Here is a 72,089-nt window from a genome sequence, read left to right as displayed (position 1 = left end):
CGTGGTAAGCTTACGTTCCCCTGAATACTTTCCTTGGGGCTTTCCCTTCCCAGAATTAACGTTCTCCCCTTACCTCCAGATCGACCTGGTCCCCGCCGCCCGAGTTCCTGCCCGAGTATCTTCCAGCCCGCAGATTAGCTTCGCCGCCTAGCATTCTCGCCTGTGTAAACAATAAACCTTTTAAAACTTACCTGTCGTTACCGAGTGTGTTTCTGCATGTGGGCCCGACATCTCAAGGCAAACATGACAGAAGATTACTTATGCTGTTAACATAATCCTAATCATAGTATCATGCAAAATTATCACACAACAGTTAATTCCGTAGTGTCATATGAAAGCAAGACCAGTAGAAATCATTGCATGTTACTGTGAATTAATAAAAAAATAAAAAAATATATATTTCTACAGAAATCTACTGCTGTTTAATGGATGCTACTGGCTCTTGATTTGATCTATATGTTAGAAATAGTAACAAAATACTTTGAAATTCTGCTGTAAATGGACTGTAAATGTTACACCAGTCCCAGACAGTGAGTGTTGTTAATCAGCTAAAATAGCTTACAACCTTTTACAGAGCTAGCTAACAAACAAAATAAAGCAAAAGAAAGGGGGGTGGGCGGTGAATACATGCTTACCACACATGATTTCCCTTAAGAGAGACAAGATAATACTATGCCAGGTCAAGATTCTGCATTTCCGTGTGAAGTTTATATGCTACAGTGGTGATGGTTCCCAACAGACCAGTCATGGAGCACCAGTCAAAACAAAGGATTCATGTGAGAAGCGTCTTATTCTGGAGCTCCAGATAGAGCTCATCAGTGAAATGTCAAATCCTGACAGACAGTAGACCATTTTCAGACATAACAGCACATACAGAATGTTGTTGTTTAATTCAGTGCTGTGATAATCCAGAGAAATTATACAGACATCTGTTTCACATGTTGTAGCTCTTAACCACAGGTTTGTTATGCATTTGCCTCGAGGCTTTTGAATGATTCATTAACATATCTGAGTCAAAACATGCTCTGACAATCCCCCGACAAGGCTCGTGTGTTTTGAATGCTGAATTTTATTTGCCTATTTTGCAATACTTTACTTTTGTGGCATTAATGAGCCATGGTACACTATGTTACTGAGATTGAGTCAATCAGTTTCAGTCAATCTGAATCATATCCCATCAAAAAGATGTGGATGATTTATTTTATTTTTTGCCTCCCTGATTAACACATTTTAATCACAGATTAATTGATTCTCTATTTTTCCTCTAATGATTGACATCAAAAAGATTACACTTCACTGAAAGGATGATTAACAATACAATTAAAGATTAATAACACAAATGATTATTCATTGATTCAGTTAAACACAAAGAAACAAAGCTACAAAGGTGCAAACAAATTCTAAAGCTAAGAGCAGGAGATTCGTGAATTGAACATTCAAAATATTATCTTGGTGTAAAAAGTCCACCTTTTGGCAACAGTTTGTCCCCCAGGATTTAAGCTGTGGCATCAGCTTCCAAGAGTAGAACCACCTCTGAAGAAATGACTGAGTGCCGCTCTGCTGTGTGGAATCAAATAACTCACAGAATTAGCTTGATCTGCTCTCATGCAGCTCCCCCACTCCTGTTTCTCAACTCAGTTGACAGAAAATCGTTGGCCCAACAGCTGTGGCCCCAAATGAACAGTCACATGGCACCGGGAAGGCTGTTTGTTGTGGTTCTTTGAGCTTAGAGGCCTTAGTTCCAAAGTTCGGATTGAGTGATGCATAGAGAAAATGATAGGGTGATATGATAGGGTGATCAAGCCGGCTTTTTGAATTAGGCTTCCTGATTAAAGAACAGAGAGATTTTGTCTTGTTGTGTCTGCGTGTTATATGTAATCGGTGTGCATTCTGAGCCAGTGTCTGTCTCATCAAAAATGTCATTATGGTAACACATAATGACGATAAAGATTCTTGATTTTTGATAGCTTTGTCGGTATCTCTCCACCAAGTCTCAGAACTCAGCTCAGTTGGGGGCTGGCATCTTTTGAGGAAGGAGTCATCACAAGGTTGTGACCAAATAGGAAACGGGAGAGTCGCCTTATGCTAGAGAGCCAGCGAGAAAAACTAAAACTGATTCTATATTTTTTTTCTTCTACATTCTTCAGATTAAAACAGACCAAGAATATCAATAAACTGGCTTTGCAGAGATTATTTTCTAGAGCTGTTTTCACATTGAAACCTCCTTTCGGTTGAAGTATATGTAGTTAATGTAAAGTTTTAATTAAGTCCACCTCTCTTACAAAAAATTCACAAATTTCACAGTTTAGTAATAGCTGGGAGTCCTTCTTGGTTATGTTACAGTGTGTTTTTTTTATGTATATATGCGTTCCAAGGCAGCGAGGACTGCTCTGACTCCTACATCTGAGAAATGAAACAACTACATAAACGCCTGGCGCAGCACATGAGGGCCAGAAGCTCGGGGCATGATTCAGCAGTCCACTTGCACCTCAAGAGCAAAGGACACACTTTTGACAATAATGATGTCCAGATTTTGGACAGGGAGAACAGATGGTTTGAATGAGGGGTGACAGAAGCCATCTTGATCAAAAGAGAGAAACCAACACGAACAGAGGGGGAGGATTATGCTTCCAACTTTCCAGAGTGTACAGCTCGGTCCTGCATCTCAGAGATTACATCAGCATTCTCAATGATTCAAGTGTCCAACACCTCCACTCACACCAAGGAATAGCCTCTGACGACCCAGGACAGTGACAGGTGGGTCATTAATTTGCTTGTGTCTTGGAATGCACCTAGGAGGATGGGCCTCAATGTGCATAAAAACAGCAGCGCTCTAACTGCAGGTTGCTCAAGAGCGATCCACCAGAATTGACAAAGACTCCTGGATAGACAAAGAGCGAACATTCGTTTGCTTCCGATTTAAGCCTGTTTCCTGTTGAAATATAAACATTACAACTTCCTCTTTAATTATACTCTCAGAAGCTCTTCATCTACATAGCAACCTTTGCAGCATCTCCTACAGTTTCAAGCTTAAATGATCAAGGAGCTCCAAGTGTAAAGTCATGAGTAAAATGTCTGAACCTAACGGGCATGAATGTTAGACTATTACAGTTACCACAGGCCACTGACTATTAACCTGTCTCCTCTGATTAAATACAGCTACGAGAGAAAGACGCAGACACCAAGAAAAGAAATTGGAGGATAAATGGCTGGGGCGTGACAAGCATTACAGAAACAGTCAGCTAAAAATATTGAGGACTTTAAACCAATCACGGGTACTATGATTATTCTGTTTCAGCTCCTGCTAATTTATAATATGATATTTTAATCCGTCCTCTGTGTTGCTGTTAACATGGCAGACCGATAATTTGTAGCATTATATCTGGTTAAATCAAGGGTACCCATTCAAATGGGTAATCAGAGGTCTGTGTTGCATTTCAGTGAATGATATCTCCCCCTCAGAGCAAATGAATCAGGAGAATAACAAATAAGATTAGGAAGTTTACATACACTCTCCATCAGCAGGTATGAATGAATACACAGCAAATAAGTGTGAATTGATTTCTAGATATTCTCTAATCCACAAAGGTTCAAAACTGAACATAAGGCTCAGATATACACAAAGATCCACATCAACATCAACCACATGCTTTTCTCAGCTTGTCATCAAGATGTCACAATTCCTGGTAAATGTTTTGACCACTGTTCAGTGGCGTAGTCAGAAATTGTTTTTCGGCCAAGTAATTATAATTGAAAGTTAGTATACTTATGTAGGTTCACTATGGAAAAGATACAAGCTGCCAATGGGAAGGAGAAAGGACCTTCTCTGTTCAAGTGAACATCTTTGAATTGACAGAAAAAAAAAAAAACATCGTCAGGACCTATGACCTATGACCTATGAGATGACTTGGTGGAGGTGGAGGAACTTCTGGATCATTTCAGGACACGGTGGCAACCTCTTAAGGTCATTACCTTAGTTTCTGAACCCAGAAACGTCCGTCACATCATCGATTCCCGACACCCAGGACACACCATTTATTTAGCAGAGACTTCTGTTTTTTTTTTTTTTTTTCGTTTCCTTTATGACACACACTATTACAGTTAATAGTAAAAAAGAATAGGAAAATATGGTCAGTTTGTCAGCAAAAGTTCTACAAAAACGATTCAACAACGACAACAATCTTTAATGTGTTTTTGTGACTTTCGTAAGAAAATATTACAGTTGAATATAAAGGCATAATCTGAAAAAATAAGATTTATATCCATGCAATGAAAACACCCCTCATTATCCTTAATCTACGGGTTTGTTTATCAATGTAGGCCACAACGTCATTTGTCACTATGGCTGAGTTTCATCAAGCCTCCCAGTGCTCAGACATTTTATCCCTGTGCTGCAGCATTTGAAGCATGCAGAGGTTGTTAGGCTGCGTCATTACGCATGATCCAGCTGCTGACTACCCCCCCACCACCGCCCCCACCACCCTCTGTTCTGCTGCTCTTGTAGACTGTTACAATTCATAATCTTTGTCATCACCTTTCACAGCACCTGGTTTGTCATCTCAGCCTCCGCCCTGACCAGACATTATTTATCCTCTATTGCGCAGGACGTCTCTAAGTGCATAATTACGCATGCCAAAAGCTGAGTTTGAAGTTGTTCTCTGAGCCGATGTTTAATGTTTGCGGTCATAGCGGACCCAGTAAGGCATAGACTGCATCCTGTCTTCGCCTTCAACCCACTAGCAATAGTCTTAACGGACGAAGCCCACAGGAAATATAGCATTTATGTATGTATTATAACCCCAGATTCTTTGAGTATAGGCGCTGACCTTTAATCTCTGCACCTCACTGGTTTCTAAATGGCTGTAGAAAAAAACTAGATTTAGGAACCGATTGTCCTGTCCCAGTAGAATTTATTGTCAGTGATACCGGGTTAAAGCAGTGAAGTGTGGGAATGAGGGGGGCTGTTACTGAAAGTCTCCAATGTTACATGACTCTAGAAACACCCCTTTAAAGCGCACACTGACATCACCATGTGACCAATATGAGTGTGTGCATCTGATTTCAAGAGCAAAGTGCCTCAACACCCCCACCTCTAGAAAGAATATGGCGCCACACTGGCCTCTTCTATTTCTCAGTGCCCCCTAAGAGGAATGTCCCATTTGGCAAACATCATGACCATATACAATACCAACTTCATGTGATGATGGTTTCTCAACAAACGTGATGTTTACAGCTTCTCCTTGCATTTGGCTTAATACAGTCTCGCAGCTTTTTGGCGCAAAACTTTCTCTGTATGCTGCCAGTTTACTGGAAGCTAGTTTTCATGCTGTTTGGAACAAGCTTCATTTAAATTTTATACTGTTTCATTTGGTTTTATTTGACACCCCTCAAAGAAAAAAAAGCTTTTTTTTTTTTTCTTTAGGAAGGTCATTTGATTGGGTGGGCCCTGGTGAAAAATGGGTGGGGCTAGGCCCCTGCCACTGTTAACAGAAACGGTAAAGCCAAATTAAACTGACTTTCTGCCACAAACAAGCTTTTTGAGCCTATTTCATACGTTTCAATAGGGTTCCAGAAGCTAGATGTTATCAATTCCAAAGCCGGTTTAGATGTATTTTTGGAATCATTGCCCTGCTGGAGCACCGTGGTTTGTCCACCTTTTTACCACCCATCTGTTTTGAGGTAAAGCTAAAGGATTTGGCTTTTCCATCCATGTCCAGCAAATAGATAAATCCTAAAGTTCAAGTACTCACAAAGGTGAAGCTTTGTTCATCAATCTACCACAAAACTATGATAAATATACACACGCTCACACCTAAAGACATTTTGGAGTTTGTTATTACATTAGCTTGTATGTTTGGGATAAGACCAGAGTACCCTGAGAGAACCAAGAAATACAACGAAAAAAAACATATACACTCTACACAAGGCCACGAATAAGATATGATGGAAGAACAAGAACTGCAAGACACTAGTGCTAACAATTGCAATGCTGTGCAGTCCAGAGGAAAGACACTCATTGGACTGAATTGGACAGAATAAAAAGAAAATGTGACTTTACAAATGAAAGAGGTTTCTTCAGAAATCAATGAGATGGAAACTAGTTAGGGAAGCTGTCAAGAGGCTAACAGCAGCACTGAAGAAGCTGCATGAATTTTTAACAATTTCCTCCATTTATGTCTAAAAGATAAAAATCCCCCTTTTTTATAAAAGGTACTAAAGTCTTAAGGGGTAATGTGTTACAGTCTTCACACAACCAAAACAACACCATACCTGCTGTTAAACATGGTGGTAGCAGCATAATGCTGTGAGGCTACAGCTCCATAGAAAGGCACCTGGTTCTGTTGTCAAAGGTGGATGGTGATAGGAAATGTTCTAAATACCAATCAGCTCCAAACCAGCTGTTTTACGTAGATGTTTTCTAAACATCTGAAGAAGACTTTCAAGAAGAAGATTTTCATTTTCAGTTTTCCAGGGAGACCAAGAATGCAACAAAACTCTTAAAACGATGACTTCCGTACTAAAATAAAAAAGTTCTGTAATTGTATGGCCCGAGTCCAGAAGTAACCGACAGAAAAGATGTATTGTCAAATAAAGAAGTCTGTGAGCAAGTGATGTCTTCACAATCTGATAAGTTTGGAGAACCTTTGCAAAGTGGAGACAACAAATATTGCTAAAACAAGGTGTTTCACGCTTGTAGAGCCCTGCTTAAAAAAAAAAAGCTGAAAGCTACAATTAAGTGAAAAGATTTATTTTATTTTATTTTATTTTTTGCATTTTCCCATAACTTGAGTTTTTCAGCTGACTTATACATATTAACTAGTTTTATTTTTTCGTTCCTTTATACCAGGTCCACTGCACAATAGTCTGCTATTCAATGTTACATTAGAAAAGACCTCTGAATAAAAAGTAATGTACCTAATCAAAGGAGGCATAAAACAGGCTTGTTGCCTAAACAGCATTACAGTTTGTAGATATTTTAAAGAAACTGAAATCCTACTGTTTTAACACAAAGGATTTTTGTAGAAATTCCTGTCTTCCAGTGGAGTAGTTATATTAAATTATACATGGATTTAAGAAATGGCTTTAAAAAACTAATCAGACAGCTGCAGTAAAACTGCACCTTGACTCCAGCACAGCTTCGGAAAGTTAATGTGGCCAAGATGATGTTACAGAATAGATCAGATATATTTTCAATTCTTCAAAAACTGAACTCTCTCGTTGACCACATCTTTGTGTCCCTTTTGTACTCCTTATATTTAATCTGACAGCAGTAAAAGTGGTCTGTGCCGAGGGAGACTTCAGCTCAAGTTCAAAGGTAACTTCAAAGTGATGTCTCTCACATTAATAACGTTTGACACTGCTGCATTTTCTTTGCCGCATTAAACTCCTTCTGGACTTCGGCTAGTTTTCTCCTTGTCATTAAATTAGAATGCAGGATGCAGATTTGTGCTTTGCATAAATATTTGCAAAGGGAACATATTCCAACGCTGTTTTGTGTTAGGATGCGAGACGGAAAGAGTGCAGACCAAATGGATTAATGGGATTCAGGTTTATGAAAACAAATGACTCTTACGGCATACAGCAAATAACGTGCTGAACTGCATGACGGATATAATCACAGGGCGCACAAGAAACCTATTTCTTGAATTATAGCAATATTGATCTCGCTGTTCAGTTTTAAAAACTGGGTCTTGCAGAAATATTGGGCAACGGAAGTAGCAGAGACAGTGTGTGGCATTAGTTCAATCTCTGTCAGGAAGCAGTTATGTGGTTGCTCATCAGCCTCAAATGGGATGTCCTTCAAATCCCTCAGCACAAAAAGTCACTTATGACCCAACGGACAGTAAATTGTTGATGTAAAGGCCTAGCACATGGTCTCTTGTTGAGATATATATACAAATCTGGCTTGTTCTATGTACATTACTTTTTACCCTTGTTTTATTGAGAGGGAATGAAAAGCTTTCATGTACTATAACTACAAACAGAGCAATGATTGCATAAATTATTGGATGCCTCGAAATAACGAAAAATAAATGCACTCCCTGCACATCTAAAGCATTTTTGCGGTAAGGGGCTACGTAGAAGCAAGCGGTGCTTTAATTGTTTTCTCTGTGCGCTCTTTTAAAGGGAGGGTGAGGAGGACAACATTAGTCACTCACTATTGGCAATCATGCTCAGACACTCACTCTGGACCGTGATTTCCCCTCAGAGGATGAGCCATGGTTGTAAAGAAAGTGTTTAAAAACGGCGACAATAAAAGTTCTGGATATGAGAACGTATAAAACTGCTTTTGATTGCGTTACCCTCTACGCTTTGATATAATAAAAAGTATATATGATTATTGATCTTTTCCACACCTCTGAGATCTGAGTTTAAGGTACTATAGCAGTCAGCAAAACTGCCAAAGTTCCTGTCCTGAAATCTTTCTTCATCTCAATTTAGTTAATTTTTTATAGAGCCACAACAAATGTTATTTCATGGCATTTAACAAGGCAAACAGATCCAGTTTAGTCACAGATATATAAAAGCCAATTAAGTCAATATTCAATTTAAATCAATTAAATAAATTCTAATACAAACCATTGATATGTTTCCTTTATTTACTTATTCATTTTAAATTATATCATGTGAAAGGAATGAAGTTTTCTACCTATGTAGCCCCCTGCCAATTGCATTGACTGACTTGATGGCACTAATCTCTCATCCTGAGCAAGCATGGGTAAAATGGAGAGGAAAATGGAAAGAAACCTTCAAGCCAGGTATGAGCAGCCATCTGCCTCAACCAGCAGGGGGTTTAGGGAAAAATGTAAGATTAAACTAAAGTTACTTTTTATGGGAGATGAAACAAAAAGGATTAATGGAAGTAAAAGTGCTTTCAATGGCTCTGTCAAGAAATGAGATGCAGTTAAATCCAGATGCACTGAACCAGGGGTACTTTGTATGAAAAATAAGCAAGGAGAGTACACATTATTAATGGCAGCAATGGGCTGTTCAATCACTCTGCCGGAGAAACAGATACAGCTAAAGACAGAAATACAGCACCAAGAGTACTTTATATGGAAAGAGAAAGCCAAGCACAGATGGCAACAATTATTGTTGAAGTCAAGACCTCCTGACCCGAGTCTGAGACAAGACCAGCAATTATATCAAAACAAGACCAAATCCAAGACCAAACCAATTAGAGACCATTAAAGACCTCAGCTGTAATCATATTAGTCCCACTGTTGGTACAAACCTTTGGCTTACCTGTGGCAGCTCATAAGCAAATAAACCGGTCACAGAGATTGAGAAAAACTATTTGCACTGGTGCAGCTAATGTTTCCATTAAAGTTTTAAAGTTTTTTCACTTTTTCAAATTGTTTACAAATTTTAAAGCATTCAAGCTTTACTTTACTTCACTTTATTGAGGCAGATCAAATCTAACAAAGACATGATGAGTATCTTGTGAAAGGAATCTTGTTTTATATCTTGAGACCTAATTTTTAACTGAGATTTGTAAAAGTCTGAACAGGAAAAAAAAGTTATATTGCAAACGAATAAGTTACCAAAAAATGCCCCAACAAAATGAAATGCCCTAAATAGGAATATGTATGGAAAACATAAGCAAAGAGTTCATTGAAGCAATCGCTAAGCTAGAGTCTCTGTTCCCGAAAGAGAGAAACCCCCAAAAACAAAAAACAAAGCGTTCACACAGATAATGCCAACACCGCTTCTTTCAGGATGTCGTCCAACAAGAAAATGTAAATTTGGTCATGCTCCTGGTTGAGGCTGGAAAAATTTTAGACTGTTCTCAGGATTTGTCCAGCTCTAAATTAAACAAGCACTCCTCAGACAACCTTCTGGTTGGGCCAAAACCCAATGCCTAGTGTGTTTTTTATACAAAATTTAATTGTTCAGCATGTCCATATTTCAGATATCAGAGTTACTGTAAGAGTAAAAGCAAAAATGTGTTTGCATTTAATTCTTTAGATGAATAAATAAAAACCAACTGAAAGTATCTTGTTTAATCTGCACCCATCAGGTGCAACAATGGAAGAAATCCGTTAGCAGGCCATTACTTTTGCACAGCACTGTGAAAATATTGTTTTGATTCTCATTAATACAGAGATGTGCAATGCAGGCCCTTTAACATACTGTACGTGTACTGAAGTGAATGTCAGTGAGCATATTATCAGCCATATCTCCCAAACCCACAAAAACTCATTTAGTGTTATGAAGTGTACTGATTATGCTGCTTTGCCTCTGGTCTCTAATGGTTTCTCAATGTAGCGCAGTCATTATACCATCAGTCTTTATTATGTGCCATAAAGATCCCCAATATAGCAGGTTGAATTTAGAGGATTTCAGTACAGTAAATAAGACCCAATGAATAGAATGGCCTTTAAACACCGTAAAGCTCCACCTTCATATGGCAGGATTCTTATAAAAATCCCCCCATATGAAATTGGCAGGAAGCGATAGCCTGGCCGATGCTGCTACTTGATTAGAGGTTTAGTGCAGAGATTTTAGTCAATAGAGAGGAACGTTGAGGCCAAGCCCAATTAAGTGTATGGGCCTATTACATCGGATCTGATTGCATCAGCTGCACGCTCGACAGAGGCCGCACTGATCAATAGACGGCCTCACAAAATGGACAGGCTCAGGACTGTAGATTTTTTTTTTTCTTAGGCAGGGAATGGAAGCCAGAGGAAATCATTTTATTAACTTTGAGTTTCTCTCCCTTGTTTGAGACCGGGATTTATTAGATTTACAGAACAGTCTCGGGAAAAAAAAAAATAGCAATATTACAAGGATATGCAAGATCAAATTTTATTTACTACTATAGCTGTAAAGATGTATTACCGGTAACGTAACACCCTCAAAAGCAGACACATTTTCTACCAATTCAGGTGTCAACACTAATGCTTCATTTACTGCTTGGTAAAATAGGCCATAGTTACTTTAAACCTGTCATTTCCACAGTAGACATTTTTATATGAACTCATGCAATTTCACGCGCTGCTTGATGTGTCCTTGGTTGTGACCCTTTTGCCCACTGTTCCATACTGATGGATATTCCTCTCGGCACTGTTTTTAGCCGCTTTTGACAAGATATCTGTGCAAATGGGAGCCACACTTTACCTGTGACGCTGTTGGGAGCAACATATTGGTTGGGCTGGTTATTAATCTGCATGATGCGGAAGCAAATATAGCCTCATTATATTGCTTGCCTGTGCATGTAATATATAGGCAATATGGAGTTAGCAATTAATTACATACCTTCAATAAACTGTTTTCCAATCCGGGCTCTCTAATTGCATTGGAGTCGATGAGAAGCAGACCTTTCAAAGTGTTGTTTGTTATTTATGGGTGTAGCGTGAATACTAAAGAGTTGACGCTTAGCTCTGTGAAAGTTGGGAAGAAACAGATCTGAGTTCATGTTGGAACAATAAACACTGATATTGCCTTTAGTTTCATGCTGTTTATCTTTAACGCTAGATAAACGTCTTATTTTTCGAATCGTGTACGTCAAACAAGAAAATTGCTGTGTTCATTAACATCACAGATTTAACCTTTCGTCTACAAGACACAGATTTTCACCAGATCTATTAAAATAAGTATTGTCTGACCTTTTCAGCCACAAAAGCTTTTCACGCACACAATATGCATCCCTTAATTTTCAATCACCAACATGTTTCATCTGACTGGAAATATTAACAGTTTAGAGCAGCCCAGACAGAGTCCTGATTTAGACCTAAAGGTGATAGCAAGGAGAACTTCCAGCCTCAAAGATTCAGAGTTCACCAGCAGCATACAAAATAATAATAATAATAATAATAATAATAATAATAATAATAATAATAATAATAATAATAATAATAATAATAATAATTACTATTATTATTATTATTATTATTATTATTATTATTATTATTATAAATGTTCAGCATGTAAGCAGGATTTGATTGTTGTGATGGCTATAAATAAATCCATGGATTATTGAGGAGGGTCTAAATAACAATGGGCAAATGTGGCTTAGAGGGTACAAATGTCAACTTGCAATTTGAAGGTTGTGAGTTTGATTACAGCTTGCCCTAGTCCTTTGTGTGTGTGCCCCTGGGCATGGCACTTAACCCCAACTTGCCTACCAATCTGTGCATAAGTGTATCAATGTGCATGTGTTGGTATGCGTGATTTGAGCGGTTTTTATGACTTGAAAAGCGCTATGTAAACTCAATCCATTTAACATGCAAATTTTATTAGAATGATAATAAAATAATTTTTTTTCATTTTCTTTTTTCCTTTTTTGATACTACTTTTACATTGTTTTTTTTATAGAAATGGTTTATTTTTATTTCAGAAATGCAAATAAACGTAAGATTAATTCTGCCGTTGTTTATAGTTATACATACACTATTATTGCATCAAGGTTTTCTTACTAGGTTTTATATGCTCATTTAGAAATTCAAAAAACTTTGAAATATTCCATAATTAATTAAACACTGGAGAGTGAACCTGTCTTTTCATTTAATAGATTGGTGACATGGTTAAAATCTTGATTTAAAAGCAGCTAAACTCATAATGTTCCCTGTACTGATAATTGGGCAGTTTTCGTCTTTCTGTGGTCTAAAGAACATTTTAAAATGAATAAATAAATAAATTAATAAATAAATAACATGAACAAAATAAATAATTTGTAAGATGAGATATTGTACACATCATTTAAAGTAAACCTCTGGTTGGCTTATCAGTCCCTCATGATGTCTCCTCTCCTAGAAACACATGAGAGTAGAGCTGAATGCAGAGAGAACTAGATAACCTATAAACCAGGGTTAAAGTTCAGCAAGGGTGAAATCAGACAAATTGGGAACATTTCTGTAAAGCTCCACTAATATAGCACTTTAAAGTTCACCTAAAAATGTCAGAATCAATATCTTATTCGCATATAGAGCCTATTTTCAGTCAGTTAAAAATCAGGTTTCCTGTGGGACGATCTGCAGCAACAGGAGAAGACTTTTTTTTAATTATAAGAAGCTACATGAGATTTATTCTGCAGCCTGTTCTAAAATCTGTGAGAAGTCCATTATATCTTCCACCGTAGTGTTGAGCTCTGTTGTTCGACTTAATCTAAGGGTGGAGATTTGCTGCTGCTTAGATTTACTAGAATGTCAAGCTGGACAGAACCAGACATCCCTCTGTCCCAAAGCAAGCAGGTTTCTTTCGTCTGAGCTGTCGTGAGGAGTAATTTTTGTAAGAGTGCCTCCAGGACCTTGTCTCATCGGCTCTTCCCCGCTTTGGTCCTTCATCAACGCAACCAAAGCATTTTTCTTCTCTGACCTTTATCTGTCTGCTGATCGTCTGTGCAGCCAGACAAGAACAGAAATTAAAACACTGCTTCAGTGTCAGGTGGCTTTCTGTAAAAGCAGAAATGGCACCTGTATGGAGTAGTTTCAAGATTCTTGGTGACCAAGTGCAATTTTTTCCCCCTCGTTGGAATCTGTTGAGAGCCACTAAAACATCCATCATACTTTTCTGTGCCTTCATCTCTAAAAGCTACCAAAAAAAAGGACTTAGACTTGCTTTAAAATAATCCCTCCCTGTTATAGAAGAGCTATTTGAAGTGTGTCTTTATACTTTACTCCCTCAAATTCTACCATCTGCTGGCATTTGTAATTATATTAGAAAAGAAGAGAGGGGAAAGTTTAGCTTTTTTTTCTCTTTAACAACAATATGCTAAAAAAATAATTCATAGATTTGACATAACCATGCCAGTAGGCGTCCCTAACTATCAATCAGCTCAAAAATCATATGGCTGTGGCTGCATCCAAAATGTTCCCGGGTTAGCTCCAAGCTTCTGCTCCTAGACCTGTCATAGGGTCAACAGTAGAACTCTATCATGGAGAGGAAAGGAGCTTCAGACTGCTGTGCCGATTTTAGACAGACTTTAACGTCAACGTCATTATGAGACAGAAACACGCAAGGATGATTCCAGTCAAATCCAGGCCTACAGCCTTTTGAAAATGAACTACAAAGTGCATGCGCTCTATTTTCTGGACATTTTCCTTAATTTGGTGTGTTGTGCTTTTAGGTCATGTCACGCAAAGTATTTGGGGATTTCTTATTGCTCCTTAGCGCTGATAAGGGACACTGCAAGGTTCCTATGCTAAAGGGCCTGTGAGAGGAAGCATACAGGCTCCTTTTTCCTTCTCTACTCACCGCACTATTCGGACAGCGCTTATCATGGCGACAGCTGGCGCACTTCCGCTTTGGCTAAAGAGTCCTTGCTAAAAAGACGTTTTCAGATGCTGTTTGAGTATTGGTCAGGATTCTCCTAAAAACAGGAGTGGGTAGATTCAGTCTTTGGGAATTCCTGTCCTACATGGTTTAGATGTTAACCAACATAAATGCAAGCCATGTTTCAATTCTTTTTCTCTTCAGAAATCAGCACACTAATAAAGTTTAGATCACAACAGAGTGAGGAAATCAGAATGAGAATCAAGTTTAATCGCCAAGTAGGTTTGCACTTACAAGGAATTTGACTTGGTGTTGATGATGCAGACAAAAAATAAGAATACAGTAAAATAAAAAGTAAAAAGGATATATATATATATATATATATATATATATATATATATATATATATATATATACATACATATATATACAGAAGCAATATACACTCAGTAAACTGTGCGTAATGTAATGCAGAAGCTTGTAAGTCCTGAACGGGGGAGAGAGACAGTGTCCAGTTTCACGGGCGGCTCTTGGCCTTGTTCATAAGGCTGGTAGCAGATGGGAGAAAACAGTTCTTGTGGCGTGAGGTTTTGGTCCTGATGGACCGCAGCCTCCTGCCAGAGGGAAGTGACTGAAATAGTTTGTGACCGGGGTGCGAGGGATCAGCCACAATCTTCCCTGCACGCCTCAGAGTCCTGGAGGCGTACAGGTCCTGGAGAGATGGAAGATTGCAGCCAATCACCTTCTCTGCAGACCGGATGACACGCTGCTGTCTGCTCTTGTCCTTAGGGGTGGCACCAGCGTACCAGATGGTGATGGAAGAGGTGAGGATGGACTCAATGATGGAGGAGTAGAACTGCACCATCATTGTCCTTGGCAGGTTGAATTTCTTCAGCTGCCGCAGGAAGTACATCCTCTGCTGGGCTTTCTTGGTGAGGGAGTTGATGTTCAGCTCCCACTTCAGGTCCTGAGAGATGACAGTTCCCAGGAAGCAGAAAGACTCCAGTGTCGATGGTGGAGTCACAGAGGGTGATGGGTGTAGCTGGGGCTGAGTTCTTTCTGAAGTCCACAACCATCTTCAAAGTTTTTACATATAACCAGATGGTTTTTACATATAACCTAATGTAAATAAAAACTGGACAATTAAAGCTGAATATAACTGCTTTTCATGCAGAGAAGTAGGGTAGGATGTAAATTGTTCAGATTTGTTTCTTTAAATGTTTCTCTCAGAAGATTTGGTTTTCACATTGCTTTTTAAGATTTAGTGTTTTTTCTGACTCACTAAAGCTTAGGTCCTGGTGTGCTTTTGTTTTTTTTCCCCATCCAGAGTTGGTGAACCACCCTGGTCTACTTGCATGTTAGGCATGAATGTTCAAAACAATTGTTTTAAAGCATTTAAAGGACTAGTTCAAGTCATAAATCAAGTCACTAATGCTGGAAATTAACATTTTTACATCTAATCTATGCAATCTAGTCTGCTTAAGACAATTTCTATCATTCTCACGCCTAATTTAAAATATGCATATTTACTGTTTTTTTAATCCGATTCAACATACAAAATAATTACCTATTCAGTGATGTCAATGACTTTTTGAAATTACAGAGGTATAATATCTTATACATTCCTGTACAATTGCTAGACTCACTTATATATGAGGGTTCATCATGGTGGCTGGGGGGGGGGGGGGGGGGGGTTATAGTAGTTAACCAAATGAAAATATAATTATGCATTTGTGTTAAGGAATACTAATAAAAATATGTTCATGCCACTTTAGGTGTCCTTTCTGAATAAATCAACCAGAAAGTCCCTTCATTTTGATGTATTTTATCACGACCATTTCACAACAACAACATAGTGAGACATTGAAGGTAAGTTTATTTTGTTTTCAAAAGGACTCCAACTAATTTAATACAGAGCTTAGTCTGAGAAACGTCCATCTGGCCATAATATGGATGCTACAAACATGAACAGTTGGTTATAAATCACTGACAGCCCACAGTCTGTTGAGCTCCCTGGTTAGTAAATGAAAAGCAACTTTAACAGCAGAATATATCCATCAGAGCTGAGGTCTGTGGTTTACTTACTGTAAATGCTGTTATGTTGTTTGTATACAATATAATATTGCAGAGGGGAAAACAGTAATTCACTCAAACGGCAGCTAACCTTTACTCCAATTTCAAATTATGTAGATTAATTGGACACGACGCAAAGACCTCAAAGTTGAATGTACAGTCTTTATAGAATGAGTCGAAGTCTTTGATGTCACTTAAGTAGAACTTGAGCTTCATTTGCTGACTTGTGCTCCCATCTCTGGTTTTAGATGCTAAGGCTTTGCAGCAGTGATATTAAAGAAGGCTGCTTTGTAAGGTTTGCATTAAACTTACTGGCATAAGATTAAAACAATGAGGTATATTTCAGTTTGGTTCCATTAAACTTTGCAATAATTATGCAGTCAACCTACATGATTTTGTCAAGTTTTGCGAACCTAGTCCGGTGATCTGAGGGGTGCACTCGATCTTCAGTCTTTGATGTTGTACATTTCCTTTCTTGAACTATTCACCGCTTTGTAACAAAAGGTTTAAAGGAGGCAAAGCTTTCTGAAGAGGGCGAAATTATAGATTCCACTACAGTCTGAAAGGGTTAGCCATACATTTTCATGACAATCACACAAAGATGTTTTTATCAGATGCTCTTGTTGTTAGAACCTACCAGAGCAAAGAGAGGCGTAAGTGAGCTTCACAGTTGGATTCCTGCTGATAAACCAGCCCCTCTCCCCAACCCGCGCCAACCCCCGTGGAAGTTAATCATGAAGTCACACAGGGGCATTTGTAAAAGCTTAATCTTCCGTTCTGTGGTTGTGTCACTTTTATCTCTTGCAGTGCATGAAGAGTTTTGAAGGACACTGGCTAATACCACAAAGAAAATTTGTATTTTACTACTTACAGATAATGAAAACCATCAGCCAGTTGGCATGATGGTTCTTTGCATCCATGAGAAAGTATATTGTCGTTTCCTCTTAGAGTCTCTGCAGAGACCTTTAATGGAAAAGATGGTTGTTGTTTTTTTTTTTTGGTATTTGGATTCTCCAATTCATCACAGTTTTGTCTGCCACCTTTGTCTCACCCACTTGGAGTTGCCCTTTCTGCTGTCTGGGTCAGTGTTTAATTTCTTTCTGCTCTTTCTTTTAATACAACCTGTTTTTTCCCCATTGCTTTGCTCCTCCACAGTATTTCTTCCTGCTAGGTTTGCCCACATAACAGATCAAATAAAACCGTACTTTAAGTCCATACACTATTAGGTTTGAAATTGTGCATTTTATGCATGTGTGGGTGTGTTATGGAGACAATGTTTTTTTTTTTTTTTGTGACATGCATTCTCAGATGTTAATCTGTTTATAGAATTACAAAGACTACTTTAGACTTCTTTTTTTGAAGAAACAAACTGTTCATCATGCCATGCATGTTGGCATATCAAATATGTGGACAAAAGCTGAATGACTGAAGTGTTTGTGTAACAACATCAACTCCTGTTACATCTCTGAAGTACATGTTTTGCCTTTAATCCGCCCCTGTTTTGTTTGTGTTTGTATCAGGATGAAGTCTGCTGAATTCATTTCGTTTTACAGCGACAGTGCATGGTACGCCACTGTTGCAGTGATGAGACTATGCATTGCTCCTTCCTTTTTTCTTAATGGTGCAGTATCTTATGCAGAGTATGAGTGCTCTAAGGGGTCAAATGATTCTAAGCTAAATTACTTAAAAAGTGGGTATATGGGTTACTGATGCTGCTCCAAGCATTTGTAATGTAAAGGTGAGTAACCACAGACATTTATAGAACCACTTCTTACTGCAATGTTTTAAGACATATCTATACCAGCTTTGCACATCCCTGGACAGAGAGTGTCTGTTAAACAAAGTCTTACCAAAAACGCTCAGGTAAGCTTACAGGAGGCAATTCTGACACATGAGCATGTTTTGATCTGCTCAAGATGTCACTCTTCCTCTACATTTGGTGTTGTAGTGAACTTACACCCCGGTCTCAAATGTGTTGCATCCTCTAACAGGGTTTCTCCAGGATTGCTCTGCATTTAGCTCCACCCATTATGTTTTCTTCCCTACCCTGCTGAATAAAAGCATCCATACAAGATGCGTCATAAATTTTCCACAGCAGAGGCTAATTTTTAAGTCTTATCCGATCAGAGTGTTCCCTTTCAAATTTTTGTTCTGTACCCTACATGGCTTTAATTTAGGCCAGATCTGTGGAGTGCATGACTAATAGTTGTGTTGTCAACAGGTTCTTCCATGTGAGCTATGGATCTCTGCAGCTCCTCCAGAGTTTCCATAAGCTTCTCTGATAAATTCTTCTCAGTTTAGGTGTATAGTGGTGTTATTATCTTTTCATCTCTGATGTCATGTAACAAACCAACAGAGTTATGTTATGTAAAAAGTTTTATAATGTGGTAGAAGAATGACCAAAGGATGCAGGCTGAGTCTGACTTGAATTAGTAAACCGGCAGAGGATGACTTGAACAGATGAATACAGGGAGAACCAGACTGACCCGGAGTGGCGATCAGAACCTGACTTGAACAGTAGTAGCTTGCAGAACCAGACTTGATAGAAGCTGCAGACAGAATCAGAACAGTACTGGAGCTGCAGATAGAATGAGACTTGTACAGGAGCTGCAGGCTTAATCTGACTTGATGCTGGCAATGTGTTTCCAGCATGACCAGAGCAACACACAGAATCAAATAGGAATCCTTCTTCCAGGCGGTGCACATAAGCACTAGCATGCAGACTAGTGAGGGCAGGGCGAGGAGTGGTCCCAGGGATAACACATTAAGAAACAAAAGTAAGCCGCTGGAACAAACACCACATGCTAGGGGGAAACAAGACGCGACGTTTTTGGCTTGGAGTGGATGAATAGTCCAAATAGTCCAAATAAAGAAAAAAATAATAAAACTAAAACCCCAAATCCTGACATGTCTGCTTCATTCTTTGATTTTGATGGTGCCGTTTCTGCACTAATGCTCCTTTTCAAACCATTGAGGTTTGAAAAGCTGTACATTTACACCAAAATTAAATTACACACACTTTGACCATTACTGATTAGGGGTGTCTTGAAGCAATCCGTTGTACATTTAGGGTTAAAAGTTTAAAAGCCAGCAGAATAAAAATCCACACTACTCTTACTTGGGAAATATATATATTTTTAAACCACAAGTCATTTTCCCTTCCTTTTCCCAATCATCTGCTACTTAGTGTTGGTTTATTACAAAAAATCCCAATAAAATACACTTCAGTTTGTGATTATGATGTAATAATGTTCCAGGGATGAAGCTTAAGCCGTTGAACAGGGAAACATCTTTGTACTCTTGCTTTGTGCACATCCAAAAAAGAAAAAAATAATCATTTCAAACCACCTGACATGTTCAAAAACTTAATGTCACTACAATTTGTTTTTCATTCCAAGAAAACTCTCAAAGTATCACACTGGTAGCAAAGGTTCCTACTTCTCTATTCTTGCCGGATTGTTTTCAAGCATTCCTAATCCTCTCTCTTTCGAGTTTGTGTCCTTTAGCAAATAAATGCCATTAATCTTTCACCAACCTACGCCTTTTCTAAGTCTGGTCTTATTTATGCTTGTACCTGTGGGAGGTAACACTGCTCAACACAACCCTATACCTCTGCCCTTGCCTTTCTTCCAAAAGCTATTTGTCTTAGCATTTAGATTTGCTGATAACAAATCTTATCACTGAAAATGCACCACAGAATATGGATCTAAGCTGCAGAACGTTCCTCCGATTCCGCTGTAAAATGTGTATACTGAGCCACAGGGCAGCAGTGTGTTTCAGCCGACAGAAAAAGGAAAAAAAAAAAAAGACTGAAGAGTAAATACTGAGTCAGCATCACTGCCGTTATCACGGTGAAATGAGGTGTTGCCATTACCATTATGATTTTCAGCACAAAGAAGAATCGATTTTACTGGAAACAATTTGCTCATAACTAGCTGCAATCAGCTGCAGAGAAAGGAAATGTTTCTCAGTTGCATTTTCTTTCTGGCTTTGGACAATGCCTTTCAGTTTTGTTCTGCAGGCAATTGCAACAAAGTTTGTCTTCAAATTTGTAAGGAACAGTTCTCTGCTGCTACCTAGACAGGAGAAGACACAATCTTAACACTGAGTTCATCTGTAGTCTTTGTTGAGTCCAGAATATGTAAACAGTTTAGTTCATTTACACTGCACTAACAAGCATTTGGTACGATTCCAACTAGATATTGGACCACTCTTCTTGGTCGATGTTGTAGAGTTCCCTTAATATGATTCAATTGCTCGATCTTAGGTTTAAGCAATGTCCATGAATTTTCTATATTGTTGAGGTAAGGGCTTTGGAAAGGCTTGGCATCACTCTGATTCATCTATTTCAAAAGTATTTTGAATCATTTAAAATTTCTTATATCATGCTATTTAAAGTCTTCCAAAGCTAAATATAGGCATATATATGTTGAAAAATTGCCTTTGGTAAGAGGAGTATACTTTAGACTGATGAAACCAAGATCCACATCTACCAGAATGACCGCAAGAAAAAAGTATGGAGAAAAACGTGGGACGGCTCACGATCCAAAGCCCACTAAATCATCTGCAAAAAACAGCGGAAGCAGTGTGATGGCTTGGTTGTGCATGGCTGCCAGTGGCACTGGGACACTAGTGTTTACCGATTATGTGACACAGGACAAAAGCAGCCAAATGAGACATGGGGTTCAGAGACATACTGTCTTGCTGCAGTCAAACTGATTGGGCGGCATCTCATCACACAGATGGAGAATGACCCAAAACATTCAACCCAGGAGTTTATTAAAGCGAAAAAGCATAATATTCTTGAATGGCCAAGTCAGTCAACCGAACTTAACCCAATTGAAGATGCATTTCGCTTGTTAAAGACTAGACTTAAGGCCCAGGAACACACAGCAACTGAAAGCCTGGCAGGGCATTAAAATAGAGGAAATCCCAGCCAATGGTGATGTCAATAAGTTCAAGACTTCAGGCTGTCATGGTCAATGAAGGGTTTTCAACCACGTATTAGACATTAATATGTTATTTTCAGTTATCTAATTTGTCCAATTAACATTGAGCCCCCTGAAACAAAGGGGCTCAATGTTAATTTAGTTCCTCAGTTGTGTGCAATCTGTTTTTCCAAACCACTGAATTGAAGCTGAAAGTCTGCACTTCAAATGCCTCTGAGTTGTTGCATTCAGTAATGAATGTACGGGGGAGGGGGGTAAAAATGATAAAAACGTGTCTGTCCAATTATTTAAGGACCTGACTGGACATAATCATCCTATGCTGGGAATAAAACCGCTAAAATTAATCATTAAAATGAACTCAAAAGTCTTTCCTAAACATGTTAAGTTTTCCTTGAAGCTGTCTGATATTTCAGTACTACTAATATTACTGTGTATGCTAGATTATCTAGGTACTATGTCGAGATTTTTTGTGCACTTCGCATATCTATTGTATGAATAACACCCAATACAAATGTTAAATCAACAAAAATGTCATTAGACCAAGTTGGGTTACATTGTTGTTCTTTTTCTGTTTTGTTTATTTTGGGGGTTTTCAGCCTTAAAATGCTTTAGGTATGTTCCATCTGACCAACAAAAGAACTGCCTGAACTGATTTAAAATGACTTGTTTTACTCCTGCGCCGTCTATACAACCTCAGCTTTTTTTTGCTGACGTGTCCCTGGTTAAATCCTGAAAAATGATTTCAGTTTGTATTACCACGTCTCCTTGCATTTTTCTTCATCAGCGGGGCATTTATTTGACTCATAGGTGCCATCTGTGAGCCTTCTGTTACACTGCTGGTAAAATAGAGGACTATATACGTGTATGTGTGCACACATTTTTCTTTAAGACAAAACGAGGGCGACGGAGAATGGGAGCACCCTTCCACCTCATCTCTCTGGCTCTCCAACACATCTATCGTCTCTCCTCCCACACCATCCGTTCCATTACAATGATAATGGGATTTGGAAGGCTGCATTATTGCTGCTGTCTGAGCGAGCCAGGCCTTGTGATATCCCTGTCCATATTGCTCCCCTCCGAGTCTCCTGTCGGTCTCCTGATTCCATTCAGAGGCCTCTGTTAAAGACCGGGGGGACTTGTCTGGTTCATGGCAGTTACTGCCCCCTGCTATATGGACTGCTGAGCTTTATTTTAGCAGACGGACTGCGTGAAAAGCTAATCTGTACTTCTGGGGATTTCATTTTAATAGCTGCTTCACTGGGGCCCCCAGCGAAACTTATTTGTTTGTCATTTGTACAGATGGAGGTTATGTTAATGGCCATTCATAAGAGCAATTTCCAGGGCTACGCCCCGCCTTCATAGCTTTGCTTTTATTTTTAAACAGCTAAAAAGTGGAGTAGAATTGCCCAAGGTCACAGCTGAAGCCAATCCCTAGATGAGATCCATGTAGAGTATGGTAACTAGTGATAAAATGAGAACAGCAAGGAGCGGCCAGCCAAACGGACAAGTTTTGATTCTGTTGAGTCTTTCCTGCTGTGGCTCCTCAGATGAGGGACAAGTTCTCAAATGTTACCTATTAAAAATAAGTCAATCAACTTTTATTTCACATTGGACCCAATTCTCAGTAGCTTCATGATTTCACAGCAACTAGACAATTGTTGGAACTTGAATAGCTTTATTGTCATTGTGTCACAAACAATGAAATCACAGATGCATGTCATGTTACACATCAAGTTACAATCAACAATTAAATTCAAATATGATAAGGGAAAAACATAGATAAGACAACAATAATAATAATAATAATAATAATAATAATAATAATAATAATAATAATAATAATAATAATAATAATAATAATAATAATAAAAGCTTCATGAAATCCATCCAATGCCGATTAAATTGTGACGGTTGTAATTAAATAAGTTTTGCCTTTAAGTCAACAAGTGCCCAAAACAAGACATGTTAAACAAACAGGGCCCTGTTTAAGAAAGAATGGCCGACCTAAAGCTGCTACTTTGAGTAGTTCTACCTCACAGTGTCATACTCAGCATTTTCGGTTTCAGAACAGGTGAAATCAACCAGGTAACTAAACTCAGCATGCAGGGAATGCAGGGAATAAGAAGCCTCAAAGTGTGCATTTCCCGCGACTGAAATCAGAAATCTTTAATGAAGTCATATGGAGAATATTAAACCATAATCATCTGGGGGGAAAAATGCTGTTGCTGCAGAAAAAGTGAGTTAGTGGCAGAGCAGGGGCGGTTCTAGACAGGGACCAACAGGGGCCGGTACCCCTGTAAAAAATGGTCCTGGCTCCTGTAATGGCCCCCTGTCATGGCCCCTGTACAAGACATAACATTAAATACACTTCTTATGATTATATGCACTGGTGAAGAAACCATAACTGATTGGTCACCTTGACCAATTTTATTTTTCACCTATACAGTTTTACTCTAACAAGGATTTAAGAATTCAATTTCACATTTAGCTTCAGCCGTATTGAGCTGGGATCACAGTTTTCATCTGCTGGATCAGGGTCTGACACTTGCAGTTCCCGAGAGCCACAAGTGGCTCACTTATTATTAAACAATTACATTTATTGTTTCATTCTTTTGTTCTGTGCCCCTATTAAAAAAAAAAACATTGGCCCCACCTTGGCCCCCCTGGTGAAGTTGGTCTAGAACCACCACTGCAGCAGAGAACTGCTGAAAAAGTTAATGCACGAGTGATGTGAGTGATATTTGACTGAGAATTAAAGCTGTATTATCACACTTCACTCATGGGAAGGCGTCACATTTATTACGTGAATAGGTGCAACTAGAGAGGTATTAAAAAGATTTGTCAGAAAATCAAGATGATGTATGAAAATACAGTTTAATCAGGTATGGTTAAGTTATAAGTTTTTACTTATGTTTAACCTCAATCAACTAAAGCAATAATTGGCTATATCAACATTTGCAATTAATGATGGGATGGAGTAAGTTATTGAAATAACTGATATGTTCATTCATCTTTTTGCCAAAATCTGGCTTCACCCATCCTTCTAAAAATGAGTTGACACTGATTTTTTTTTTTGGGTAGGTGTATAATTTGTGCCAGCTACACTATATGAATGGAAAATTAGAGTCTTAAGTCTTAAAATTTGATACAGAATAAATTATTGCTTTCATTCTGTGGAGTTCTTTTATTAACCTTGTGGGTCTCTGACTATGAAACTCGACTATAACTGAGTGCAACAGTAACATTAATGACAGGGTGACATACAGCTGCCTCTGAAATATTTTCTGCATCACCTACGATTTTAAAAAGTTGCTACTGGCATAAAAACGAAGAGCAGCACAAAGTAATTGTTCAGAACTGAGAGCAGCGAAAAACAGCAACGCTTGAAAATATATTAATCCATAAATGATAAGACATTTAATCATGGTCTGAGCCTGTCCCGATGATTTCTGTGGAGTATTTGCACTCCATCATACAGGCTCCTCCAGAAAAGGACATGTCTTTTCTGACACTTCCTTGTGCAGATCTCAGCTAAAAAGGAGGAAAATCTCAGAGTTAGCCCTAACAACTCTGCTTAGTAGCAGGATTGTTTCATGGAGTAATTTGTTGTCATAATTTGACTCAGGGTAAAGGCTTCTGAGCTGTCTGAAACGGAAAAGCCTGGGTATTCAGGAATTTACCCCAGAAATGACTCTAAATATCCACTACCCCAGCTTTCTGAAATAGGGCCCTGGTCACAAATCAATTACACATTTATTTATTTACAAAAACAAAAATTTAAGCTACTTTTAGACTCAAAATGTATAGTCTTGCCTTATTAACTTACGGAATTAAAAACATGTATTCTACTCTATAAATCTCTGAACTTTACAGCTGCCATCATTTCCTTATATTTTCAGACTCCCATAATCTTACACAGGCACAGTTTAAAATATCCTTTTGTCCCTAAAATTAAAATTATAGTAAAGGTGATGCCAGGACAGCTTTTAGATAATATCAGCTGTCCATTTTAATTAACAAATGCCACTATGTTTTCTGTGAGGCACACTATTGAGTCAGCTCTGCACAGACTCTCAATTGGCCTTATGTTGTTGAGGGATGTTGCAGAATCTGCCTAATTAGTATTTCAATTAATCCTTTAACATTGTGGCATTGCTGTATGTACTGCTGTGGAGACATTTTTGGTATAAGCACTGGTTTGTTTTGATTCTCATAATTTTGAATTTCTGCTATTGATTTTTTTTTTTTTTTATTTGGACTTTTCTGTAGCAGGGAGTTCAAATGTTTTTGGCCTCATTATGTTTGCACCCATTTACGTCCCATTTATGTCATTTAGGGCCATTTCTCATTACTGTACTCTTCTGGTGACATTTGCCATTTTATAATTTATTTCTGTTACCAATTTGAACCCTCAGTGTATTCCTAAATTACTTACCCTACACATCATTAAAAATTAGATGAAGACATGACTTATGGTTGCACAAGGATGGGGGGTAATTTACAGTTTTTGTAACTCTGGGTTAACTTGAAGCTTGGACACAGCTGCAGACACTGAAGTTTTGAAAAGACAAATGGTAAAGCTCTAGATTGATTTGTCCAGAGCCGTTTCTGTTGCTAATTCAAAAATCAATTAATTACAGTTTTCCCACATGATTTGGTTCTTTGTCATTGTGCATACTTGTGCTCATTTGCATCCGTTATTTTATAATTTAAAATTGTTTAGTGACTGTTCTAATATTATTCAAGTACAAGTAAAATTTACAGTCTGTGACTACTTTAAAGAGGTTTTGTTCAATAGCTCTCAAGACTTTGGGGGCATTTATTATTCTCAGTTCAGTCCAGATGTAAATCTCATTATTACAACTCATTTCACTATATATCAAACTAAATCAATTGACTTTACCATCCTGAAAATCCGGACGGGAGTTAGCTGCATTGCACAGTTTAACTACCAGTGAATATAAAGGCCGTGCCAAAAAAAAAAATGTTTTAGAATCCAAAGTATGAAGTATAAAAAGTATCACATCCTCAAGAGTTTAAATTATTCAGCTAAAATGTTGCCACCTATTTTTTTCTGGAAAATTTCTCTTAGTACTAAGAAGCTGATCATTGGGTTTGACATCCATCCATCCATTATCTAACACGTCTATCCCTTGTGGGATCGCGAGGGTGCTGATGCCTATTTCCAGCTGTCGGGTTTGACATCAATAGATCAGCTTATCCTGACTTTTCCGCTTGCTTACACTTCGTTGTACTCACAAGTACTTTTTAGAATCCCAAGAGAATTAAACATTTATTTTTTGAAATCCATCTTTTCCTCTTCTGAGTCACTGTGTGACAGCATTTTGCTCTTCAGGCTGTGCACAGCAGGCTGAAACCAATTCAGATTGGGGCGATATCAATCTCTGTTAGCCTTACAATTCGACACTGGATCTGTGCTCTGCTCGAGAAATAGGTTTATTGCTGGTGATCTGTGGTGCCATATGTTGTTTAGCCCGTGAAAATACACAAAAACAAAACCCAACAACACCATAGAGGCGAAATCTGTTAAATAAAAAAAAAACAACTCACAGCAAGGGCATTCAGTGACTTCTTGTTATATAGACTTACAAAATCTGATACAGTTTCATATTTACGCCCAAGAAAGTCAAGATATTCCTCTGGCTGGTGCCAATCGCTGTTCAACTGGAATGTCTCACAATGGTGCTGTGCTGAAGGACGGCAGATAACAAAACTCATGAAAAAGATCAGATTTTAATGCAGCATGTGCATCACTGAGTTTAAGACTTGAATAATGTGCCTCATCTTATAAAGTTTGTCACTGAATAGAATAACACATCCTTACAAAACTGGGGGGGAAAAAATGATAATGTCTGAAAGCCACTGAGGATGTGTAGGCAATCCTCAGGACTGCCTACTCCAAGACAGGAGTCCTTCATCTTAATAGTGTAGCATGAACAATGTGTTCCCAAGGTAATTATTTACTGTCCTCTCTCAGTGTGTCAAAAAAGCCAGGAAGAGGGTTATGGGTATCTTTTAGACTAGAAAGCTTATACGGGGCTTGTAAAGCTCCTTCTAGAGGTTTACTAATGTAGGACATGCTGAAAATGGCACTGAGCAACCTTCGGCCTTGAGAATTACCTTGTCCATAAATAGTGCTTTAAATAAACTTATAATGCCTCATTCTCTCACTATGCTAAATTATTGCAAATACTGTGCAAACTTGTTGGACCTCTCCAATTTATATCCTTACTTTGTAGCTTAAATGACCTAATTATGGTCAAACTTCAGTTGTTTGACAGGCCACATATTTGTCTCTAGAATATGTGTACCATCTGAACTTCGGGTGAATTTGCTTGGATTTCTATTCGTAATTGGTTGGGCTCGAAACCCCCCCGATTAATGAGTAGCAACAGCTGCTTTTCTAAGGTTATTCCCAATGTCTTTCCATGTTGGCAATGTGCTAAGACAACGTGCTAGTTCCAAACTTGCTGTAAATCACTGTGGGTTTTTTTTTTTTGTTTTTGTTTTTTTTAGTTAAATTCCCTCTTAATACTCATTAATTTCAATAATATTCAATTAATTTTATGAAAAACCTGAGCTCTTTGACATTTTTCAGTCTGGATTTCATAAGCTCCATTCCAAATAAAACTGCCTGACATTTTAATGTCTGCAGACTCTGGAGCATCAACAGTAATGGTTCTCCTGGATCTTACATATGCCTTTGATACTGTCGATCACAGCATCTTGATTAATAGGCTTCACGATGTAGTCGGTCTATTGCCGAGGTCACTAACATGGTGCCCGCTGGCAACAAGTGGCCCCTGAGGGCTACATGTGGTGACCATGAGCCTGTTTAAAAAAAAAAAAAAAAAATCCACCAGTGAGCGGCAGCTAAAACATTATTTTATTGCGTTACTCTTCTTGTTTATTCACATTTGCATTCATATAGATTTAAAAATTAAACTCTCTATAACAACGCATGAAAATGTGTTTATTTTACCTAAAGTTAAGGTGAACTCTGACTCTTCTAGTTCAAAGGTAACTGGTAGCCTTTTATATAACATAATGCCAATGAAGTAGCTCTAAGTTTCAAAAAGGTTGGTGACCCCTGGTCTATCATTTAAATCTCTAGAGTGGTTTAAATCCTATCTCTCTGGATAATCTTTTAGTGTTTTTGGAAACCAGTTCATGCCCAACTCAAAATACCTGCAATGTGGGGTACCACAGAGTTCTTTCTTGGGACCTATTGTTCTTCCTTTATATATTTTCCCTCTTGGCCAGATAATCTGGCAGTTCCCTGATGTGTCTTATTTCTATGCTGATGACATTCAGCTGTATTGTTCTTTTAAGCCTACTGGACATTATAAGTTGTCCTGCTTGATAAACTGTGTTAATGATATTAAACAGTGGATCTGTGACAACTACTTGCAGGTAAACTCTGATAAGATGGAAACACTCACCATTGCCCCTGGGGACCAAATAACAGAAATTAAGACATTGCTGGGTGTATTGGCCTCCTCTGTCAAACCAAGCCTCAGAAACCTTGCCATAATTTTTTATTCTGCCATGTCACTAGAGCAGGGATCACCAAACTTTTAGAAGTTGAGAGCTACTTCATCGGTACTGTGTGATACGAAGGGCTACCTGTACTGACCTTTGAACTACAAGAGTCAGAGCTCACCTTAACGTTATGTAATATAAACATGTTTTAATGCATTTATCATTTTTAAAGCTATGTAAATACAAGTATGATTAAAAAGGAAGAGCAACTAAATAAAATAATATTTTAGATGAAGCTCATTGGAGGGTGGTGCTATTTTTTAAACAGGCTGAGGGCACCACATATGGTCCTTGGGGTCTACATGGTGCCCCTTGCACTAGTGACTAGTGTGTCAAAAACTGCTTCATTCAGCTAAGAAATATTTCTAAGCTTCGAATTACCCCAGTTTTGCATTGGCTACCAATACATTTTAGAGTTCATCTTAAAAATGTAGTCTTTACTTTTAGAGCCCTGAGTGGCCAAGCTCCAGCTTATATTTCCATCCTTTTACAACCATATTCCCCTTCTCGTAGTATGAGATCCTCCAGCCAAAGGCTGTTAATGGTTCTACAAACTAATTTCAGGACTAGAGGGAATAGGTCTTTTAAAGCTGTGGCCCCAAGAATGTGGAATATGTTGCTTTTATTTTTATGATGTCTTGACTCTGTTCATTTGTTTAAGAAGCAGTTGAAGACCCACTTGTTCTGACTGGCTTTTAATTAGTTTAAACAAGTTTTATGCAAAGCTATTGCATTTGTGCTGTTTTATCTTTTTATTTTTTGTGGTTTAATGGTTGTTTGTTATTCTGAAGCACTTTGTGCTTTTTATTCTGTGAAAGGCGCTATATAAATAAAGTTTACTTACTTATTTACTAAGCCTTGTATTTTTGTTATTAAGTTAGTTTCATCTATCCAAAGACTATAGGCTGATTCTCTGAGCACTGATTAATGTTCTAACTCAGATTAGTTGTGGAGCACTTGATCTGACTCCAGATTCTCAGCTCTTGCTTTCGACAACATTTCTCAAGCTGTTTTTCTGGGAGGAAGCAATTGCAATTTATCGATCAGTAATGAGGCCATTTCAGGCCTCCAATGCCTGATCTTTACTCGAATATGGTAAGTAAGATTGAACTAAGTGCACTTCGATTTTCCCTGGCCCCAATCCTCTTTTTTATCTTATATGTTTAAAAGAACATAAGTAATGTTTTCTGTTGCTTTTTGGGCCACATTTATGTTAAGAATTAGAAGTGACCATCATAAATCTTACATATTTTCTGCCTGCTTTTAAAGTTTAACCCCTGTGCTAATTCTCTTGAACAATTAACAGTTTGTTATGGCCTGAATAGCAAAAAATAAATAAATATTTAACTAAACCGATCTCTACAAGGAAATACAAAAAAATGCGTATTTTAATATTTCTTTCATTTTATGTTTCAGGCTCTTTTCTCACCCGTTGGTAATTAGCTTTAATTGAAATAGCTTTGCCACAGTTCACATACCTTCTCACAGTTACTTTTTCTCAGTTTTAATAATAAATGTCTGCTTCTTGCTTTGCTATTCTTCCACACACAGAATAGCTGATTACTTTCTCTGGTTTTATTTTATGTATCCCTGTTGACCATAAAAACATAATAAAACCAATACAGCTCAACACTGCAACATTAAAAACAACTTGAAGTTCACACAAAAATGTTCAAGACAAATGATATCTTTTAAATGTCTTCGTACAGAGAGAACGACTTGATTGGTAAAGATGCTAAAATGCGTACTGAAGCTCCAGAGGTTTCAATTCAATTCAATTCAATTTTATTTATATAGCGCCAAATCATGAAACATGTCATCTCAAGGCACTTTACAAAGTCAAGTTCAATCATATTATACAGATTGGGTCAGATTATACAGATTGGTCAAAAATGTCCTATATAAGGAAACCAGTTGATTGCATCAAAGTCCCGACAAGCAGCAGTCACTCCTGGGGAACCGTAGAGCCACAGGGAGAGTCGTCTGCATTGTACATGGCTTTGCTGCAATCCCTCATACTGAGCAAGCATGAAGCGACAGTGGGAAGAAAAACTCCCCATTAACGGGAAGGAAAAACCTCCGGCAGAACCGGGCTCAGTATGAACGGTCATCTGCCTCGACCGACTGGGGTTACAGAAGACAGAACAGAGACACAACAAGACAGACAAACAAGCACAGAAGCACACATTGATCTAGTAATCTGTTCTACATTAGATGGTAGTAGCGGGTGAGCCGTCTTCTCTGGATGATGTCACAGTTAACAGAACGCCAGACCAGGTGTACCTACTATGAAGAAAAAGAGAGAGAGCAAAAAGTTAAAAGCTGAAATGACGACAGTCATTTCAATGTAATACAATGCAAAACTGGAGAACAGTAGACTGAAGAACAGTAGAAATCAGTAGAGTGAGAAAATTAGACCCTGATGTCCTCCAGCAGCCTAGGCCTATCACAGCACAACTATAGAGATAGCTCAGGGTATGAGCCACTCTAACTATAAGCTTTGTCAAAAAGGAAAGTTTTAACATTAGTCTTAAAAATAGATAGGGTGTTTCCATCATGGTAAAAAATATTTAAGGTCTTGATTATCAGATACAGTGCCTTATAAAAGTATCCCAACTCCTCGCACACTCGTGACTTCTTGCGTTTTAGAACATTTCAGCTGCTCCCTCTCAGTGTAGAATTTTTCTTTTTTATCTATTTTTCAGATGTGTAACATGTTCCTGTTTTTTCCAGCTGACAGTTTTGAGGACAACTTTGTTTTGCTTTTTTTAATGACACTCATGTTCAGTTGTGAGAGGCAATGCTTGTGCTTTTAGCTCTCGGTAGCTCAGCTGTGCTGCCTTCTACCAAGTAACCTGATATTATAGATGAGATGGAAGTAAAACTGGCATCAGACGTCACAACTAGCTAACAGAATGACCAGATGTTCCCGATTTCCGGGGAAAATCCCTGATTTGGACGACATTTCCCAGCTAAAGCTGTCCTCGGATTGTCCCCGATTTCACCATTTTATGAATGAGGCTGAAATGACACACAACAGCAGCTATCATAGTAGATGGTTGTGCTGATCCTAGAATTACAGACAGAAGTGGGTGTGCTTTCAAGCCAATTAAATATACTTTTATATATATATATATATATATATATATATATATATATATATATATATATATATATATATATATATATATATATATATATATATAAGTTTTCATTTATAAGTGAACAGTGTTCCTGGATTCAGTTTGAGAAATGTCACCTCACCAAAGGAGAAAGTACAAACCTGTCCATCATCATGGGATACATGGCATCCCTTTCCAACAAAATGGATGAACTGGTGGCACTTACTCGGCATTAGCAAGGTTATGATGAGAACAGCTTGGTTATCCTGAAAGAGATGTGACTAACTGTGCTAACTCCGGACACACACAAACATGGACAGTTTTGGACAGTACTTACTCTGGGCTGGCAGAACCAAGTGGTGAGAAGAAAGGAGGGGGTCTGGCTGTGTTTGTGACAGGTTGTGAGAGATTTAGGATAGATGAATGATCTGAATCACTTCAGGTTTGATTAGGCCTGTGTGGTATCCCGGTTCGTACAGAAAACCGGCCTTCATTTTCTTTATGATAGGAATTTTTCTTATACTGCTATACCGGTGAAAAGCCTAAACAACTCTTGGGATATGTGCGCTGGGAAATTGTTGACCCAATGACCCAGAGGAACCAATTCCAAAAGGAGGAGCCACATCTGTGGCCAATTTCTTGCAAAGAAGTAAAGGTGGATGCCGGCAGGGGAATCACCAGCAACTTGTTTCACCACCTTAGCCAAAAACACATTTTAGAGTATCATGAATGCCTAAGATACACACCTTCCACATACACAGCTAAATCTGCAAGTAGCAGTCAGGTGTCCATTCAAGACACGTACACTAAAGGGACTACATAAGAGGAAATAAAAGCAAGTGGTGGGTTGAGATACCAAACGCAATAACATTCTAACTCGTCAAGGATATGGTCGCAGTAAATACTGGAGATGGCTTCAAGACGATGGTTAAAATTTTGGATCTCAGGTATGTCCTGCCGGACCGCAAACATTTCAGCATCACAGCTGTATATGTACTCTGAACCCAGGGATAAATTACAGACTAAACTGGCGACTGTCTCTGTCTATTCCTCGACAGCAGATCTGTGGTCTAGTAGAATGATGGAACCATACCTGAGCCTTAACGTCCATTTTATTAAAAAGGACTGGGAGCTGCAAAGCCATTGTCTGCAAACCCGTGTTTTCCCTCAAGACCACACTGCCGAATTGATTGCAGAGGGCTTACTCGAGCCTCTCGAGTCATGGAGCCTTGACAAAAAGAAGCTGGTCACCATCACAACAGACAGTGGAGCTAACATCAAGAAGGCAGTCAAGCTCAACAACTGGATAAGGCTCCAATGCTTTGGACACAGACTTCACACTGCTATAGGTTTGTTATGATTTATTAAAAATGTTATATTATTGTTGTATAAGAGTAACAATAATAATATAATTATTACTACTACTACTACTACTACTACTGCTACTACTACTACTACTACTACTAATAATACTAATAATAAATAATAATATTGATAATAATGATAACATAAGTAGTAATTATGTTATGATTAATTGCTGTTATCACTGTTATAAACTATTGTATTTAGGCATGGGAATTTTTTGGGTTTTTCTTGTTTTTGGACTATTTATTTAAAAGAATCGCTGGCAGTTGAAATTAACATTTGGATCGTTTGTCATGAAAATGTTTTTTACAGAGGGAGCCACAAAAGATGAGCACATTAATAACTTTACAATGTCACAATTTGTGCAATGTTTGTTGACTTACAATTGAGAAGAAATGTTTGATATTTTCCTAGCATATTACCAGTTGCAATACCTCATAGGATGTTCGGTGATAAAGGTGGTTAACTGCACCAATTAAACAAACTGTTCAACAAAAATGTTCTGTTTTGACTGCAATCATTATCATTCTAATTCTTTAACTAAAGTACTATATTTTGAAGGAGATATGCATTGACTGTCTCTGGATATGGACAAAACAACAGACGTTTAATAGTCTCCCTTATAAGGAAAAAAACTTAGAATTAAAAAACAGGGCAGACCAACACCAAATATTGGCTTAGTTCAAGAAGGGTAAAGGTAGCAGGTCAAAATTTATGGAGGCAAAAGGCAAAATTTATGGAGTGCACAACTAAATTACTTTAAACCTGAGATCATGTGAATCTTCAGTCATCCATCCTTTTCCTTCAATTTTGTAATTATGCCCTACTTTGTGTTGGTCTGTCACAGAAAATCACATTAAAACACATTGTGAGGCTTAATAACAAGCTTGCTTATAAGAAAAAAAATCACTGAGTCCTCTCCCAATGTCGACAAACTGGACTTTCTTTGTGCCAGTTTTGAGCATAGTGCCCCATTTATTTCAGCAAATAGTCAAGTCTGCACAGTACAGCAGCTGCACATGAGAAGTGTGTTGTACAGAAAGATCTGGCCCCAAGTCATGCATCACTGTGCCGTCTAGCCGCCCATTAGCACACAAAATAAACGGGGCTAGCATATGTTCTTCTTCAGTGGAACCTCTGGCTCATTAAGCTGTTGTTGTTGATGGGGTGGAGGACTCCACTTGGGCTTTTTTCTTTCTCTAACTCTTAGTCTAACTGGACAAATCTGTTTTGCATGGACCAATTGGAATTGCAAGCCTTTTCCATTATTTGTTGACCCAAACTGAAACCTCAAAGAAATAATGATGTCAATGATGTCAAACTATTATTGAGCTGCTCCACCATAGTCTTTTCTCCAAAAGCCATGTGTGGTATCTAGAGATGCAGCAATCCGATACCCGGATCGGATATCGGCTCTGATATTGACTAATTAGCTGGATCGGACATCGGATGATTGAAGCCGATCCAGCATTCCGATCCAGTCATTTCTCTTTTTATTAATATCATACACAGCAATACAGATACGGTGATTGAGTCACTTCTATTTTATGTTTGCAATGGCGGTTACGCAGAGCACGCACACCAGCTAGCGATGAGCAAACACAGAGCAACATGGAGTAAGTGCCGAACCGTGCCAAGTCTGCTATTTGGAAACATTTCAAACTTGATACACCAACAAGTCCAACTGCAACATGCAGCCACTTCAATGCGTAAGTTGCGAGGGGGGTAATAAGGTTGGTCAATTCTACATCGCAAACTTAAATAAGCACCTCCAAAAGCACCATACTAAAGAACATGCAGAACTTTTTTTAAACAATGTTTAACAATGTTTATTTTGAGCCTGATAACTTCACTCACATGGCAAGGTATACAGTTTATTCATTCAACTGTAATATCGGATCGGTATTGGCCATCAGCCAATAAGCTTAGCCCAGGTATCGGATTGGATTGGAAAAACGGGATCGGTGCATCTTCAGGGGTATCCAAATTGTTGTCACTCTTGAACAATTTATTTTCAGTAACAGACATATTTTCTAAAATATTGCATGAGCATTCATTCTTGTCCACAATACAGTAGACTGCCCCTAACAATGTACTGTGTAATAGCTAAATCCTACTTTTAAATGTTCCCCCTTGCCTTCATTGTTTAAACAGTTTTTAAGTATAATTCAGCATACATCAGTTGGTAGGACGGGTTACCATCTTACTGACAGACAAAAGTCATATTAGCTTGTCTGAGATCAGGTATTGTAGAAAATTGGTTCAGGAGGGAACCCAAAATGTCCCTCCACCAAGTCCTTTCTTTCCTCTCTGTGGAACATTTCCAGAAAGCCTCTAAAGAACCCCATAGTGGGGAGGAAAGGAGCTTCTAACTGCTGTGCTGATTTCGGACACCCTTTAACTCCAACATCATAACATGACGGAAACGCACAGGGATGATGCGAGTCAAATCCGGGCCTGCAGCCTTCCAGAAAGGAACTACAAAACACACAAGTCAGACAAATATAGCTAATGGCTGAAGCTCTCCATTACACAAACCAAAATCTATTAAATTAATACCGACTTTCTAGTTCTAATAGTAACCGGTCCAATTGTTTATTATTGTCTTACTAAACAGAGTTGACATACTGGCAATGCTTTTGTTTCTTCTGTTTTAAATTCATGAATAGGTGTTGTTTTTAACAGAAAATGGTGTATACACATTATATGCAAAATCAGCGGATCCCAAACTTTTTTAGCTGTGTAACCCCTTGAAAAAGAAAGAGACTTTCAGATTGGTCAAACCTCCACAGACAACCTGAAACATCTCTGAAGCAGAGGAAAGTCCAGGTGGATTTACGGACTAAACTGATAATCTACCTGTGTGTGTGTTCTCACTTTATTAATTTAACGTACCAGCTTCTAAATCTGACTCACAATTTACGCCGCAAAATAGAAACATGAAGAGGTTTATTCAAAGCAGCCAGGACTGCACAATACCACCCCCTCCTGTTCCCTTAGGTCATCCTCCTCCATCCACCTCACCGTGCCTTTCAGCCATCTCGGCACCATGAGGAGAAAACCATTCAGCCGTTCCACAACCACAGAGATCCCTCCCGCCACACATCCGTGACATGGTCTACCACCTTCTGTTTAAATCAGAACTCAAAACTCACTTGTTTAAGAAATCTTACTCTGTAAGTGTATTGTATTTTATACTGTCTTATTGTACAGAGCCCTCAACTGACCTGAAATGTGCTTTTAAATTAAATGTATTATTATACTCATAACTATCTCTAAATAATCTGAAGTTGACCTAATATGCATGTTGTTTTGTTTTCCTTTTGGGATTTTTTTTTTTTTGGACCATTAGAATAAATTCTATTAAACGGCATAAAAGTAATGGCTGGACTGGAAGAGCGTGCAAACTTCCCACAAGAAGCCTGCACACGGCCTGGATTCGAGTTTCTAGATAGACCCTTATTGTTCTGTGACAGTCATGTTACCTCCTGCACTAAGTTTGCTTGTTTGTTGTTGTTCTTTTGCACAGTCTGATAGGAGCATTGTGAGTCTTTGTGAGATCTGAGACAACAGCAATGCTTTTAAGGCGTCTTATGCTTCAGCTTTGATGTTTTATTATAGTCTAATGGAAGCAGTGGTATTTATAGGACCTGAATATCTTCTCGAACTTTTCACTAATAGTAACGTTTTGTTAATCTTTTTGCTAATTCAGATTTATTTTTCTGTCAGTTGTCTTGTGTTAAAAAGAAATCAGATGCTGCTTTAGATGCAGTTTCACTTGTTTAGATAGAAGAGTTAATCTATTGTTGAGTAAGGTAATATGTTATAGGGCCGCAGGTATTTATTTTGAAAGACAAAAACTGTTGCTGAGGAAGGATTAGAAAAAAAATGCTTAATTTGTAAATTTGTAAAATACAGATTATTGTTTAAAGGAGCAATAAGCGAAATTTAATTATTTTTAGATTAAAAGGACTGAAAAAATTAAAAATAGTGATGCGAAGAACTAAAGGTAATATTTCAGATGGACTATGGTATGACATCACACCACATCTCTATGTGTTGTTCTCCAGTCTCTTATTTACATAGCCAGGGCGGGACTCAGACCTGAGTGGCGAGCATGTCAACAGCTGCCACTCAGGGCTTAGCCCATCCCTGCCCTAAAATGCCACCATCAGCACAGCGTTGAAACAACATGGTGGAGAGCACGCCCAGCAGATAAAAATGTTCTATTACTAATAGTATTATAAAGTTAGGAGTGAGTTACGTCTTCACTAGACATGTTCCTCTAAAAGGTGACGCTGTTTTGCTGTGTTTTATCATATACAAATATGCTCATAGCAGGCGACATGTGAGAAGTGGGAGGGAAAGGAGGGGCCAGGTTGCAGCTGGAGTGACTTGTCATACATCTTGTTTTGGTCTACAGACATTGGTCAAGCACCACCTAGTGGTGAAATGTCACATATTGCTCCTTTGAAATGTCCTGGTGTTTCAAAGAGTTCTTCATGAAGAACTCTAACAAAATTACTGTCATGATGCAGCCTGAAGGCTGCATTCTGAAAATTTCTCGCTCCGTCTCCAGTGCAGCCCTGATTGGGAACACCTGTCATCAACCTTGGACTCATTCCACCTGCTCACACCTCTATGAGAACTCACCTCAGTTTGTCCATAGTCACTGGTTCGTCTCCAGTCCTCTGAACATCATGCCTGTCCTGTTCCTCCTCGTGTCCTGGTCCTGTCTGTTCCCGTCTGCCAGTTCCTGTACCCCTGCAACCTCCGTCTGGTAAATGACTCTGGCTTTCGTCATCCACTTCTTGCTGCTTCAATAAACTCTGGAAACCAGCTCTGTGTGTGTGTGTGCTGTGTCCCGGGTTCATCCAAGACAAATCATGACAATTACCATGCAGGACTTTTGAAAAAGAAAGATGCCCACAGCAACAGATATTTATTCTTTGTTTGACACAAACCCATCTGGTGTGTATGTTTTTGAAAACTCAATGTTGGTTTCATCCGAGCAAAATGCAAAGTTTCAGATAAAGCCTCAGTGGTGTTTAGCAAACTTCACATGTTCTAGATTTATGATAAACTCTATTTTTCTAGCTTGCTGTTATAAAACAACAGCAAAACAAAAAAATGGTACACAGATTCTTTTCTCATTTTAATATCACCTGTGATTTTGTGACCGGTGAGGGGTATTTTTAACAGCCAGTCAGACTGGGGCTCCTGACATTTATTTCAACATTTGCATGAGATCATTTAGTCATTTGATTCCCCCCTTCTCAAACATGTTACTACACAAAATTATATGGAATTAAAAACTATTAAATTACAATAAAATGCATTTATGCCACAGTGAATATATGTTTACAATTCCCATGAATTGTCACCACCAGCATGGATTTTTCCTCCCTTTCCTCAAACATGTTGCTACACAAAATTACATAGAATTTAAAAAAATTAAATTAAAAAAATGCATCTATGTCACAGTGAATATATGTTCATAATTCTCATGAATTGTCACCACTAACATGGATATGTTCTAAAAAAAAACCTGTCCTTCACAGTCTCTCTCTCTTGCGCGCGCACACACACACACCATTGTTTACTAGAAAAGTTGACATTTATAAAAAGAACACTTTCACAAGGGAAAGGTTAAAAAAAGCCAGGGTTTGACGTTTGTGTACATGACAATCACATTTTAAATTTGCAACAGAGTTGTCTATCATTGCTTTGTAATGTGAATCTGGACTATAATTGGCAATAGTGCAGTTTAGAAGATTTCAGTTGTGGTTGATATGCTAAAGAGATGCCAATATGATCACAGAGAATATGGTAAGATATGACAAAATATAAACAACAATTTATCTGCTCTAAATATTTGTCTTTTTTATGATTTATATATAATTTAGTTGCATTCCTTTCCAAGGCCTGAAATCCAGAAATGTGTAACAAGGCACAAAAAAGGTGTGGGGGTAAAAAGCCAAAAGGGGACATTACATTTAGGGATGCCAAACTTTGGCATCAGTGCAAAGCACAATCTCCAAAGATAGAATGTGTCTAATCTGACTACCATTGTCCACAGGGGCAAAGTCTCTAGTGATTTTTTTTTTTATTATTTTGCCAGTAATTTAATAGAATATCCTTTTTCAACAACACTGTTACTCTCATTCATCAAAATAAATCACAAAATCAGCGTAGTTTACATTAGTGAGCCACATAAGGGTCATGTATCACCTGTGTCCCCATAATCAACACTTTACTTGTGAGGGTTTGATTGCACTGCAGTAATATAGAAGTCCAAACATCTCAAGGTATTTATATCATGCAACTCAAACTATCAATACTTCCACAGTTTTGTAAAATGTTGCTTGGAATTCATAATTCAGGAGTATGAATAATGAATTAAAATGATCTGAAGACCCCAGAAGACCCCCTGATAAAGGACATAAAGAAGAAACAAAAAACACTGTAAAAGAAAGCATTTTTTCCTACCTGATACTTTATCCTTACAAAAGAGCCTTGTTATTTTGCTGTTTTTTTCCCAGATTGAGCTTCCTGAAGTAGTCGTCCACTTCAGATGCGTTCCCTCCCCTACATCCAAGACTCCAATTGTGTAATTTTCCAAAGGCCGAATGGGAGAAAGAATCCACCCGTTTGCTTCCACAGAGCCCCACTTCATAACAAACTCTGTATCAAAGTGCTCATTTCATCCTTTTTCAGTTATTACAATCCATTACAATCATTTTTCAGTTATTACAATCCATGGGCACATCCAATTGACATATTCCCATGGGAAATGTTCTTTTTTGTAAAGAAAATTGCCAGTTTCCTATGAACAGCTGTAGTACATTAGACAGAGAATTCAGTTTCCACGTGTTAGGCGGTAGCAGAAGAAGAATAAGCCAGCTATCAAGCTGACTGGCGCTGGGATTGTTTTCAGCAGGCAAGAGAAAACAACTGTAGAGCAAGCCTTCCTGGCCTTTCATTGAAGTAACCATCCTGGAAGCAGCTTCTTTTGTGGTTTCCCAAAACAACTCGATGCAATGCCCCACATCGGATGCTTTTAGTTTAGTTAGATTGAAGACGAGGATATTTTTCAAAGTAACCTTATCCTGGGATGACTGAATGTTTTTTTTTCTTCCAAACATACAGTAACTCTGTGTTTCCACTCCATGGTCTCTTCACATGTATCTGTCTTGGTTTGCATGCGAGACACACACCACAGGTGAAGCTCATCAGCCCTAATCAGTCCATTTGCTGCTTCAGGACAAACAGAGTTCAACACAACACCAATCATTGGCTGCATCCGAAAACTTCTAATTGGTAAGAACTCCTCATCCAGAGTGGAAGAGCATCAGCGCTCGCCACGATAACTGTTGTCCGAATAGTGCAGTCAGTAAGGAAGAGGTAGGGAAAGTAGTCTGTATGCTTCCTACCAAATGTAATATTTGGTCTTTAATGGTGATGTTCTTGCCACCTATAGGCAGAGGTGAGAAATCCGGCTCCAGGAAAGTTAAAACTAAGCCTGATTTTCCTTCATCCTCTTCACTTAACCAGGTGGTTTTAGTCACTGGCTCCATCCGGATACCCTAAATAATAGCTTCTAGGTCCTGTTCCTAGCTCCTGCTCCTTGACATTTCCACGGGATCAACAGTGAGAGCTCTATAGTTGGTAGGAAAGGAGCTACGGACTGCTGTGCCGAATTAAGACAGCCTTTAACTCCAAAGTCATTACATAACGGAAATGCACATGGATGATGCGAGTCAAATCCGGGCCTACAGCCTTCCAAAAATTACCTACATAGTGTGTGCTCGCTTCTCTCCGGACATTTACGTTGATTTCCAAGAGGGGGCTGTGCTTACACATCATATCAAGGATTGTGGGATACCTTGAGGCTTCTTAGCGCCGGTAAGGGACGTCGCAGTGTTCCTTGGCAAAACTAGCTGCTGTAGAGAGCATACAGGCTCCTTTTCCTACCTCTTTCTTTACTGACTGCACTATTCAGACAGCACTTATCATGGCGACCACTGATACACTTCCGCTTTGGCTAAAGAGTCCCTACTCTATAAGGGTATTTGAATTGAGCTCCTGTCTAAGCTGTGGAACAGGAAATGCAAATGATTGGAACCAATCTCTGGACTGGACTACCTTTTACTTTCTGAACCCGGATTCCCGACATCTGCCTATAGGTCATGTATAGGTGAGCAATGGTTGTATCTGCATTCTTGTCTGGCCATGCAAGTTTTCCACATTGAGAAAATTATTTTCAAATTATATCTAGAGTGTTTTTCAGGTCTCTGGACCAAGTGGTGGACTGAGAACCTGAACAGCTAAGTGCTTCGGATTTGATGGTGGTGAAAGGTAAACTGTTTGGCTTATTTTTCTCTGGCTTGATCCAAAGATGGCACTTATGAAAAGACAGATGAGGGCATCTTTATGTCAGCCAACGTTGTTATTTTTCCCCTTTAAATCGAATGACATCGTATACATTTTTAACTTGCATTGAGACGTTTCCTTTACATTTTCTCCTTTCATCAGACCTTATCTGCCTGTTTCTCAGTGGTCTCTGCAGATTTACTCTAATTTCTCACAGTCGATGACAGAAGGTGGGGTAAAGAAAAATTATTTAATAAAATGAGTCTGCTCTCCCTTGAGCTAACAGATGCCTGTCTGGCACCTGTGCCTGCATCACTTTCCGCAGCCTCCAATGACTCCCAGCCACCTGCAACAGACACACCACAAACAGTTCACAAACCCTCAGGTATTTTGTTTTCCTCTTGTCACCTGGCTAACACAGATTTGTGCGGATTTGTCCGTGCTCGAGTTTGCACAAGAAAGGGGGTTGGGGAGGGAGAGAGCAGGAACAAACAAGGGGAATGGGAACAGGAGCGTTAATTGTGGCTTTCCTCAAGAGCGGTCCCATTCATTTACTGCACACAGCTTGTGTCAGCTGTGGAAACATAGCAGAGTAAAGTGAGGAATGGGCTCACAGTTTCCTTAGATAGAAAGCCCCAGGGCAGAGGAGGTTTTATTCAGTCTCAGTTTGAGTTTGGAAGGGGAAGCATTGGAGCCGTTCAGGGGTAAGGAGGCAGCACGGGAGCACAGCTGTGTTGTGCTGAGACCATCTGTGTGTTTACATGTGGTGTGTGGTTGGTGGAAATGCGCACAGGGGCACTGGAAATCCCCATAAACACTTTCACACACATACTCCGAGTAGCACGCGCTCCCAACAAGGCCCAGAGCAACGCTATGATGTAAACTTCCTGCTCTTTACCCCAGCAGGTTGGAAGAAGGTCAAACGCCTTGTCATCCCCTCACACATCATCTCATATCACCCACAAACCCCCGCCTCCACAACTGATCTCTCTGCTAAATAGTTGACATTGGTCCATTTGCTGTAGCTCATGACTCACTGGTTTCTGTAAGCTGAAAACACTTTTCTCCAGCTGTCTTGCCACCTGAGGGGTTTGCTGCATTCTGTTTCAGTCCGCCACCGATCCTCAGCATGGACAAGAAGCATTTAAGAGGAAACTTGGTACATGATTTTCATATTTAAAGATGAGAGATATCATTTGTTCTTAGCGTCTTCCGAAGTTGACATATACTAAGATTACTATGCCCTCAAACAAGTTGGGAAAGCAGTGCTTTCCCAACTTTCAAAGCACACAAATGTCATGGCTTTGTAAGCTTCTGATGGGCTAATACACAGCATTTAGTTAAATGAAGGTACAGCCTGGTGTGGCATCTTTACAAAACAACATAAATCTGCCAACATCTCAAGAAGACAACTGTGGACCTCTGAAGCTCTGCTTCATCCTTAGATATAACCATGGTTATATGTAGGTGCCGTGTTTTTTTTTGTTGAATCAATTATACGCAGGCATAAACCATGGAAATGTCTAGTTACCAAACCGTTCAGGAAGAAGATGGGTTTTGTCTCAGAGATGATTGTGAATTGGAGTGAACTGTACAGATTAACCAAAGAACTGACACAAAAACTACCTGAAGCTTGTAACCACAATGAAACTAGTCCTGAACTAAGGGTTAAAAGGCCATTCAGTGAGGAGGAAGCCTTTCTATTTATTTCTTTTAGAAAAGCAGCATAAAAAGTCATAGTACTTTTTGAAAATGCACTCTGAGACCAAGACTTTCATTTTTGGAGACAAGTCCTGTGGTGTGAAGAAAATAAAATGTTGTTGTTTGGCCACTATAACCAGAAAGAAGCTTGCAAGCCTGAGACCATGTAACTGAAGTATATGAGGCAAGCCGTGTTTTGCTGTGACCGGTGCACTTTACAAAACAAATGAATGTAAATTATATGGAACAATTTGAACAACATTTCTGCCTGGACAATAAAGTTAATATTTTGGAGTAGCAATTTAAAAAAGAACCTCGATCTAATATAAAATTTGGGGGCAGAGCTAAGACAGTGTGTGAGCAAGGTGGCTTAGAAACCTTACTTGGTTACATCAGTTCCTTCCTAATCAGGAGGAGTGGGCCAAAAAAAAACATCAAAATATTGTGAGAATCATGTGAAAGGATACCCTAAATGTCTAACTCAGCCAGCAATAACTCACAAGTCTGTTACAAAACAACACAGAGACACATAGGACAAACAACCATGTGTTTCCATACCAATTAACCTAACAGTAAGTTTTTTTGAATCGTGTGAGGAAGTCAGTCGACCCAGAGAGATTACTCACAGGTATACAGAAAGACGCCAGGCTAGGATTCAAACCCAGGACCTTCTTGCTCCAAGGTAAATGGACTTAATGTATATAGCACTTTTCTAGTCATACTGACCACTCAAAGCACTTAACACTATAACCACCACATTCACCCTATCGCACTCACTGACTGCTCATACATGAATACGCAGATCGGTTGGCAACTTGGGGTTAAGTGCCTTGCCCAGGGAAACATTGACATGTGACAGAATGGAAGTTCAAAGCTAGAATCACACTCACAACCCTAGGATTGCAAGAGGACTACTCTACCCACTGGGCAACAGTTACAAGGCAGCAGTGCTAACAACTCATTTACAGAAATAGTTTTAGTTATCCTAACTAACTTAAAACAGGAAGTTTTCTTTAGTGTCAGACATTTAGAAAAAAAATGTGTATCTTTGTATAATGTATGTAAATATTGGATTTACATAAATTAAACCAAGATACACAAAAAGTAAAATTTTTGATCCAATCATCTCAGTTTTAGTTCTTCATATTCATGGGTAACTTGGACAGACTTTGAAAATCATTTTAACTCAAACATTCAGACTTGGGATTCATGCATTAAGAAATAAAAGACTAAATATCTGATCCCCTTAGGTGTTCCAAACAAGTAAATAACGCCTTATTACCGAAAGGTATTACATTCAACCTAAATTCCTTTTTAACCAATGACCTCAAAGTGCTTTTGTTATCCTCTTTTGCATGATTCAAGCGTTCACCTCTCGTAAATATAGACACAGATCAATAACATACTTTACAATTGTGTAATTATTGTTAAAAACATTTTTATTGTAATACTCACTCTAAATTTACAAAATTCAAAGGAAATGGAGGGAGAAAACTGTTCCAACCAATTGCTTGCGCAAATGAAGCAATTCCCAGAACGATTACAACGAACCCACAAAGAGACATCATTTTTCATTTCAAAGGGGGGAAAGCCATCAGAAGCAAATAATGACTACATTACATTGTTTCTGAGCAAAACTAATTTAGGTTATGTCTGAGTGAAAACAAAGCTATTAAAAACTCCAAACAAAACAAAATCCAACAATGAGTGTTCGTGGCACTGAAGGAGGCACTGGCAGCACAGGTTGGAGTGTGAAAGTGTGTTTTCTGCCCTGACGGTTTAAATTAGAGCCGCAACTTCTCCGGTCGTCTTTACAACTGTTAACCTTTTGGCTCTCTGCTCAGTATCGGATTTCCTGCCTCCGGACCATCGTCTGCCTGACTGTCTGCCTTCATGTCATCACCACGGTGCATAACATTTGGTCTCTGTCTTTCCGCCTCTCATCCCTCGGTTCATCAATGCCTTTCCATCTGTCCTCACACCTGCCTGGAGAGTGTGATGCAAACGACTAAGAAGAGCTCAAAGAAAGTGACACTAGCCCATCTCTGCTGCGGCGCTGGCTGTTAACTATGGAGGCCTTTGTACACCCGCTGCCACTTTGTGTTCATTAATGAGTCTTTTATTTTAAAAGAAACAGGGAAAAGTTGGTATGCAAAGCATTATTAGCAAGCCCAACAGTTTCTTAAATGGGTGGCAAGGCTCATCCCCCAGGGAGCAAATGTGTCAAGGTGTGGCACACACAAATTCATCTATCACTTGCGATCAAGGCAGGTTTTCTAATCATTGTTGGCATGTCTATTCAGCCAAAGGGAAGTAGAAAAAGTGGTTCTACAAGGTATTAAGATCAGACTCCTGCTTCTAAGTCAGCAATGACTGCGCTAACAGTTCAAGCTTTATCACAAACGAGATTGAGTCCAATTAAATCTTTGTTTTTGTTTTTTAGATTGACATGAAAAAAATCTTTTTCTGCTTTTCTGGCAGCAAAATAAACATCTATTGAGGCGAGCTTGAATGCTGCAACATATGCAAATCTGGACTGAACTGTTCGAGACTGATTACAGAGTTTGGAAAACAAAATTTGATTTGGGTTTTGTGAAACCCCTGGAGAAGCTTAGCTTTCTGAACAAAAAAAAAATAAATAAATAATCTCTTCACAATCTTCTCGCCATATTTGTGCCGGCAAAAGCAGCGGCTGCAGGAGCTTTTTGAGTTATGACGGCTAAATCTGTCTGCACGCATCAAGGTTGAAACTTGACATTGTCTAAATGCAAACGTTTCAGGCTTAAACAGAACATCCTGACATGCACTGCTGATGACAGTCCCAGGCGGAAGTTTACATACATGGGTATGAATGCCACATTCATTTGGAGCTTTTACTTGTGCATTTGCATGTTTTTCAAGGGGGAAATGATAATAAAATATACAACCATAATCCTTGCTAAAAACATGAATTAGGTGCACAAGGTTTTATTTATTATGAAAGTAACATTTCTTTAACAGGCTCAAATTTGCCTATTCGGGCTCAAATATAAACACATATACCCCACTAATGACAGCTGCCAGCCTAAAGTTTCTGCTCAGTAGCTGTCACATGGCAGAATCATAATAACATAAATAATCTCTCGACATTTGAAGTGAATGGCTTAAACTGCTATGTATCAAGCTTTCTTTAAAAGCTTGCTTTGCTGCCCTAGCACTGGTTTGTTTGTAAACAGAAAATGGTGGATATTTTGTCAAAGTTGGGCTATTTTTATTCCTCTCCTCTACTGAAACTACTAGAGATAAAATCAGTTTGTTAGGTTATCAAGATATGAATATCGTGTGTTTGGTATTGTCCTTTCTGTGAATTTAAAGCTACCATATTTGGGTGGCTAATGATCTAGATGCCCCCCCCAGTTTTAAGGTGTAACTGTTCTTAATGGTAATGCTTTGTTTTATTGTAATTGATAATGTTCCCATACAATTTTCAAAAAAAAAAAAAGAAAGATTATTTTTATATGTATGGATACTATATATGCATTAAATTTACTCCATTTGCCCCAAATTTCTGAAGCATTTTGGCATCTTTCAGGTCTTTGCGTTGGCTTCACTCTTCTTGTCAGCCCTGTTCGTTTATTTTTTTTTTTCACCAATAAACCTTTGGAAAGCAGGTGCAACAGAACATTTAACAGCAAATTATGAATCCCTGTGCAGTTGTTCAGGAATAAAAACAAAGTTAACATTCACCAAGAGGTAATGTAAAAATAACTGAACGCCAACGATGTGTGCAAATAAGCTCATTTAAAGTTATTTCTACATCTTGTTTACAGCCATTTCATCACACTAAAGTTGATACCTTTTTGACAAATTGCTACCTCTAACAGTCTTAGGCTTATATTTATTTTCAACTTCAGCTTAAATCATCTGTTCTTTTACAGCCATGAAAATAGCACTATCATATCACATCTGTTCTAATGGCAGATCTCACGGCTAAAGAGGCACTGTTATCGATCTAAATAGGAACAATTTCTAAAAATTATTTATTGTGGAAGCTGAAACATAAAAATCTGATATTTAGTCTGAAAACTTTGCACGTACAGCAAGTTGTTCTTCATAATGGACTGACCTCGGTCTTCACAGCAAGAACAGCAGTTTTAGATCCCTTCACCCATTTTAGGTTATAAATTCAGTTTTTCAACTAGTGTCTCACATCAATCTTACTGAGTCCCTCCGTCACACTTCTGCTCACTCTAATCCCTTTATAGAATTTCCTTTTGCTTTCCTTGTTCCTTCTATTTTCCCCTCTTGGCACTTTCTTCTTTGGAAGCAGTTCAGTGCTCAGAAAACATGGTAAGGGCATCACAGTTTTGAACTTTGCTGTATTAAGTTATGAATGAGCATGGAGAGATTTTACCAGTTCTCACATAATATATTATGACACATTCAGTTTGTGGGGGAACAGAATGAGAGAAATACAGCAAATTGGAGGGCTTAGGAACACAACAGTTCAAACTGTGTTTAGGCTGGAAAGTAAAAGTGCTTTCACCTGACAGATTTTTTCTGTTTTTGGTTTTTGTCAAATTTAAAGGATGTAGATTATCAATCTATCCATCATTTATAGCCATCCCTGCACTTATCCTCTTGGGTTACAAACCAAATGGGCTATACAAATTAAAGAATAGCTCAAGAATTCCTGCTACATTTGTAAGTTTATCACTGCAGTAATTTTTAGAGTAATTCTGAAGACAGGGAAGTCATCATAGTAATGTTTTAGTTTAGCTGGACCAACAATGATCATATCTTTGTTGGTTTTATGAACCAGCAAAGAGTTTTTAGTCAACCACCTCCTTAAAGGTGTCTCACAATCCTCTAGTCTAAATTTGTCAGATATGTTTTGAACTATTACAGGTATACACACCTATTTGTCATCTGCAAAGAAGTAAAAGGAAACACCACAAGATCTAAGCATTGACCTATCGGTGCCAAGAACAGAGAAAGCAACAGAGGATCCAATACAGACCCCTGTGGCACCCCCATGGCTGATGGAAAGAGACTGAGAGAAAATGTTTTCTTCTGAACACGCTGAGCTCTTTTTTAACAGGAACATTCCTAACCACTGAAGCGTCTCAACATAATGTCCTATAATAATGCTTAACCTAGTGCGTCAAGAGTGTTGATAAGGTCTGGCAACAACAAAACAGATGTTGTGTCTGAGTCCACAGCTAGAAACAAATCATTCACTGCCTTTATGAGTTCTTCTTGTGTGGAATGATTTACTTGAAAGCAAACTGCAATGGTTCAAATAGATCCTTAGATGTTAATCTAAAATTTGGGGTTCAATCACCTTCTCAATACATTTTGATTGAAAAGGTCATTGGGGAGTGAGCATCCAAGTCAGGTTCCCTCAGTTAAGGTTACATACAATTTTCAGACGCCATATGAATCAATGTTCATAGGTCCAAACAATTGTATGCAGGTATAAACACTATGCAAGCACCTAACCATCATACTGTTCAGGAGGGAATATGTGTCTCAGAGATTAATTTGTTTTAGTACAAAATGTACACATCAGTCCCATGAACAACAGCAAAACATTTTGTGAAGATGATGATTGAAGCTGGTGTCATTGTTGACAATGAACCAAGATCTGGAATTGCTTGGGTTGAATAGTGCCTTGGAAAGCAAGAAGCCATTATTCTGAAAGGTGCATATAAGGCAGATAGCAGTTTGGAAATTCAATTCCAATTCCAAAAACTCAAAATATTTAATCCGTATCATTAATAAAACATTGTTGTAGCTCTGATCAACTTTCTTCAAAGAGTCAATATCGATTTGTCATGTTCCCGGTATGTGAGTGTGTCTGTGGATGGCCTCAAGGGAAAGAAACACGAGGAAAAATAGAACCATCATCTCAAGACATCAGTCTGGAAGTTAAAGATAAGACACAACAACAACCCTAACCATCCAACTAAATGAGCAGCATATGTTTCTGAATGTTAGTGTTGAACAGATTTGTGTCTTATTATAAAGCTTGCATAAATATCTGTTTTTTTAAAGATGGTATGGAAATTGCATACTACCTTATCCTAAATCAAACACATTGACAAGCACAATATAGATCGGAATTATGTGTTCATCCTCATACCCTTAAAATAATAAGCATCAAAAGACTCAGAGCAGTCTCTGGAAAAACATCACTATCTGATTTCATCAAATGTATTGCTTTTTTTTTCTTCCAGGATCAAATCTCTCTTAGTAGCAAAGCAGAGGGATTTGAGCTGGTGCAGAAATGAAAGAGGATGGTGCAACAACACTCTTTTTCTGGCGTCCCTTTCCTGGAATAGCTCTCAATCAGCCCTCGGCTCAGACTCGGCATTCAGTCTTTAAGTCAGGACTCAAGCTACTGGCAAACAGAAGTGAGATGAGTCTATATCTTGTCTGTTTCTAAAAATATTCCAAAATAATGAAGCACCTGTAGGTGTTAGAGATGTGCCTGTGTTTCTTATTTCTTTCTCTTAGATATCACAAAGTCAGACTCTTCCAAAAGTTTTGGGTGAACATATGACTGGTGCGGGTATGACTTTGCTTGTGCTTAACTGCAGTCACAACTTGTTTAACAGTGAAAAACCAGTATTCAATAATGGCTGTCAAGATTTTCCAGGGACAACAGTTGTTTTCCAAAGCTTTTAGAAGCATTGACAACCCTTCCCAACAATTTTATCATAAAATAACCCCTTGCAAATCAATTTAGTCGACCACCACTGACTGTAGCAGTTCCCTGTCAGTCTTGTTGCATTGATTCACAGCTGTTGTAGATAGATCTTTTGTATAGTATAGAATGGGGGAAGTATGTAACTATAAAAAGTGCTAAGTTTGTGAAATTTTCCAAGCAGTTTACATTGGAGTTTACAAGGAGAAAAGGAGAAAAAAATAGAGGAGATAAAAGGGAAAGAATGATGCAACATCCTCAGTCTGCTTCTTCACCTGCAAAGAGAGATGTAAAAAGAACGGCACAACCAGCCGATAAAGAATTACAGATACAATCAGTTAACGCTTTGGTACCATCACTGAAGTATATACAGTATTAATTAATACAACATGTATAAAGTGACAGCTAAAGATAATATGTGTACATTCCATGGAGAAATGAAGCAGTGAAATAGCATGCACTGAATTGGCCAGTCAGAGTGGATGAACCCAAAAAGTTTAGTTTAGTTGATAGGAATAAGTGTGTACAGTAAACACTACAATATTTATAGCCACACTCGCAATGTACGTCCCCAGAAAGTGCTTTAAAAACAACATGAAAGAAACCCTAACCCTAACACAACTTTGCAAGAGTTCACAAATTCACATCATCCAAAAGTCCGATTCAAAGTCATTTAATTTAGGATCAAATATGCCTGCAATGTTGATTCCTTTCTAAAACACATTTCACGTCATCAAATCAAGGTCATGTTTCAGTTCAGGGGACAAAGAGTTCCACTTGGCCCCCTGGACAGGGAAGGCCGACTGCCCAAAGGATGTCTTTCTCAGGGGAACTTGAGAAACTTCCTCATGTGATGGAACCCACTGATCTGAGCGTGACTTTGGGGTCAACTTACGTTTTTTTGCATCCGAAGCGTGGGATCTTAGCCTTTCCGCTGATACCATCAACATAGTTGTTTGTCCTCCCCAACCGGTGTAGCGAGCGGGTGAAGATCAGTGCCCAATGGTAGCATGCTCCTTGGTGATGCAACCCATGTTTCTCCAATCAGAACGCAGAAAGCCAAATATTATTACAAGACAACATATTAGCTTGCTATGAGCAGACCCGCTAGCATGGATTTGTAACAAAGGCTATAAATGAGAATAAATCAGCAAAACAATGGCCCTTTGTGAAGGTGCGTAATTGTGCAGATTGTGATACATTTACTGGATAGATTTATGTGACTTCACGAAAGTATTCGCTGAACCAGAAATAAAGACCCAGCCCCTGGGGTCAACTAATACAGAAACATCCACAAACAGAAGAAGACGCACCGATCCTAGAGAGACGAGGAGCTGGATTACCTTGAGCACCTAGATCCAGTTGAAGTGTACAGTAAGTAACCTAATTGTTATATACAATAAATAATGAAGTAAATTATATAAATTCACAGTAAATCTGGATAAAACAGTGATGCATTATGCTCTTGTGTTTCATTTTTATATATTAGAGAAAGTTTGGTTTCCCTCTGACAGAGTTTTTCCAAACATTGTACATATGAATAAAATGAGGATTGACCCTGTAAAACAAAAGTTTCTAGAAGTAGTTTTTATTTGGATACATTTTTTTTCTTGAGGTTTTACTGGGAGTTTCTTTGTTGCTTTCTTTATCACACCGTTGGCCTAAAAGAGAAATGGTGCCTATAATATTATCATAGGTCAATTAGTTTCACTTCAGTTAGTTGGACTGGCCTCTGTAAAATATTGTATGAATTTTACATGTGAAGTTGCTATATGTGAATTACTGCAAGTTGCACAAGATAACGTTTTTCCTCCTCATTAATAATGGTGATGTGCCAAAGGTATGTCCAAAGCATCTGTCGGGGTCTGGGAGATTTTGTCTCCTCTCGGTGGTGCAGTCTATTATTCCTCCACTAGATGGCAGCAGCAAGCACGGTGGCTGGATGAAGCGGCAGGTGTTGCCCATTAAGCCTCATCAGGAGAAGAGCGTTTTTTTTTTTTTAGGAGCCTTCTTCGAGTGGTTAACACTTCTTCGAGTGTTAATCATTGTGGTTCCTCCTGAGTACTGTATTCTGCTCCAGTTTGCTTCCTGGTTTTAGAGTTACATTACACAAATTCAAGATGTTTCCTTGGACTGAAGCTCCTGGCTGGCAACGTGTGGCCTCTTGTTTCCCTGGACTCACCTGTGATTGAACCCTGCCCACCCTCCATCGTGCTCATCATACAAGCCTCTCTCGGATCAGATGCACCTCTCTCCGGCTGTACCACACTCCCAGCCCCCACTCATTCCTCCCTGGCGGTTACCATCACCTCTCCAGTAAGCAAACCTCCAAAACAATATTCCAAGATCCATCACCACCTTCATTTCATTAATACAACCTGTCCTCTCCTGTGTGCATTTGAAGTCCCGTTCTGTGTTCCCGGTTCCGGATTCCAGGTTCCATTACTCAACTTGTCAAATAAACCTCTTGAATGTTTTCCTGTCTCCTGAGTGTGTTTTGCATGTGGGTCAAGTCAGTAAAAACCATGACAGCATCGGGGAACCATTTGCCATCGCCCTGTACTCCACAGGATGATCCCAGCAAGTGTGCGTCTGATGGGAGGAGGAAGTGTGTGCTCTGTTTTACCAAGTACAAGAAGCAGCAGTCCACACCCTGGAAAAGCCTTTTTGTGATGTCACCCTGTGCCTGATAGCTGATAGTCAAAAAAAAAAAAAATGACTACCATCAGCATTAGGAAGAGACTTGCAAAAAAAGCGGCCTCTTATTTTTTTGGAGAATAAACATATTTGTAGATATGCTACAAATGAAATAAATTGCACATTGTTCAGGTAGACCATGCAGATCATATTTCAGCTGTTTTTCAGCTTGTAAGATAAGATAGTCTTTATTGATCTCACAATGGAGAAATTCACTCGTCACATCGGCTCATACAAGAAGGTGCAGAGTAGGGAAGGTGCATTCAGTTATATACAGTGAATCTTCATATCTACAATGGATCAAAAGAATACCAAAAAAATACAAAAAAGGAAATAGGAATGTAAATGTCTCATTTACATTCTTAGTGGTATATATATATATATATATATATATATATATATATATATATATATATATATATATATATATATATAAACATATCTATATACTTAAATATATACATATATCTATGCGCCTACTTACATACGCACCTACGCGTATGTACGTGCATATACATTGTATACATTTGTACATACATACATACATGTGGGCTGACTTATGTTCAGGTGGTGATAGCAGCAGAAGTCACTACATCAGGATTATTGCACGGGTTGTAGGACAGTGTATTAAATAGATTATTGCACCTTGGTTATTGCACATTAATTGTTACAGTTATGGTCACAGTTGCAGTTACAGTGCAGCATTGAAAAATCTGATAGCAGCAGGAATAAATGACCTGCGGTAGCGCTCCTTTTTACAGACAGGATGTCTAAGTCTTGCACTGAAGGAGCTGCTCAGCTCCTCTACAGTCTGGTGCAGGGGGTGGAAAGTGTCGTCCATGATGGATGTGAACTTGGACAACACCCTCCTCTCAGCTACTTCCTCCACTGAGTGCAGAGTGCAGCCCAGGACAGAAGTGGCCTTCCTCACCAGCTTATTCAGCCTCTTTCTGTCCCTCTCTGTTCTGCCTGGAGCCCAGCAGACGACAGCGTAGAGGAGGGCTGAGGCCACCACAGAGTCATAGAAGGTCTTAAGCAGAGGTCTGCTCATTCCAAAGGACCTCAGCCTCCTCAGGAGGTGGAGGCGGCTCTGGCCCTTCTTATACAGGGCGTCGGTGTTATGTGTCCAGTCCAGCTTATTGTTGACGTGAACACCCAGGTATTTGAAACTCTCCACAGTTTCTATTTCCTCCCCCTGGATGTTCACAGGTGAGTGAGGTGGGGGTCTTCTCCTGAAGTCAATCACCATCTCCTTGGTCTTCCTGGTGTTTAAGCACAGATGGTTCTTCTCACACCAGTCCACAAAGTCCATGATGACCGACCGGTACTCCACCTCGTTCCCCTCAAACACACAGCCCACAATGGCCGAGTCGTCAGAGAACTTCTGAAGGTTCATTGGTGAACCTTGTTCATTGGTGTTTGTGTTTTTATCAATACAACTTTATAAGGATAAATTCTGCATAAAATGTTTCTTTGAATTTCTGGTTCCACGTCTTTTATTACAATGATATGAGCACACCACAGTTTTATATTATAAAAATTCAGGTTATCTGTGAAAAAAGGATGGATACCACTTGACTGAAACTTCTAAGATGGTGTTATAACATCACAGTTAAATAAAGTCGAGGTGGAAATTTGCCCTGAAAAGGCCTTAAACCTTGAAGGGTTAATCTCAGACACTATGACTAAAAACACCAGTTATTTTATATAGTCTATGCAAATATCTGCTCCCCGCTGTTTATGTATCAAGTGTGTTCAACTGCTTATGGTAAATGTTGCCATAAGCATATTTAAAGAAGAGGGCTTTAGCTAAACCCATATGGAAAATGTGTTTTATCTTTGCACATCATTCAACTCTTGACACCTTCAAGTAAAGTTATCTACACGGACCTCTTATGTCAGACGAACCAAAAAGCGGTCATGATTCATTCTCTTCAAAACATTTTATTTGATTAATGGGAATAGAGCTGGAGGCTTAATGTGACTGGGTACTTCATTGAAAGAATTAGAGCTGATACCTGATAATTTAGTATGACCCATTACTCATCTCACTACCCTCACTGACTAATGCTGTGACACTGCGCTGGTCTTAATCCCAAATTTGTTTGATAATCCTTTCAGTTTATAAATTCCAAATCCTGATGGGGTTTAGTTTTCCTATGAGTCGGGCCTCATTTAGTCACTAGTGTCAGGAGGTGCACTCCTGCAATTTATCATTATGATTTTCAGTTGAATAAATACTCACTGCCCACTATTAAATGCCTACAAGTCCTTTTGCATTACTCTTTTCGTGATACTAAGTCAGTGTCACTAATAATATGGGTTCGCCTGTCCAACAATCTCCTTTACACTAACTACCAGACATTACTGTTAGTGCATTTAGAAAGAGATGATTAATTAATCCTGAGGAGGTTCTTGAAAATAAATGTAGCATTAGATTTGCAGAAGCAGAACTAGAGGTTCAAGGTGTTAAAGAAGTTTTAACTGACTGGAACAAGAGGTTGTGAGTAGTAATTTTGTAAAGCTCTTACAGTTGCAGTCAGCAGTAGAGTTTACGTCCACTCATCAGGGATATGAGTGCTATATTAAATTATAAATGAACTTTTCAAATCAGTCGTTTTTCCAGAGTGGTATGTTCTTTTACAACAGCGAGGGTTTTTTAGAAACAAGAATATTGTGCACAAGTTTCAATTTGTTGTTGATATTTTGTAACCTACACAAGGTTAGAATTTTGAAAAAAGGCTAAAATATACCCAGCTTCCTAAGTCAACAGGTTGCTTTTGAAAGCGAGATTGTGTTTCAGAGACATCAACCTGTTAAATAGGGTCAAAATTTTAAAAATTAATTAATAAGAAAATAGTGGGCTCTGATGGTTTCAGAATGTGTTAAACCTTGATAGACCTAAATCTTATTATTTTCTCGTTAGTAATCATACTTTACTTTATAAATATATACTTTATATATATATATATATATATATATATATATATATATATATAGTGCAAATTCACAATACACAAAGTCAATTTAATTTAATAATAGAGACAGTGTCATGATTCAGAGGTGTCTGGTTATGGTTTTGATTTAGGTTCATGTTTTTCTTGTCATTTATTTATGTTCTTTAGGTTTTGCCACATGCACTTGTTAGTTTTGCCAGAGAGTTCACTCCTTCACGCTTTAGTTACTGCATTGTCTTACTTTTTTGCTTTCTAGTTGTTTCTTGCATTCATTTTTACTTAAAGTCTTGCGTTTGTGTTACATGTCATATTATGTCCTTGTATATCCAATCAGCTCTATTCATGTTTGTTTCAGCTTCTGCCATAGCCTAAACCAATGAAGCTTATTCAGTTCACATGTTGCCTTGTCATCATAATCATGCTTGCCTGTTTTCTTCGCTATTTATACTCCCATTATCAGTTACTCCCTGCTGGATTATACTATTTGCTTTGCCAAGTCTGGTTTGTCCATGCTAAGCCATGCCAACTTGTATTCATGCTGGTTTTTGTTTCACTGCTGTCATGACTAAGTTTTTGCTTGTTTTTTTTTTTTTTTCATTAAATTCTTCAATTCACCTTGCTGCTTCTGCTTGACTTTCTGCACCTGGGTCCATCTTTAGAGCCGTTCCTGATTGACAGATTTTCTATGAAAGTTTTTCTGTCGAACAAAACCCAGCAGATAGCACTGAGTCAAGACTTTGAGAGACTTGCAATATTCCCTCCTCGTTGATGAGCATGTAGGTCAGTTGCTTGGATTGAATTGTTGACTTTGCAGCAATCGCTGATACCGAGCGTGCTGGTAGCGACAGCGGAGAGGAAAACTCTCCTTTAACAAGAAGAAACCTCCAGCAGAACAGGGCTCAGTATGAACGGCCATCTGCCACAATTGTCTGAGATGACAGAACACAGAAGCACTGATTCAGGAGTACTTTGTGAGTACTATATGAGAGAATACATAGAGCAATAGTTTAGGGTACAAACACTCTAGACCACTGGTCTCAAAGTACAGGACTCAAGGGCCAGTGTCCTGCAACTTTGAGATGTGACTCTGCTTTAACAAACCTGAGTCCAATATTAGTGCATTAGCAGCACTCTGCAGAGCCTGACTGTATGCTGGTAGTTTAGCCATTTGGTTCAGGTGTGCAGGGCAAGGGACACCTCTAAAGGTTGAAGGACACTGGCCCTCAAAGATCTGAGCTTGAGGCCACTGCCCCAGACCTAATCTTTCCTACACATTTAACTGCTGTTACCAAGGGCCTTCAAAATACTCTTGAAAAAAATCCTAGATTTAACCAAAACAACCTCTTTCTGGTGGTATTAAGTCTTATTTATCAATGTTCTTTATAGCCCTCAAGTGTTATGCTTAAAGAAACCCGTCTGATTATATGTTAATACAAAAAGGTCCTTTTTATGTTAATTATCTTATTTTTGTATAAATTTAGAATGATATTAATAGTGAAAACCTGAATGAAAACCAGATATTTTTTAAAACAGTGTGGATCTTTGTCTTTGCTAGTCCTACAGGCTACATGTCCAGCACCTGAATGCCATAGTGCCTAACACAGAATGCTCTGAAGAGGACATCTTATTGTTGGATATATGTAGTTTTGCATAAAACTACGGGGCAACATGGGAATTTAGCATTTTTGTTTCTTATCAGGCTGTGCAGAAAAACTGGCTTTTGCTTCTCCAATTTCTTTCTACTTCTCTGGAACTCACGTATGTGTGTGGTCAAGCTCCAGCCATTATCTCAGAACTTTTAAATCCCTAAAGCTCTTCTTACAGTGTGAGATCCTCCAATCAAGGGCTGTTAATGGTCCCATGAACACATTTAAAAACCAAGCGGATAAATCCTTTAGACCAGTGGCCCTAAGATTGCGCACTACATTTCTTCCATCTTTGTGCTCTTATGATTTTGTTAAATCTTTTAAGAAGCAGCTGAAAATTAAATTAGTCAGACTGACCTTTAACTAGTTGTATGCTGACTGATGTGACATGTATGCTGTTTTATCTCATGTTTTTATATTCTGTGTTGTTTATGCTTGTTTTTATTGTACAGTACTTGGTGTTTTTTTGACCCATGAAAGGTGCTACATAAATAAAGTTAACCTACTTAAAAGTTTAATTATGTCAAAAAGGTAATTTACACTTTCCAGCAGTTATACCAACCCTTATACGAAGGAATGATGGAAGGATAGATCTTCACCATGTACACTAAATTACCTTAAAGTGTATCCATCAAATATTAAAAACAAGCCAAGATTGTTAGTTTTGAGTCACAAATCATAATCAGACGAGCACAAAACTTGCTTTTAAGGCTATGTATTTATGCAGCATTCAAGTTTTGTATTTAACCCTGTGAAGTGCGAATAAAAATGGCACCACACCGAGTTTCCATTTCAGAGTGCTTGGTTTTACTGTTGTAGATCAGAAAGCCAGAAAAGCAGGAGTATCTGCTGCACTTCACACCAACACAGGACTTGCTCGAGGCACTGCAGGGCAAACACCCGCTACAGGCTCCCTGCGGGTAAGAGGAACCGAGAAGTTCAGATCTCAAAAATGCTGAATTGCTCTAAATTCTCACTGCAAATAGGATCCTGAGATGATGTAATCACCAAGCAGCGAAAGCAAAAAAAAAAAAAATTACATCAGATATAGTCTTCAACTGACGTGTATCGCGTTGTATACTTTGTAAGAGGACCAAATCGCAGAGACTGACAGTGGTGAAAACGAGCAGAGCTTTGATAATAATTGTAAGCAAGAAGAAACTTAGAGCAGTATCACAGGGAGAGCAGGACATCATGATCGTGGAGGAGCATTACAGAAGAAACCAACGAACAGTGAAAACCATGGAGTTCATATGCAGAGGAGATGTTATCCCAACAACTACAGTAACCTTTGCCCCATTTCTAACTTACCTTTCATTTCTAAATATCTGGAGAAAAACAGTTGCCGCTCAAGCTCTCATTATTCTGACCCAAAACTTTCTTTATAAACAATTCCTACCTAGTTTCCGCCACCGCCGCGCAGAGAGTGCCCTCCTAAGAATCACAGATGACCTGCTCATGACAGCTCACACTGATTTACTCAGCATTCTCATCCTTCTCGATCTGTCAGCCGGCTTTTAATGCGGTCTCTCAAACATTTCTTCTCAAGAGACTATCTTACATTGGTGTTATCCACGCCAAAATCGAGTGGTCTAGTTCTTATCGCTCAGGCCACACACACAGTTCATCTAATTTAAGTCCTTCAGATCCCACCCCTCTCCTGTTATATCTGTGCCCCAGAGCTCAGTTCACGGAGCCCATCATAATTTATCTCCTTCCTCTTGGTAATATTTTTCTGCTAATTCAACAACCATTTCCATTGCTATGCAAATGAAACCCAGCTCTACTTTTGCACCAAAACCTACTTCCACACCCCTTCTTCCTCGTTCCTCTGAAATAAAATATTGGTTCGCATCTAATTCCATTCAAGTAACAATACTGGAATCCTTCACGTTGGTACTTAAGCTACACAATACAAAGTTGGCACTTTTTCCCATTTTAATTGACAAATTTTATTGCATTTTAATCATTCTTTCCTATTGTATATTGGGAGTATCAAAAGTAAACTAATAAGATTTAATGATATTGTCAAAAATCTTCCAGTGTTCATTTAAATTATGTTGGCTCATATATGAACTGACTTTGGCTGACTAAGTTGAGACTTATGACAGCTTTAAATCTATATATATATAATCCATCCTATATAGCTCAAACAGAGCTCCAGAACTTCAGGCCAGGTTTTTCCAGCGTTGGAGTAGTGAAACACCAAGTTGAGATTATGTTGGGAAGTTTCTCAAGAAATCCGATAATTGCTACAAACAAAAGGTTTTATACTAAATAAATTATACATCCCATGACTAGACAACAGCATTGTGACAGGTATGGAGTCTATTTGTGTTGTCATCAAGTCTTTGTTAAACCTCTGCTGTTGGTTTAAACCTTCACCAAAATTTTACTTTTCTACAATATATTTCTTAAAAACTTTTATTTGGTAGCTTTTGCTTGAGCCTAAGAACTCAGTACCTGACCTCACAGTATCCTGCAAGGATTCTGGACCATTTTTTGAAATGGAATAGGTTAACATTTAAACAAAAACAATATTTCAGCTGGAATCAATTCAAGTTTATTTGCTTGAGGCAAAAATTGATGTTTTCGAATCCATGACTGGATGCCGTTATCAGCGTCGAAGCAGACTACAAAAGCGGGGTGGAAAAAGATTGTCTTTAGAACTTCAATTGGTACAAACTGATTTATATTCCTGTTTGGGATTTTCTCTAACCGTAAATGGTCAATTCTGCTGGTACCAGCACACCTTTGTCACCGGCCAGTTGCTCAGCATTGCAGGCGGCTTATTGCGACGTTTTCCCACTGGTGTTGACTGGGGTGATGACTGTCATAGGTTGTATTGCCAGTGAGGGCATGGTGGGGATAACCGGTAGGACTGGGGTCGTCATGGGTCTGTCTTCCTTGCAGTCATTCTTGGTGGCAGTTTCAGGATGATCCTTTCAGTTTCAGCATCTTCACAAACCATATCAACTGAGCAATATGTTTTTTATACTAATTTACAGTTAGTCATTACAGTCAGTCTCTGCTGATGTTCTGCAAACATTAAGACAATATTTAAATGATATACGTTTGAAGTTTTTTATGATCCTTTATACATTTTCTAAATAGTATTGCATCTACTTGTTCTTTTTCTTGGTAGTGTTTTTTTTTGACACCAACCCACTAGTGGGACTTGAGATGACATGGAAATTGGCCACGTATTTGCATGCTAAATTTCATTAGTATGCGCTGTCCCATTTTAAAAAAATAAATAAAATGCTGAACTCTTTAATTGGACAAGTGCTGAGAACAAGCTTTGGACAATATGGGAACCCACACTGTGTGTGAAGGTCAGCACTGTGGCTATTTCCTGTAGTTATATTTAGCTTTTATTTAAACCCAAACACTCTTCTCTTAGACCTCTGTCACAGTGACAGGGGTTCCTGGACTTTTATAATGCTGCCGCACGGTTGCCACCACTTGTCAATCTGCTAAGGAGAATTTTTGTGCTCCTGTCGTCCTTGCTGTTCATTAGTCTGCTGCTGGCCATGCAGTGTGGGCAGGTACATTGGGTGACAGCTTTGACAGCTGCGGCAGCAAAGAGGGGGGGAAAGTGGCTGGAGCTCAGTATCTGCATCCTCATCATGCACTTTACTTGGTATAAAAGTGACCATAGTTTCTAGTCCTAATGACAGATTCCTTCTGCAGGTATACTTGGAATTCCACCTCGGCAGCTGTGGAAGATACACCCAGGAAACACGTCATGCGACATTGTAGCAAATTCAGGTAGATTTTTTTTTTTTACTTTCTTTCATATCGACAGGCAGGGAGGGACCACAATGCACCAGAATGGTGCAGAAGAATTTTTTCATTATTAATGGGCTATTCTGTAATTTTAACCAGGATGTCCTGAAAAGGAACAGAGCATTTTCTTCTCTACATTTAACTGCTCCATATTGCCCCCCCCTCCCCGTTAAAGCAGATAATAATTTACATTTTTACCTCTTACTCCTCTAGTGAAGGCCAGTCATACAGTGCCTTGGACATCCCTTTGAACTTGTTCATATTTCCTCCCATTACAATCACAGGCTACAGTTTAAGGTTCTTAGTGATGTATTTAATTGGGTTTTTCGTATTTGGCTAACAGAAATAATTTTAAATTAATTTTTTTTATACATATGACCATAGACAGTGTGGCTTGTGATTGTTTTTAACCCCAGTGATATGATAACCACCTGCCACTATGTTATTAATTATAGTCACTGTAAGTGTGCTTCTTAGTTTATAAGTGCATAGATGTTTAATCAGGTTTTGTTAAAACTAAACAAAATATATAGATTTTTGGTTTAATTTAATTTCTTATTTAGATTGTTATGCCAACCTTTCATGTTTATTCATTACAACAATAAACGCTTTTCCCTCCCTTACACTAACACTGACCAGGATCTTCATTTTTCTTTTTTCTTTTTTTTTTGTTGCACTTTAAACAAGTATTGGGCTGGCTTTCAGTTAAGTTTAATAATTGCTTTAAAAAGTATTTCAGAATCCAGCTTTTTTCTCTTTTTTTCTTAGTTTTCTTTCTACTCAACAGTTCATTATTTTCAGAAAGCCACCAGAACCAATATAAAAGATCAGTAAGTGTTGATGACACAAAGTTAGATGCAAAAAACTAAATGAATATAAATATTTAATATCGTTTCAGAGGATTTTTCATGCTGCCTAAAGTCTTTATATTTATTCTGTGGTTGTGTTCGCGAGCTGTTGTCTGTCTCACATGGCGAGGTCGCATGGGAAGACATTTTGGCAGCGTCAGCCACCACAGCTTGCCAGTGCTTCTCTCTCAGCCGTTGCTGCTCGGTGCCAAACCGAGGGATGAAGCATGTTATCTGTAACTAATGCAGTCCATCTCTGCTGTGGGATTATCTGACATCTCATACCAAACTCTCCACTGCGCTCTGTCCACGGTCAGGGAGAAATGCTTCTGATGTAGCGAAAAGCAGAACGACGAGAGGCGTGCCAGGGCAGCTATGAAACCGCTTTGATATTTTAATCAGTCTGTTGGGGTGTTGCTTTGCAAGGCATTAAGTTTCTTCCGATAAACTAAGAGGTGTTACGACCTGCAGGCTTAGCGTCATGTATAAACTTCCCTTTGATCATAAACACCACATGTTGTACAGCTTGAATTGACTAAGTTTAATAAAGTTATGAATCAGTAGAGTATTTCTTTTCACAATGATAATAAAAATGCAGGCCGGGTTATGAAGCATGGATTTCCACAACAGGCAACATAATCCAAGACTGATTCTGAAGCATTTGCATACAGTCTGTCGGACCTGATGAAGACAAATACGATACAGATCAGACAGATTGAGAGCTCCAGTTCAGATTTTCCTCAGCCAACAATTTGACTCAAATCTAATGTTCTCCAAGACAGGAGGGACGTTGATGATGAAGCTAAAGCCTACGCTGAAGAGGACAACAAACATTTTCAGAACTAAAGTTGGTACAAATGTGTTTATATTATTGTTTGAGTTTTTTTCATTTGGTTTTCTTGGATGTTCAATGTTCGTAATTCCCGTACTCTGCTGAGCTAGTTGTAGCTAGTTGAATATTAAATCCCATTAGCTGCAGCGCATGCAGCTTTGGAACACGCACACGTTTGCATAATTATTAGGCATGGGAGCATGTTGACCTCATCATTTTTCTACGCACCTTTTACATTTTAATCTGAAAATTCTGCCTACACATTTTAATCATTATGTAATTGCTATTATATTTGATCTATTTTTGCTTTCAAGGCTCCTACAAATATTAATGCAGCAAATTAATTATTAAATCAAGATAATAAAATCAATTTTCTCAGGAGATGTGTATTTGTGTAAAGAAGAAGTGATGTACATCTTTTAACTAGATGTGCACACAACTAAATATAAGACACAACTGGCCCAAAAAGAAGAGTCACAGAAAAATTTAGTAAGCTACAATGCCACTCATTAGGCTATGCAAATATTGCCAAGATATTGAGGAGTGATCACTTAACAGTCAATCATTTTGTAGCAAATACACAACATGGTATGGAGAAGAAAGATGTGCATCAGCTGCAAAAGACCTAAAAGAAACTAAACAACATTTCCTCCAATATAACCACAGTCCAGATCTGTTATCTAGTGTCCAGAAGCACAAGGAAAGCTGAAACATGGCTACCACCAAAGGAAACAGTTGAGAAGTCTAGATTGGGGGTGGGGGTGGACCTAGAAGACAGATTTTTTTCAAAGGTTTTGGAAACAAATGAAAAAGTCATGACAAAGAAAGGTCATGACCTAAAGGCTGGGAGCTTGTTGAGAAAGTTAAGTTTTGCAGAACCACAGAGTGTTTATTGATAACATGACGGAGGTGAAACCAGTAAAATGGGAGTGCGCTGAGGAATGTTGTGTACAGCAGAGACATACTGTTTTAATGAAGGTTAAGAAAAGCTGTGGCCACAAAAGGGAGAGATTTAGGCAAAACAAAACAAGAAAGAAGCCATTGCGACCAGATCAGATGGCCTTGGCCAGAGAACAGAGGGGAGAGACCTAAACTGCAGGATGTGGCCAGAATCTCTGTGATTTATTAATGCTAATGTGTGTTTTTAATGTCCAGAATAAATGAATACGGAGTTAGGTGTAAAATTTACACCACCTAAATTCATAGTTTGGGTGGCCATTGTGGAGGATGAGCTAGATGGAATATTTCAGGCGTAAGACCACTCTCCTCCTTCCTCATCTAACCTAAGCTTTAATAAGAACTTTTAGGCCCTGTATGCTTGCACAGAGCAGGAAGACGGCACGTTTATTTAAGCAGCATTTGGTAGGCTGTTGCTGCTGCACAAAAATTTGTTTAGCAACAGATTTCAATAAATTAAAAGAGTCAAATGAAAACCAACATGCCTGCATTTGATACTAAACAATTTGTAGATTTGAAAGGATTCCGTTTTTGTTGTTTATTTGTAACATTTTTTGATTGTTTGATTTGATTTTTCTAAAAGATGTAAATAAATGATTAAAATAATTTTTTTGGTTTGCTGGTTTTTTACTTAGTTGTATATAAATCCTGCACTGGGACAGGTGCCTTGTGACAGCTGAGTCACGTATATTCCCCATCTAGAGTGTTAACACTCACATTCATTTGTCAAACATTCATGAATCGGATTTATTAACATTTCAGATTGACTAGAACCTGCTGGTTGACGGTAAAAGCTCCTCTGTGGAAGTGCAGCTGGCCTAATTAATAATTGTACACTCAGTCCACATATTCATTGTAGCATACAGATCAAACAAAAACCCTTCCCAAATAACATTACTCTCTGGCTGCAGAACAAAGTGATCTTTTTCTTTCTTCTTCTGTCTTACATTGACAGGAATTATACCAATTGCATTGTACGTTATCCGTGCTGGGGCTAACTCCAGGTGCTGTCCTGCAACTTTTAGATGTGTCCCTGTTTGAACACGCTGGAATCAAATGGATGGCTTATTGCCAAGCCTCTGCAGAATGTGACGACCTACTAATGATGTCATTCAGCCATTATATTCAGGAGTGTTAGAGCAGGAGTACGTCTGTAAGTTGCAGGAGAGTGGCTTTCATGGACTGGAGTGGGAGTCCCCGTGGCTAGCTTGTAGGACTTGGCTCGTCATGAGTCACTGTACCTGGCAATCATTCTTGAAGGTAGGGGCATTTGATGCAGCCATTCGGCAGAATAAATTGCTTGGATTTGAAATCACCTTCCAGTTTCAGCTTTGTAACAGACTTATCAGACCATGTAGGTTTTCATTACCAGTTTGAGGTTCAAAGATTCCCACCAACCTTTGGTTACGAAATGCAGCCATTCCAGTCTGCCCTGGACTTCTTCATGACTTACTTGTATCTGTTACGTTGTTGCCAAATTATCCAGCAATCCTTGCATTGTTCTCCTGTATAGGTCAAGTCGGACGGTTTTCTACACCCCTGCTGAATATTAATGAGCACCTTTGCCAGATGATATTAATGTAGCTTTAAGATTAGCATGACTGTGCCCACAACTGCTTAGGACATCACCAACATTTTCTACTGACAGAAGGCACATAATTAAAACAATTGTAAAAATGTATCTTCTTATAAGATACACTTTATGCTCACAAACAACTTATAGATACAAAAAGTTAACCAGACACTCTCCAGTAAGACCCCACAACAGAATGTTTAACGGTTTATTAATGGAAGTTCACAAGGGATAGGGTGGATTGAGTTTAAGTATATATATATATATATATATATATATATATATATATATATATATATATATATATATATATATATATATATACATATATATATATACTTATTGTGTCTAAAAGGCAGCTCTTCAACAATTTTAAATTTGTGTTTAAGTAAAAAATTATAACAACGTAGAAAACCTGACCGTTGCATGTTGTTTATGGTGACAAACTAATTAATCGTATTTCATTTTCATTCGCTATGTTATGGCTGCTCTATACAGTATGTCACAGAAAACAAATGAAAAAAACCACATATATTTGAGATATACAGCAAATCCCTTTGTGTCAATTTATTTAACAAATCCTCTGAGCTTATGCGTGGAGAAAAACAGAGCTTCCAAACACAACATTTATACCCCACAGAGGGCTGCCCTGGGGATAGTTAATGTCATATTCTTTGTATTCCTGCAGAAAGGCTGCTGGGGAAGACACAACAATCTGTTTTTAATTCAGAAATTCCTCAACAGTTTGGTTCTAATTCCTTTGCAACCCGCGAATAAAAAGACACAGCTCAACATGCACCAGTTTTAAACAACCAATAACATTCTCACAATAAAAATGCTGCCGTACCAATTGTGTATCATTCACTGGCGTTGCTACATTACTTGAGAGAGTTGTGAGATATGTTCACATCCTTTTTGGTATATGTAGATTTTTGCCACTATAAAACAATCTCTATATGCTACATTTTAATGATTTGCAAAGTGACACTGCAATGTTTCACACTTGCTGGTTAAATCCTAATGAGTCTTGCAGATGGAGAAACCATGTAACCAGCTTTAGCTGCAAGCTTTCAATAAATGTTCTGCAGATATTGCAATGACATACAATGACATCCCTATTTTAAAGTAACAAGCTATGGATGCATCATTATTTGTCAACCAGCTACATGTTTACTGTTTATCACTTTTTAGATTTTAACAATGCATCTATGTTAACATGGAGAGGGCCCTATAGGATTTAATTGGAAGCATCTGGATTCTACAAACCTTTGTATTGCTTGGTTAGCTCCTGTTAGCCACCTTAACAACATTAATGTCGAAACGAGGGTTGCTTCTACTCCTTGAAGAATGCACATCTCGTGTCAACTGATTTTTTGCATTTTTAAACTATATTTCTATATTGTTTAGCGGGATGCCAATGTCATCTGTTTAATGTCTTTTAACAAAATCCTGCTCAAGGAGCTATAAGGCTGAGCACAAACTTCTTCCAACATAGGCTAATTTCATTTGTTTCTATCCCTAATCTTAATTCATATCTCATTTTCAGTGGTAAGATTTAGGAAGTCTGAATGGGCCAGTAAATTGAGCTTTATTTCTTTTGTTTTAGCTTCTTCTTCACCATTAGAAACCAGTACAGTGCCCTCATTATGGCTGATGAAGCCTTGAATCGTCCTGGTATCACTTCTTAACAAGGAAACCAACATATTCATTCACTGCCCCGTCGAACCTGCAGGAACTATTATAATAAATTCATAATAAACCTATTAAATTTCTTTCAAGCGCCCATAATTATTCCCAGCTTTATAAATAATAAACTTAACCTTGGCTGGGTCCTTCATCAGTAGAGAAATTCATATCACCTGAAAATTAAGAAAGCTTGGAAGCATTGAATTTTTTTTTACGTATGTGCCTTTTGACGTATACCTTTAATCCAGCTGTTAATTATTCCTTAATTGATTAGATGAATTGTGAAGAATGTCCCTGAAACAGATGTCGCTCTTTTTTTTTATCATGAGTAAACTCTTCATTTTCTAGGATTTCAGGGATGAAGGTGGGATTTTTCGGAGGACTGTGTGATCATTACAGAACAAGAGGAACAGGGATGAGCTGGATTTTAATCTTTGCCCTCTTAATAGGCTTAGGGCACCAAAATGTTTAAAAGATGTCTTTAAAGATAGCTTTGTCCAGGGTGCCGAATAGGTAGGTAGTTGGTTGTAGTGACACATAGTAATTTGCTGAGGGTTTCCAAAGATAGTATCGTGGGAGATTTTCTCAACCTGAGTAATTACAGGTGACTTGCAGGATACCGGAAGTGAATGTTAAACAGCTTCCAAAGCTTTTTTTGTTTTTCTTGGTTTTTTTTAACAACAGATTAAATTGTTCAGCTGGAAAAGTGATTGGTTTCCATCAAGATTTAAATTATGCAAACGGTCTGTCAATACATATGAAAAATGTGCTAATGTTCCATATTTTTTTTAAATTAAAATCTGTATTCTTCACTATTACGACCAAACCCAAACAAATATATCTGTTGTTCATTCTTCTTCCCACTCAGTAATATTTGATGTGTAATTCAATAAAGTCCACACACTGATCCACAGGGGAAAGTTTAGCTGGCAAACAAGCATATCACAGAATGGCCTCATATTTTTACAATCCCATCTTGATGTTTTCTTTCATTTTATTTTTTCCTCCTCCCTCTCTTCTTTACAGATCCCCACAGATCTGCAATCACCACTAAGTGAAGTGGGCTTTTCCCACTGTTTTCCACTTGCATATGGATCCGAGTCGTGGCCTTTATTCCAAGCATGTACGGTGCCTCGTGGGAAATGGCAACGTTGCCAAATTGATGGATGGAAAAATAAAGAGAGATGAAAAACAATTCCACAGAGAGCAGTTTAGCTGCTGTGTGGAAGCGCCAAAGCTACAAGGTACAGTGCAGGAAGTCAATTTTAATTAAAAGTTTCTGTCAAGTCAGGGGACTTGTTTGCAGGGTGGAGAGGGCAGACCACTGGCCATTATACAACAGCTAAATATTCAGGTACATAAAACAGTGAGGTACACGTGATCAATTTTCTCTGACAGACTGATTTGGAATTTGGATAAATGTTGTCTTCTAACTGATTATTAAAATCCTTCACTACATGTTAACATGACTAAAAATCAAATATTGTCATGTTTCCATTTAGGCACGTTTTTCCAAAGCAGCAAAGTAATTTTACATTAAATTCTAGGTTCCTTGATAAACAGGAAGTAAGAGCTATGTTTTGTACCAAATAGATCCGGAAATGAAGTTAATATGTTACCTTAGGTTCTGGAGCAGGGCCACGCCTCCACCACACCTCTAATTATCCAGCAGTCTACTTATACCCAGTTCACCCATCCTTCACAATCCATCACATTCTTTCAACTCCACCATTTCTTAGTCTCATCTGGACTTTACCTCATCTCCCTCCCCCCTCTTCATCCAATCACATTGCTTTCCCTACTTTAGTGTTCATCTCTATCTGTCCCTCATTATTCCAGGTACATCTTGGAGCATGTGTGTGTGTGTGTGTGTGTGTGTGTGTGTGTGTGTGTGTGTGTGTGTGTGTGTGTGTGTGTGTGTGTGTGTGTGTGTGTGTGTGTGTGTGGAGGGGCACATGAACTCAACATGTATTAGCAGCAATTAATGTTTAATGATGCATACAACCTGACTTTGATCAATGTTACATTAAACAAATCAATTGGCATAAACCAACACACCAGAAAATCTATTTTATATAAGCTAAATGCAATCTAATTTTTATACATAAAATTTGAAATAAAGGCTCACTCATATTGTTCATTTATTGAACAGAAAAGATTCACATCAATCATTCAATGAGCCAGCAAGGACAACCAACAATAGATTAATATTTGCTTTTAGTTTCCATTTTCCTATGTTTTATTTGTTTAGATTTTCCTACATTTTATTCCAACAGTTTTTTTTTACCTGCTATTATTCTGTTTTTATTTTCCAATGTTTTAATCATGTAAAGCACTTTGCATTGTGCTTGTACTAAAATGTGCTATACAAATAAATTTCTTGTGAACTTCCATTAATAAACCTTTAAACCTTCTGTGGTGAGGTCTTTACTGGAGAGTGTCTGGTTAACCTTTTGTATCTATAAGTTGTTTGTGAGCATAAAGTTTATCTTATAAGAAGATTTTTTTTTACAACTGTTTTAATTATGTGCCTTCTGTCAGTAGAAAATGTTGGTGATGTCCTAAGCAGTTGTGGGCACAGTCATGCTAATCCAAAAACAGGTAATTGTGGGGCAGCTCTCTCCGGCCATTGTCTCTCACTGCGTCTTATGTAATTCTTCAACCTGTCAGATTAATTCACGATATCCGTCAATCGAGGTCTCAGTCTTGGCAACTTAGACACAAAAGAGCAAAATGTCTTTCACACGCAATGAAAATGGAAGCGTCAGACTGCAACGGCAACAAGACAGGAGACAATGGCGCAGCACCTTGAAAGAAAATTGGGCAATTAATTCACAAAATAATGATAATATTTTCGCAAGGCTTTCGGTGGAGGAAAAGAAACAGATAAATGAAGTTGGATCAGATTGACCAGACTTTAAAAAGCAGCAGTAAGCAAGTGACCATGGTCGGATTAGTGTTAAAGTAGTTAAATTAGTTTACTGTGTTTTAATTCCCGACCGCTAGTGCCCAAATGTTTTTATCACCAGCCGCCACTGCAGTTGAAAGATTGATGTGTCTAAAGACAATGGGATTCAATAATTCTGCGAATCTGAAGGAGTACATCTTATTTCAGAATAGATGAAAAGTTAAAAGCAATTTACATAATTAAAGAATTTGAGGGCAGCCTGGTTTATCTGGTAATCAATTTGTATATGCCTTATCTTTAAATGGCTAGAAAGGTATGACATTATGTCCTCCTAGACCATTGAAATAGACAGATGCACTATAGAGTGAGTCCAAAAATAGCTGAATAACCCAAAAATCTCTTTATAAGGGCATTTTCAGACTAAGTAAAAACCCTGGTATGTAATGAAAAAAATCAACGAGAGCATATATCATCTTGCACGAGTACTTGCAAGACTTCAGGTGCATAACACAGAACCATAAAGTGTCACAGTTCCCTAAGGGTGCTGAAAACGCACACTTCTGTAGTGGGGCTGTTGTGGTTATTTATGACAGGAGCTGCATACTGGGCCCCAAGGTGTAGTGTGTGGGAGTGTAGCAGCAGTGTGTCTATGAAGAAGGGCCTATGTCCATCGGTGTGGATTGGCTGTTAAGAGTTTGAAGCCAAACTAGGCTACAACCCCATCACAGCAGTGGCATCGAGCAAGCATGCCAGGAACATCGGGTAAATTACTGCAACCTCACATGCTCTGATAAACTCTCGCTATGGTGTGAAGGTAGAAACTTTGTGGCAACATGGTACTAATGAAGGGCGTCTTCAGAGAAGATGCAGTACTTCATTTCGGGTTGTGGAAAATAGAGAACATTGACTTAAGGCGCACTAAAAGCATAGAAGCAACTTAATTGCCCACACACTGAACAAGGATTTCCAGAACCAGGCCATGTAGTGTGAAAACACCCTAATGACTGTCAGACAACCCAATCCGCAATAGATTTCCTGTAAATTCTTCTCGTCTTTTTTCCAGACATGAGCACATCTTGTTCTTTGAGGCATGTTTCAAACCCACAAGTCAGTTAATTAGCTCCCAAGCAAGAGCCTTCCTGTGGATGCAAGTGTTAACTTTGGTGCACCTTGCTGCAACTGTGTAATCTGTCAAGTTCTCAAATCTGAGTTCACCGCTGTCATGGGAAAACTCCATCCACAGGCTGGAAGGCTGGAATGGACATCAGTCGCTTACCCACCCACCCTTCAACTGACCATTGATGTTGAACAGTCCTCTACTAGTACTGGTGTTATGCCACCAGATAAGGTCCTCTGTCACTCACATCAACCCCTGAGACTTTGTGACATTTGCTGGGATGAATAGTGCTGCAGCTGCTTACCTGACCTTTCACAAGCTCTACTTCAACAGTGTGTCAGACTGAATGCAGAGTTGCCCTCGACTACATTTCTGCCCTGACCACAATTTAGAACTCAATCAGCACTCCTGAATGAAGGGTTGTGATTGATGCTGTAGGTCTAAAGAAATGTGTCTCAGAGGGTACCATGCACACACCTGTCACCCCAAAGAGGCTGGAGTGAAAGTGTTACAAAGGACTGCACATTTTGTATTACCTCTGCAGCCTTTTAATCTTTATATCATGTCAGATTTAAATTTTCTCGTTAAAGAAGAAAAAGGAGGAAACGAATCAAATCTGGGCTCTAGGAGATAATCGCAAACCTATAAATGTGTAATAGACCCAAGGTAAGAATGGCTTTGCCAACACTGCCACTGGTGCACAGACAATTAGTTTGCACCTATTTTTCTTGCAAAATAACTTCTCTATGGCAGAGCTGAAGAACCAAGATATTTCTGTTTCTCCACAGTTACATATTCAAGAAAAACTGCAGACATTTCATGATAGAAGAAACATGTGTTTACATAAAAAAAATTGTGGAATCAAGCCTCCTCTTAAAGTCCCACTACTTTCCTTCCTGTAGCTGGCAGACCTTGAATGCTAATGCCTTTATTAGAATGCAGTGCACACCAGCACCGTACAGGGATTCCAGCATCCATGCAGCTAGAAAAGTCCACACACACGTCCACACTTTCCGAACTAATTGCCTGGT

Source organism: Fundulus heteroclitus, unplaced genomic scaffold (genome assembly GCF_011125445.2).
Source record: "Fundulus heteroclitus isolate FHET01 unplaced genomic scaffold, MU-UCD_Fhet_4.1 scaffold_55, whole genome shotgun sequence".
Lineage (NCBI taxonomy): Eukaryota > Metazoa > Chordata > Actinopteri > Cyprinodontiformes > Fundulidae > Fundulus > Fundulus heteroclitus.
This window is presented reverse-complemented; position numbering follows the sequence as displayed.